The sequence below is a fragment of the Macrosteles quadrilineatus genome, unplaced genomic scaffold, assembly GCF_028750875.1.
Source record: "Macrosteles quadrilineatus isolate MER2022 unplaced genomic scaffold, UCM_ALF_1.0 Scaffold_2__2_contigs__length_208266976, whole genome shotgun sequence".
Classification (NCBI taxonomy): Eukaryota; Metazoa; Arthropoda; class Insecta; order Hemiptera; family Cicadellidae; genus Macrosteles; species Macrosteles quadrilineatus.
In genome coordinates, this window is record NW_026542595.1 from 73,157,221 (window position 1) to 73,229,309 (window position 72,089).

Sequence of the window (72,089 nt, forward strand, 5' to 3'; positions counted from 1 at the left end):
ATAGGATCTGGGATAGTATTATAGTAAGTCTCTCTAAACCTCATAAACATCTCATAAGCTTTAGAGACATCTCCATTTTCAAAGTCAAGATTTAAATCACTATAAGGATAATAGTCAGAGTTTAGAAATACTTTGAGATTTTTTAATTTACAGTGATCAAATTCGTCAGTTCTTTTTCGTGCACTATTATCCCTAGCTGTTTGGAAACCAAATATAATATACCTAGGCTTCTCCAAACTTGAAGATGTCTTTACTGACCATGTATGTCTTGTGGTATTGGGATATGATGGAAGTTCATGCAACTCTAAACTTCTAAATGCAATTTGCAAATTTTTATTTTGCAATAACATCTTTTGTAATTGTAACTTCTCCCCATCTGATGGTATCACATGTGGCATGACCCATTGAATAGAGTTAAGTGTAATTTTGGGAATTGTATCAGCAGTGCCACTGGCTGGAGCACTAGTGGTTGTTAATATACAATTCAAATCATTTTTGGATCTTTTCAACACCAATTCTTGTTTGACATTTACTAAAACCTTATTAAAATCCTCGAATACACCCATTAACAACTCTAATGGCAAACAAGTACTGAACTTGCCACCTTTATGGAACTCTTTTAAATTCGTGTCAGAATCAAATGCTACATTTGACAATTTAGTAGTTTTATTGTAAGAGCTCAATATTTTCATAAGACTAGAAATTCCTGGGTTTCTTACAATGTCTATTTCTTTACCTGCAACTTCGTATCTAATTTCATCAAATAAGAACGCAAATGCATTATTTATAAAATGACCTTTATCATGATTTTCAATTCCTCCCTTAATATACAGATAACTCCTACATGGGAGAGTTAGCAAATCTTGATTATTAATACATATTCGATTTTCATCAGAATTATTTATTGCCAAAGTGTTGTGGGGAACATAGGAGTGATTTGTAATTTTAACCATACTATCGTCGAATTGGGATTTCCCTGTAACGTCTAGAAAATCTTCCACTTTTATTAATAGAAAATTTTAACTTTAGTCCTATTGACTTTAGGAACCTAGCATTTTGTCCACTTATAGATAAATTCTTATAAATTCTCATATCTTTTTTATATGACAAGTAATTGTAGTTTCTTCTCCGTTAAAGTCAATTGCCTTGTCGTGTTGATCGGCAAATGTAATACTGACAACATCTAAACTTCTCTTATTTACAGGAAAATATATAATATTTCTTGGAACTTCATTAATTTTGTAGCCAGGAGGAGCTTCTGGATAAAAGCTATGTATGGTGTGTGATTTGTTGCCATTTAAATAGGACCCGTTTGCAATATTACATTTTACTATAATCACATTTACATTATTAATGTTTATTTTATTTGTAGATTCAAACTGACCACCAGGAGTAGAAACACCTTTAAATCCCAATAAGACAGACCCTAAACATGGTTTTGTAAAATCAAACACATGGCTAGAAAGTAATGTCGCTTTCATAGTTTTATTATTAGCTGTAAGGAAAAAGTCTGGGATTTGCTTTTGAATTTCCTTTGCAAGCTCAACCACCTCATATGTTCCTTCAGAAATTTCTATTGTAACTGGAGCATTGTGATCATAATAGAAAACATCATCACCTTCTCCAATGGTTAATTTGTTGCCTTTAGGTTGATTTAATTTTGGAATAAGCCCTTTGAATAAAAGTTTGGATTTAGTATTAATTAATGCGTCTCCATTTTTATCTATTATAACTTTAAGTTTACCATCTAATAACTGGTTTAAATCATCAACTGAGATATCTCCTTTTGGTAATGTTTTTTTCTCTACTTTATAATATGTTAAAGTATTTAGAGGTTTTTTAACATTAAATATAGAATTATAACTTTGAAAATCTACTAATCCAATTACATAATCATCATTTAATTCTATGGGAGGAAAGAACACTGACTTAAGCTCTGGCTCTGTACCCGAAAATGTTATAGTAAATGAATCCATTTTTATAAACAAAATTTTTTTATGAATGATAAACATAAAATTCCACAAATAGAACTATTTAAATCTTGTATTTGATCGGTTGTATAGAAGATTTTATATCCCTCAAAATATTTAATTACTTCTTTTGGAGGTTGGATTCCAAATGGGTCAAAATAAATTACAATATCTTTATTTTTACGATATGCTGTCCAATGTGTGCCAGATGAGCTATCCAAATTAACTATTCCGCACTCTTTTACTCTTGGTTTTAGATTTTTTAGCTCGTTTTTTAGGTACACCCCCCTGAAGTGAGGCACGTCTTTTGCGGCCTCTAACAGCTGGTAGTTGTCCATCTTTTTTATTAAATTTTAATCCCATTCCCATTTTTGCTTTTGCCTTCATCAAATTTGTCACGGCATAAGCAGCAGCTTTTTCAGCAAGACTTGCGTCCTTGGCCGTAACTCTAGTCCAAGCTAAGTCTGCTAATCTCATGTCTGCTTTGTTCCGAGCAGCGGTATCGGGATTATTCATGTAGAATATGTCATGCTCTTTACAATAAGAGTCTAGTTTATTTTTTGGAGGTACATTTTTGACTAGATTCCCACGTATATTCGTTCCAGGTCCACAGTACTGATATGATGGTATGTGAAGTGGGAATGGAAGGTTATTTATAAGAGTATTCAATAACCCTCGACCCCTGTAAGGCTTTAGGAATAAACCTTTGCCCTTTTTACATGTTTTCTTATCATTTTTTACCATTTTTATTATATAAAAAATGTCTTTTATTCAACAAAAACATAAATTTAAAATAGTACATACTAAGGAAAATATACCAAAGAAGTTGGGTCTATTTCCTACCAATATTCGATGTGTTATTTGTGGTCCAAGTGGAAGTGGGAAGACGGTTGTAATTTACAATTTAATTGTAAGAAAGGAAGGATTAAAATTTACAAACTTATATTTAATATCTAAATCTTTAGAACAGGAAAAATATAAAAAAATAATTGAAATATTTAGTTTGTGTGACGAAGTGAAATTACACACGTTTACTGACTGTGAAATCACACCAAATGATGTAAAATCACAGTCAGTTGTTGTATTTGATGACATAAATAGTCCAAATATTACACAATTTTTCTCAATGGGTCGACACAAAAATATTAACTGTTTTTACTTCTGTCAATCTTACAGCAAAGTACACAAACATTTACGTGATAATGTAAATTTCCTAATATTATTCAAACAAGATGATTTAAATTTAAAACATGTATATCACAATCATGTTGGTAATGACTTTTCATTTGACCAATTTAAAAAATCTCTGTCATCAATGTTGGGATAAAACTAAATATGGCTTTTTCGTAATAGACAAAGAAAGGTCAAAGAATAATGGCAAATATAGATTTATGTTTGACCAATTCTATCAAGAGGATGGTAAGGGTAAATAAATAAAAGACTGGAGTTTTTTAACATTTGTATTTATTTTGCAACATTGAATATTATTATTATACATACATAATACATACATTTGAACATAACTATGTTTGATCAATTTTATAATGACCAAGCGCAAGAGTATTGATACCATCTTCCAGAATAAACCTCTTGTCATCGTCAAAGGATAGTACTTTCTTATTCATGGTCAAGGTTTGAAGATGATGATTTGTAGATTTAATTCTTGTCACATTCTCATAGTAATCTTGCCCAGTTGCAAGACAGTTCAAATAATGTTGATGTCTGAGGAGATGTTTTACTGTAGCACCATCAGCTCCCTTAGCTTTCTTCACCTCTAAAGCTTGTTTGTCTTCTTCATATAACCATTTTAGAGGAATGTAAGAATATAACTTTGGTCTTAAACCACAATATTCATACATAATATGACCATCTAATTCGTCTTTAAACTTGCCTGTGACTTTTTTATTTTTATCAGAGTATAAGAAATGGTCTTTACTATATCCAGAGGTATCAAAATAGTGCAAGTCACATTCTATTTCCTTGTAAAAGTCCTCTGTAACTATAGAATACATTAAAGAATCTGTATCTGTCATAAGAAATTTTTTGTTCTTAAATTTTGACATATAATTATAGTGGAAATCATACATTATTACTTTACTAATATCCAAAATTGTCATTCCTAAATATATTGGTTTATTAAACTTTACAACTAATTTATTTAAATGTATAGCATGTAAATTGTTATCGAACTTTTTGCTACAGTCAAACCTTGGATTAGTGACATATTTTGTTAATAGTGACTCATCCTTGAGATATATGTCACGGAACTTTCGTTGATTCATAATTGTTCGACCAAAGAGACTATTATTTAACAATTTGTAAAAGTCTTTTTCGAAATCATTATTAGCACTTTTTCGTTTTTCAATATTAAAATTAATATAGGGTGCAAGCCATTTTGATTGTCTAAATTTTAAAATTCTATGGTATTTTGTAACAACCAACCCCAATTCCTCATATTTTTGTAATGCTTTATAATGTAAAATATATTTAGTTTTGTCATTTAAATTTGGTATTAATTTCCCATTCATTTTCTCTGGTGCCAATGGATAGTCATTATGTAAATCATGTAAGCTTTTATCATATTTTAAATCAACTTCTAAAATGTAACCAAACTCATAATTTTGATTGTATTTGTAGTCTATCTCATTAGTCCAACGGAATTCATCCACAGGCAGTGGCTCGCACATTGCTGTAGAGTATAGCGAGTTACAATCTAAATATATTAAATACACACTCTCTTGATTGGGATCATAGTGTTCACCCATATATCTATTATTGGCTTTAGCATAACGTGTGGAAATCATACTGACTCCTCCTCTGATTGCACTTTCTATGAACAAATGCATGTCAATATCTTGAAATAATTGTAATTTTATACCAGTCATTCTAAGACAGGCCTCCCATGTTAATCCAGGAAGTGAATACATATGTACGGGGTCAAGTTTATAATCCTTTAAACACAGGTCTCTAAAAGTCTCAAAGACATCAGCCAGTAGCAATACATCTGTTTTAAGATATAAATCATGATATTCTTGTAAATTATTTATATTAAAATGGGTCAAGACATTTTTAGCATGTTCATATTCAATGGGAGAGATATGTTCTTTAGTTAGAGTACTGTAAAATGCTTCAATTGGGGGTAGAGACTCTGCAAACTTATCTGGTCCCGTCATATATTCATAGGGAAATACGCCTTTACGCTGTAGTAGAGGATTGTCTATGAATCTAAATGTATTTAAATTGGAAGCCAATTTATATAATGGAAGTGACAGAAAGTTATAGGAATCTAAAAATATTAAATCATCAACAGAGAATGAAATGTACTTTTCCATATCTTTGGCTATGCAATTTAATTTACGATCATATTTTCCCAAGTGTTGCATTATTAAATGTCCATCGTAATTTTTCAAGTTATGGAAGAATACTGGGATTTTCTTTGTTACTTTATAGTTTAAATTACAATCATTGTGGGCAGCTCCACGGTATCGGCCAGATGAATGACAATGATCTCGCACCCTATCAAAATATAGGGGTTTTTCACAAATATGACAATGCGTTGAGTTTTGGAAAGATGCCTCTTGTTCAGGAGTCATTACAAGAGGAATATATATCGACATTTGACGTTTAATGAAGTCATAAGTCTCAAATAACCTTTTGAAAAATACATCCATAACATTTGCACCACTATATAACTCTTCAGAAATAATCTTAGAATCTCTCACTACAACAAATGCAAATCCAGATGGAATATGGTTGTTAGAGTTTATAAAGCACTCAAAATCAGCATAAATTACAAATTGGGCTTTAAGTTGATATTTATAATTTTTAAATTGTAATGTATCTTGTTTCGACATTTCCACTCGTTGGGCATCAAAGTTTTTACAATATGTTATATGACGTTCTAATTTATCACTAGTGTAAAAATGTTGCAAACACAACTTGCAAAAATGCTGCTTATGGCCATGTTTTGTAGAGTGGAACATTAACCTATCAAAATCACGAATTAAACAGTAATGTGATTTACGACCTTCTTGTAATAATAATAAATCGATGTGAGTATTACTATTTAGTTTGGTTGTTCTTAATGGATATATACATTTATCATCTTCAACCCCAAATACATTAACGCTTATATTATTTTGTCTTTCAAATTTATCTATATCAGATATTTTCACAAGATACTTTATGTTTGTCATATTCAGATGACCTATGTAGGGTGCATAGCTGGAGACTCTATTAGCATTTTCATTAGAGTTCCTTGGATATAAAGCTGCTAATACCGACCAAAGAAAACATTTATTATCATCATTTTTTATATTTAAAACTGCATGTTTCGATTTAATACTCTCTGGTGTGGGAATATATGACTTTGGAGTTAAGGGCTTATATTTGTAAACGTGCAACTGCCAATACTTAGTATGGTCATATATCCATCCACTGCCTTGGGCTTGGTATTTGTGTATGGAAGCATCAATCTTTAAAAGTGCATTTTCAATTTGAGGCTTTAAATCTCTTTTCTCAATAGTTAAGGTAGTAAGGCTTCTAAAATCTGCAATACATTCTTTTTCATTAACTAATTGTCCACTTTGATCCATTGAATATTTTATAAATTTAATTCTCCTTACTAAAGTCCATTTTATTGGCAGAGGACAAGACTGAAGAGTATTTTTAAGTTCAGTTCTAATCGATTCACCAACAAATTCAATCATTGTATATGGACAATTATTGCAAGAATTGACATGTCTTTTAAAATGACCAACCACATTTTTCTTACGAAAATTACAATTCTTATGACTTTGTAATATATGCGATTTTAGAACCACATTATCATCACAGATTAAATCACATACCTTGCACAGTTTCACCTTCATTTGATGTACTAGCTTGTAGTGGCGGACCAAATTGCTCTTCTTGGACAGCGAGGCGGAGCAGTGTTGACAGGTCGGCATCACGCTCGAGAATGAAATATCACCCGGATGCCACTTCTATATATAGACTCGTCCCCGTTGACGTCACCACCTGAGGATTCCCCAGTCTCGTGACCGCTTCACTTGGCCCTTGTGACAGTGCCCGTAAAACTGTCTAAAAACGCTTATATCTCGAAAACGGCTTGAGATACGGCAAAACGGTTGAAATTCTGGCAAACGTAGTGGGTGTCAACTTTTGATTATAAACAATTTTACAACATAAAAAAATCAAAAAGTAAGAAAAAAATTTAACATTATTTTATATGGGTACAAATAAAATTTACCATGAAAAATCGTCTAAGTCCGTAAAACTATCTAAAAACGCTTATATCTCGAAAACGGCTTGAGATACGGCAAAACGGTTGAAATTCTGGCAAACGTAGTGGGTGTCAACTTTTGATTATAAACAATATTACAACATAAAAAAATCAAAAAGTAAGAAAAAAATTTAACATTATTTTATATGGGTACAAATAAAATTTACCATGGAAAATCGTCTAAGTCCGTAAAACTATCTAAAAACGCTTATATCTCGAAAACGGCTTGAGATACGGCAAAACGGTTGAAATTCTGGCAAACGTAGTGGGTGTCAACTTTTGATTATAAACAATATTACAACATAAAAAAATCAAAAAGTAAGAAACAAATTTAACATTATTTTATATGAGTACAAATAAAATTTACCATGAAAAATCGTCTAAGTCCGTAAAACTATCTGAAAACGCTTATATCTCGAAAACGGCTTGAGATACGGCAAAACGGTTGAAATTCTGGCAAACGTAGTGGGTGTCAACTTTTGATTATAAACAATATTACAACATAAAAAAATCAAAAAGTAAGAAAAAATTTAACATTATTTTATATGGGTACAAATAAAATTTACCATGAAAAATCGTCTAAGTCCGTAAAACTATCTAAAAACGCTTATATCTCGAAAACGGCTTGAGATACGGCAAAACGGTTGAAATTCTGGCAAACGTAGTGGGTGTCAACTTTTGATTATAAACAATATTACAACATAAAAAAATCAAAAAGTAAGAAACAAATTTAACATTATTTTATATGGGTAGCATGCATTTTATATGGGGAGCGCGCCCGAGTTCGCATACAAACCTCGCTCGATTTTGTGAATGGATGTGGATTTGAAATAGTAATAGTGTTATACAATGGTATTGAACATTTATATAGGCTTGTATAGGCCAAGAGCTGGATTTTTAAAAAAGTGGTCAAAAAAAGCTCACCATGTTATTCCTTTGGGGAAAACGTGCCTAAAGTGATGTTAAACCGGCATATTGCCTCTACTAATATAACATAGCTTACAAAATGAACTTTACTAGCTGAACTACAAATCTAAACGGTAAATAGCTATTTATCTCACAAAAGATAAGTAAATGAATTATAAAGCCACGTTTGCACCGAATTGGTAAACACATCACGATTATTAGAACTGTTACGGTCTGGATCATAAACCTAAACAAATGACGTCACTGGCCCGAAAGTAAACACGTTTGTTTTATTATTTAAATGGAACCGTCAAAAGATGTCCAAACTATTCGCCAATTTTATTAATAGTTTTAGTCATTGGCGTAATTTGTTTAAATATTATCCATGACGTTTCTGTTCTAGCATCCGTGAATACATCTTTAAAACCAATGCTTGCAACAATCAAAAGAACGCTGATTTTTTGTTGACAATACGTCGATGTAGTTAAAAATGTTTTAGTGTTTGTGAATTTTCTTTTGCCTAAGAAGTCGCCACACAACGGATAAAGAGTGTAACATTGGAGGTTAAAATTCGGAGTTGTAATACAACCGAAACGAAACTACTGAACGAGCCTGGAACTGTCCAAAATTCATCGTTGATTAAACACGGGATTCTCAAAAATGGAAGTTAATTCTGGGTCCTACACAATTCTTAAGCTACAGTGTTAGCACTTTTCTGTTATTGTTTGTCTAATCCATGATAGTGGGACACAATGTCCCGTATGTCTAACGGTAATAGATAATGGCAGTTCACGCGCACGCGCAATAATTTAATGGATCAATCGTACACGCGGTTGACGGATGTCTTGTCTCGCATCTGACCGGACAACTAGAGCGGACCGGATGTGCTACAAACCCGGCCCTTCTACCGACATACAGAACTAATACACAGATGTATCTACTTATGGATCGGGGATGTGCTTGCGTCCATTCAAACTTGAGTGCGTTTATGTATTGTGTTTAGTTAACCATGTTTTTTTGTCCTAGGACGCTAGGCACGAGCCCGGTATTATTTGTCACATTACTTCAGGCTAGACCTAGGGGTTGCGGTTTGCGGTATTATCACTTAGATAAAATCTATTGGTGATTTAGCGGGATTTGAACCCGGGAACGAAGTCCCGCGCTCTAACCACTATACCTACTCGCTTCCCCACTAAATTTACCTTATACTAAATATGAGCCCGATTAGTGAGCACTCGACACACGGTATGTTCTACACCACCTGCTGTTGTGTTAGGATCGGGAGAATGATTCAATCTGCTTCATACAATGTCAAGGAAAGTCGACACTGATGATGAAGGTTTTTGGGTTGAGCAATGAGTGAAATCTTCAAGTGCTACGATATCGTGGCTCAAGTATCTCGTGTGAAAGATGTGAAACGTCTCACAAACCACTCCAGTATGGTATTGTTACAAGTCAGGAACCCCACGCAACAATAGCCAGGCGCCGTCTCAAAAGGGTTGTTTGTCTCACGGATTCTACGAACGCGCCAGTGACAGACAATAGAAATATGTCAACGGACTACGTGAATAGGGGCTCCAGAACCTTCTACCAGAAGCTTCCTCGGCGATCTGTAAACACCTTTGTCTACGTTACTAGGGTCTCTAGAATGTTCTACGGCGAGCTTATATAGGGACCGTCTTCCGGCACACGGCAGTTGAGTTGAGTTGAGCCTTCCGAGAATCGTCGCAGCAAGTGCCCGTCGGTGTTAGTGACCAGTGCTAGTGCTAGTGGCAGTGACAGTGTAGTGACAGTGAGAGTAACAGTGTAGTGACTCTAGTGACAGTGTAGTGACAGTGTTGTAACAGAAGTGATAAATCCTGTAGAGGCTAGCTGTAAGTAGAAACATTGTAAATTAGAATAGGCTTTAGCTAGGTTTAGATAGGGTTAGTTAGGTGTTAGGTAATTGTAATATCTGTAAATATAGAATAATTAGTGTGAATAAAATAGTTATTATAAAATCGCCAAGTTTTTATTGTAAAGAACCCGTTAAGCCCGCAACAATTGGTGTCAGAAAGCGGCATTATTTTGGCGATTTTAATTGTAAAATATTAAGTTTTATTTTGGTTGTATTAGATATTAGTAAGGTTCAGGGTCTTTGCTACATATTAGTAATTTGTGTCGTAAATTTGTTTACAAAGGAAAAAATCATTTATTGTAAAATTATTTTTATTGTTTGGCATAAAAATGGCTTTCAAAGGTGTGAAACTTGATGAGTTAAAAGTAGCTGATCTTAGGAGAGAATTAGAAGAACGAGATCTAGATACTAGTGGAACTAAATCAGCCCTTCAGGCACGACTTAAACAAGCTTTAATTGATGTGGGTGAAGACCTAGATAACGTTTTATTTGAAACATCTGATATGAATAAAATGCTTAAGAACTTAGAATCAAAAATGTCAGAAAATAGTAAAACATTAGAGTCAAAAATGTCAGAAACTAGTAAAACTTTAGAAAACCTAGAAGCTAATATTGAGGCAAAAATGTCAGAAAACAGCAAAACATTAGAGTCAAAAATGTTAGAAAATAGCAAAACATTAGAGTCAAAAATGTTAGAAAATAGCAAAACATTAGAGTCAAAAATGTCAGAAACTAGTAAAGCGTTAGAAAACCTTGAAGCTAATATTGAAACAAAAATGTCAAATGTAGAATCAAAAATGCTAAACAAGTTAGATGAGTATTCTAGCAAAGTTGATGATTTAGAAAGTAGGATGAATGAAATAGATGAGAAATTTAATTGCATAGAAAAAAATCTAGAAGATAGGTTAGTTAAGCTTAGGCAGGAAATTGCTGCATCGGGGAGCTTCACACCTGCGTCATCGGCTAGCACTGGCGAACTTCAGCAGGACAACGCCCTAGAAACGATTTCCAAGCCAGCGCCCACCATTGCTGCCGTTGCCCCTCAGAACATCGTCCCTCACTTCGATGGCAAAACTCCCTGGGAGGACTACATGCTTCTCTTCGAGACAGCGGCTATGGTCCATGGGTGGACCGAGGAGACAAAGGCTTCAGCACTGTGCCTGGCACTACGGGGAGATGCATTAGCTGTTCTGCACGCTATGCCAATGGCGGAGCGGAAGAATTTCCCAGAACTAGTGAGGAGATTGGACATGCGCTTTGGGCATCGACACATGGACCAGCTCTACCGATCACAGCTGCGGAACCGGATCCAGAAGTCCAGTGAGTCACTCCAGGAGTTTGAAGCCGACATTGCTCGCCTGGTGAGAAACGCCTATCCATCAGTCACGGATGATGTCTACGAGAGTTTGGCGGTGGATAAATTCCTAGACGGTCTACGTGAACCTGAGACTCAACAGGCAGTGAAGCTCGCCAGACCAAAGACCCTGAGTGACGCACTGACACAGGCACTGGAGTTTGAGGCTGTGCGACAGTCGGTGAGGGGCCAGGCTCGAGTCCGCGTGGCAGACGCAGAACCTACAACTCCACTGGACATCGAGGAGCTAGTAAAGAGAATGCTGGAGGCACTAAAAACTCGTCGCCGGCAGATGCGCTGTTGGAGCTGCGCACAGATGGGACATCCCCGGAGTAAATGTCCTTCGACCACACCAGAACCGAATCAGGAAAACTAAGGAGGGTTGATGGAAAGGGGCAACCGTCAGCCCGCGATTGGAAAGCCCCGAGGAAAAGTGGTAAAGTTGCTTCACTGGGAAGTCAGTCGAGCAGTTTCTACATAGATGGAAAGGTGAACGGGCGTCTCCAAAGTTGTCTTCTGGACACCGGGGCGACTATGACCATCCTGAATTCAAACACTGTGTCGACGGAAGATATTTCACCAACATCATGGTCTCTACGTACAGCTACAGGTCAGCTAGCTCAGGTCTATGGGCAGACGATTGCTACCTTCCACATCGGCGGCTGCGTGTTTCAACACTGCGCACTTGTTGCTGACATAGACGAGGACGTGATTTTGGGAACCGATATAATGGTGAAGTACGGACTGAAGTTGGACATGTCAAGAGGACTAGTGACTCTCGGAGACGAAGATGTCATACTTCGACGTGGAAAAGATATCTCTGCACGCGTACTTCTACTGGAAGACACAACGCTACCAGCGCGCAGCCAGGTCATCGTTCAAGCCACAGTCGAAGGAGATTGGACTAGTGGGCAAAGTGTTCTGCTGGAGCCAGCAAGTGACAGTGAATCCCAGCTTGGACGTGGTGTCTTTGTCGCCAGATCCTTATTTAACTTAGGACATGAAAATCCGGTGCAACTGATGAACTTGAATGGTTTTCCTGTTACGATAAAAAGAGGAGTAACGATCGGAACGTGCGTGGCTGTTAATTCGGTGGTACGTCAACTAAAATCATGCCCGCCATCTCCAAATGGATTACCAAAGGAGCTAGAAGATTTCGTGGAGAGCACCTGTCAGGAGCTGACGCATCAACAAAGTGCAAAAATAAAGGACTTTATTACTAGATGGCAAGATGTCTTTGAGTACGGAAGTGGCCCTAGAGGAAGGACGAATATAGTACAACACAAGATAGACACCGGAGATGCAAAACCCATACGTCAGGCCCCTAGACGACTCCCACTGGCAAAACGTGACGAAGCCGAGAGAATCATAAAGGAGATGGAAGCGGATGGTGTCATCGAGCCTTCTAGCAGCCCTTGGGTGTCACCTGTGGTACTAGTGAAAAAGAAAGACGGCTCAACAAGATTTTGCGTAGACTACCGCCTTCTCAACAATGTCACCAAGAAAGACAGCTACCCTCTACCCAGGATTGATGACACACTCGACACTCTGGGAGGATGTCAGATATTCTCAACCTTAGACCTCAGAAGTGGCTACTGGCAGGTCGGGCTCGCTCCTGAGGACAAGGAGAAGACAGCGTTCTCTATTGGGACAGGACTTTGGCAATTCACTGTGCTGCCTTTTGGACTTTGCAATGCCCCTGCTACTTTTGAAAGGCTCATGGAGAACGTCCTCAGGGGATTGTCATGGGAAACATGCCTGGTATACTTGGATGACATTATCGTCCTAGGCAAATCCTTCGAAGACCACCTGAAGAACCTGGAGAATGTCTTCATGCGACTGCGGATGGCTAATCTCAAGTTGAACCCCAAGAAGTGCAACTTGTTCCGCAAACAGGTTAATTACCTCGGCCATGTTGTGTCAGATAAAGGAGTATCTGTGGATCCGGAGAAGATCAGAGCTATCACTGATTGGCCAATACCTCAGGATAAACACCAAGTTAGGAGTTTCCTTGGGCTGTGCGCTTACTACAGAAGATTTGTAAAAGGATTTGCTAATATTGCCAAACCACTAACTAAATTGACGGAAGATAAGAGAACCTTTGTTTGGGACAACGACTGCGAGAAATCATTTGAAGAGCTGAAGGCCAAATTATGCAGCGCACCCATATTGAGCTACCCACGACCAGACGGAAGATTCGTACTAGACACGGATGCCAGCAATACCGCCATTGGAGGAGTCCTTTCTCAACTTCAGGATGGAGAAGAACATGTGATCGGATACTTCAGTAAGGTACTGTCAGCACCTGAGCGAAATTACTGTGTCACCAGGAGGGAGCTTCTGGCAGTGGTGAAGTCCATAGAACACTTTCACAAGTATTTGTATGGAAGAAGGTTCCTCTTGAGAACGGACCATGCCGCACTGATATGGCTTCTAAGATTCAAGTCTCCAGAAGGGCAGGTTGCTAGATGGTTGGAAAGGTTACAGGAGTATGACTTCGAATCAGTCCATCGTGCGGGACCGAGCCACAGGAATGCGGATGCACTTTCAAGAAGACCATGTGGAGACACCTGCATACACTGCACACGCAAGGAAGACAAAAGTGCATCAGTTCATCGCGTGACCGCCGTTGACGACGAATGGGACAGTAAGAAACTGTCAGAGGACCAGAAGGAAGACCCAGACCTAAGACACGTCATGCAGTGGAAGATGGACAGTAAAGGAAGACCGTCGTGGCAGGATATTGCTCCATTGTCTAAGAACGTCAAGACCTACTGGGCGCAGTGGAACTCAATTTTAATGGAAGAAGGAGTTTTGAAGCGAGTCGTCGAATCGGAGGAAGGGGTGCACCGAAAACTCCAAATAATAATTCCAAGGAAGAGGGTTCCTGAAGTGCTAAGGAAAGTGCACGATGGAATTTCTGGAGGCCATCTAGGGGTACATCGTACACTGGTGAAAGTAAGGGAGCGCTTCTACTGGGCTAATCAGAAAGATGACGTCATAGACTGGTGCAGAAGATGTGTGACCTGCGCAGCATCAAATGGCCCTGTCAACAAACGAAAAGCCCCAATGAGGAAATACAACGTAGGTGCCCCGTTCGAGCGCATTGCCATTGACGTTGCAGGACCGTTCCCCATGTCCGATGCTGGAAATAGATTTATTTTGGTTGCAATGGATTACTTCAGCAAATGGGTAGAGGCCTATGCATTGCCTAACCAGGAAGCGGTAACAGTTGCAGATATATTAATCAAGGAATTGGTGAGCAGATTTGGCGTCCCGCTCGAACTTCATTCTGACCAAGGAAGAAATTTTGAGTCAGCGGTATTCTCTAGAATGTGTGAAGTTCTTGGTATCCGGAAGACTCGAACAACACCTCTGCACCCACAGTCAGATGGCATGGTAGAACGCATGAACAGGACGATGGGAAGTTATCTGTCAAAAGTTGTCTCCGAACATCAGCGGGACTGGGACCAATACCTGCACCTGTTTCTACTTGCGTATAGGAGTTCTGTCAACGAAACCACCGGTCAGACTCCAGCCAACGTAGTTTTCGGCCGAGAGCTCCGTCTTCCATGCGACCTACAGTATGGCTTGAAACCAGATGAATGTGTGGTTGGCGAGGACTACGTATCTGATCTGCGGAAGAGGATGGACGAGATACATGAGAAAGTTCGTCGCAACATATCTGGAGCAAGCGACAGGATGAAGGAGAGGTACGACGTTAAGGCCGAGAAAGGAGGGTTCACACCTGGAGACCTCGTGTGGCTACATAATCCCCGAAGGCGTCGTGGATATTCACCTAAACTCCAGAACTCATGGGAAGGACCCTATGAAGTTATTTCCCGTCTAAATGACGTCATCTACCGGATTAAGAAGCAACCACATGGCAAACCCAAAATAGTTCATTTCAACAGGCTTGCGCTCTACAAAGGAGATCACGGCCAACAAGAGAAACAAGTTCGTAACCTCTCAACCGAGCCAAGAGATGTCGTGCCAGAGAGACGTGGAAATGAAGGACCGAGGCTGGTATACAAGGATCTCTTCACCTTGCCAGTGGAGTATGCCTTGGCACACTGCGTAGCAGAAGACCTGAGAGCGTCGCGAGGTATAGCCACAGTCTTCAGGACAAAGTTTGGAGGGACCGTAGATCTTGAGCGCCAGAACCCCACCATTGGCTCAACCCTTCACCTGAAGCGCAATGGGCAGCATTTGTTCTACCTCGTAACGAAGGAGACGTCAAACAAGAAGCCCTCCTACGAATCCTTGAAGAAGAGCCTGCAAGACCTGCGAGACAAGCTCCTTCGGATTGGAATCAAAAAGCTTGCCATTCCTAAGCTGGGATGTGGTTATGACGGACTGGAATGGAAGATTGTAAGAAAAATGGTGCAGGAACTTTTCGTGGGCACTGGCATCGACATTGTGGTCTGCGTATTCAACCCATGGGGAACCGGAGACATTATTGGTCCAGAAGATCTCAAGCTTCGAGAGAAATCTGTTCTGGGGCAGAACAGTCTTAAGGAGGGGGTAGTGTTACAAGTCAGGAACCCCACGCAACAATAGCCAGGCGCCGTCTCAAAAGGGTTGTTTGTCTCACGGATTCTACGAACGCGCCAGTGACAGACAATAGAAATATGTCAACGGACTACGTGAATAGGGGCTCCAGAACCTTCTACCAGAAGCTTCCTCGGCGATCTGTAAACACCTTTGTCTACGTTACTAGGGGTCTCTAGAATGTTCTACGGCGAGCTTATATAGGGACCGTCTTCCGGCACACGGCAGTTGAGTTGAGTTGAGCCTTCCGAGAATCGTCGCAGCAAGTGCCCGTCGGTGTTAGTGACCAGTGCTAGTGCTAGTGGCAGTGACAGTGTAGTGACAGTGAGAGTAACAGTGTAGTGACTCTAGTGACAGTGTAGTGACAGTGTTGTAACAGAAGTGATAAATCCTGTAGAGGCTAGCTGTAAGTAGAAACATTGTAAATTAGAATAGGCTTTAGCTAGGTTTAGATAGGGTTAGTTAGGTGTTAGGTAATTGTAATATCTGTAAATATAGAATAATTAGTGTGAATAAAATAGTTATTATAAAATCGCCAAGTTTTTATTGTAAAGAACCCGTTAAGCCCGCAACAGTATGAATGGATATTGCAGAGGATTTACAGTGCTTGGAGAGTCTCTTCACATTGATACACGGTTATAAGTAGCTCTGTTGTGAGATAACGTGATCACGTATAAGTTATGATGGATTTGAAACTCAAAGATTACAATGAGTGGTTATTGTTACTGATATTACTGACACAAATGTCCATGAAGCCTTCACATGCTGGTGTACAGCACAGGTTTCATGGCGTGTCCTGTAAACATGAATATTTCAAATAGTTCCTCTAGAAGACTTGCATTAGGCCTACTTAACTTAGTTAAAAAATCTTACTACCTAAAATCTACTCAATAAAAAAACTTTATCTCCTTCCAAGTAGTAGCAAATGTAATTGCTTAACGTTAACCTAACGTTATTTAAATGTGGATTTTAAATGTCAGGGGAACGTTTCAGTAAAAGTCCAAAAAGGTAAATGTACTTTAGCAGTCTGCAGCATTTAATTCTGTGGTCGCTGGTCTGCAGGTTTTCTGCGGCGGATGTTTATAACAGAGATGCAGATTATAAATTGTACTAATCATCAATTCCTGCCACACTTGCATTAGTTGTGGATCAACTTAAAAAAAAAATATTTTCCTATTGCCACTTGACATAGTGGACTCCTTGCACTGTTTATAGCACAGAAAGTTGAAAATTGCTGCATCTACTTACTTTTGCCTCACAGTTTTTTTTTTTCTACACACCGGTATTCCAACCAAACAACACAAAACAGCGTGCTTTTATTAGGCACGTAATACGTGTACGCTTCGAAATAAGTAGACAACACCAAACAATATTACGACTACGATCAGCTGGTGCAGCGTTTCCCATTTCGTTCAGTGTTTGGATTTAACCTAACCTTAAAACGTGTTGTACACACTGAGCTATAATTCTAACTGGAGGTAGCACTGAATGTCAAAGATGCGTGTCGCCAGCCGCCATGTTTGCGTGAGGTGTGAGTTATAAGAAGCCATATTATTGCTATGGCTATTATTATACTTGGCTTAAAATACCTACTTTGTATGGTCGCCATTTCAAAGAAAATTATTAAAGTATTAAAAGTATTCAAGTATGACAAAAATACTCACTGCTATACCAACCTAGTTATAAGAAGCCATGTTATTGCTATGGTAAGAAAACTTACTGCTATACCAACCTAACAAAATCAGCGACTCGCTTTTGACAGACTTCTGCCATGGCAGTGCTACCTCCAGTTATAATTTTAGCTCAGTGGTTGTACAGTGTTTGAAAAACTAAATATTTATATACTTTACTAGCAGAGTACCCGTCCTTCGTACGGGAAACATAAACAAATGAAGTAACTGAAAGAATCATACACTAATGAAATTACATTAACATATGGTTTGACAGCTCCATTTAAGTGAAGTTAAATAATGTTTACATTTAGGCTAGTGACATCATTATTTTAATTTATAATCCTTACCCTCTCTGTTCTAATATTCGTGCAGTATTTAATATGTTTGAACCAGCTGTGTGGAATTGTGAAATCAAAATTCATTTGACAGTTAGTTCTGCTTGTTAACATTTTTAAACTTTGTGGGTTTGTTCTTTGTTACCATGGATACCATCAATCAATATTTACTTTTAAATCTCTCACCTCAAATTGTTGAATGCCCACGGGACAGAGCCCTAGGGCCGAAGCGGGAATAGTTCCATATGTATCCTCGGAACTGTAGCTTCATTTGTGTGCAATTTGAGCCCAGTAGGTTCAGTAGTTTTTGAGATTAGCTCATACAAACACACAGACACCACCTCTTCTTTATAATAGTATAGATAGTACCTGTAGGAAAGATATAATGTGCAAATGTACGAATGCAAACTGCCTTTGCCCACTAGTTACACAAATATAGTTATTTGTGTAACTAGTGGTGAAAGTGGCACTTTGCTGCACACGAGAGCAATGTTTACGCACGAGCCGCAGGCGAGTGAGGAATGATCTCGAGTGCAGCAAAGGCCTTTTTCACTCGTGTTACACATTATATTTTTCCTACAGTCACTATAAAGCATATAAATAATTAGTCTTTCAAACACTATACAAAGCTTTTTTAGGTTCAGCTGGCAACAAAAATGGTACCCTAGAGAAAGTAGTACCCGCGGTCCGTATCACTCCGCTATTTTTCCTCGGCAAGAAATTTGCTACGCGTTTTGAGAATATAGTTCCGTATGTTTTAGTAATTTGAAGTGGTTTCCGCGCCTTAAAAAATGCTTAAAAGGTATTTTTTTTTTTATTAAGATCGTAGGAATATTTTAAAAACGTTTAAAAGAAAAGTCCAGAAAGTTCAGGAATACCGAAACTATAAACACGAAATGACAGGTTAAATCGTAGTTATAATTAGTCAATCAGCTGCTCATAGAATTATTATCTTTAAGTGTTGCCAACCTATTTCCAAGCGTACACGGATTACGTGCATAATAAAACCACGCTGTTTTGTGTTGTTTGGTTGGAATCCTGATGTGCGGCAAAGTATAAACCGTACGGCAAAGTATAAACCGTACGGCAAAGTATAAATATGCAGCAATTAGCAGCTTTCTGTACTATAAACAGTATAGGGAAGCCAACTTTGTCGGGCGACTGTAGGAAAAATATATTTACTACACCTGGAAAAACTTGTTATTTACATAACATAAACATTGTACAAACAATAAAACTTTTTATCTTTTTTGTCACTGGGGTATTGATCAATCATTAACAAACAATGCCTAAAAACTGTGAGTTATCTACAATAACATGTTTAGCTTAATGTTGACGAGGGGAACCAGATAATAAGAACCAAGGTTATTGAATTGTCGATATCTGAAATCTGCCCATCGAGTGATAATTATGTGGAACACTACTCAGGACCACGCAGTCGCAGAATGATCATCAGAGGATGACTCATCATGACTCATGTAGGTCTGATGTAACTGGACCTGCTCCTCCTGCTACAACGCAATGTCAGTGACACTTCCCATGAATAGCTCTCAATACAACATTCAGATTTAGAACTGTTAAATCAATGACATAATTGTATCTGAAATTGGAAAGCATAATCATCGCATGACATTTATCAATCGAACAATTTCACAAGAAATAAAACTATCTCGAAATCTCCTTTCACTTGACCAGTGAGAAATAGTCAGTCTAGTTCCATTCGTAAACTTCAGGTTAAACCTCTATGGGTTTTGACATCCTTATAGTTGAGCTAAATATATTTTGAAGATTTCTTTATGTCTACAAACGCTCGCTTGCGAGGCTTTGAATTCATTAAAAACAATTACAACAAAATTAATAAACAATTATTTGTTGATAAATGCATGACCTGTAAGACACTAAATAGAGTATTTCCCTTCAAAACCGAGACAATTTTGTCAACATCAGCCCACAACAACGTAGGCTTCAAAGTTTACAATTGGAAGCCAAGTCCACTTGCAGTACACAAAGTCAATGACAAAACTTGTTGTTTTTGCAATTTTACGACATTACATTCAAAAAGCGTATACATTATAGTTGTAACAGAACTATTCCAGTATATTCTGTGTTTGTTACAAGACAGCAATAAGTAATAATATTTTTGTAGACAATGACTATATACAGCTTATACAGTTTTACCAGTTGTAGCAGGGGTTTTTGGTCTATTAATTAAAACAATCGACAAGTGTGTTGCTATACAACTTGTAATTCCTCTTTTGCTTTTTCATACCGTGATATTCAGTGGGGAAATTAAGGACGACAAAGTTATCCTTTCATGTTTGGCATGATTAACAAATCAGATTTAAAATAGAAAACTATATTTTGTAGCACCTCGCTCCATCAGTTCTTTTTTTAACCGGTTAACACTTGGACTTGGGAAATAGCTACTTCACAATAGTGTATCAATTGCAAAATATGTCAACTAATCTGAGATAAACATTTAAAGAAACAAATTAGCCACGATAGTGTATCACGTGGAGTATTAAAAAGTCTATATTTTCATCTCAATATTTACACTTTATTATCAGACAGACATCAATAATCGTAAAATCAAATAATCGATCACCGATAAGATATCGATTGCAAATAGTCTAATCAGATAAAGAAATGTAATTACAGCCACATGACCCGTCACTGGTTGCGCAACTCTTATCAGTGACAGAGATAAGAGACATGTCACAGCTGTATCACGTGACCAGCGTGACGTATGACGCACTGTGAACGTCACATTGGACTACACGTGACGGTGACATGACGTCACAAGAGAGACATGTCACGGCTGTATCACGTGACCAGCGTGACGTATGACGCACTGTGAACGTCACATTGGACTACACGTGACGGTGACATGACGTCACTAGGAGCAAGGCTCCTGCAGGATGTAGGCCTAAATAATGTATGTCACGGCGCGGTGCAACGCAGAGACGCTGAAAGAACCAGCCAAACGCGATATTTTTGTGTTGATAAAACTTTTAATATTAAGACACTTTTGAAAAGTGAAATTTTAGTCAATGGTCAAATGTGGAGCCTTTAGCTTTCATACTTCATAGTAGGTAGTGCCTGTACTTTTCAACCAGATACAGTGTGACACAAATAACAAATATTTGTACTTAAATAGTTTTTAGCGAATTTCCCTATAGGGAAGTAGCTATTACCGTAGGTGGCACGGTAAGACCTAGACCCGGGACCGATTTACTTTTTCATTTTGATGTCCCCAGGGGCCAAAAACACTATTCGTTCAAATTTTTATATATGTATATATATATATATATATACGTCCGTGAACGCGATAACTTGAGTAATTTTTGTCCGATTTTGATGAAATTTGTTTTAAAGGTGTAAAGCGGGATAAACTTGAATGAGTTCGCGAACCAGCACGATCGGACCATGGGAACGGGGCTTTACGGGGGGTTTTATGGGGTAAAAATTGGTTTTTCTCACTTTTGACCCTCAAAACACAAAATTTCCCGATTTCTCTTTAGACCTTTTTAAAGAGCTTAAAAAAAAAATAATTTAGTATATAAAAGTATTTTTGTTCGATTATTAGTAACGGAGAAAATAAAACAAATTGTAAATTTAAAATTCCCATGTTATTCTTATGGAGAATATTGTCAAATGTTGTAGTTTGCTTGTTTATAGATATATTTTGATCAAACTTGGCAAATTTATTTATTTTGTACTAAGCTATCAATATTTAACTCAAAAACACACTTTATTAGTTTCCTTGTAGCAGCAAACCTAGGTACTCGTTAAACCTAATGTTATTAAAATATATTTAACTGAAAATCAATTCAGACAAATGGAAATTCGCTTAGTCGGCAGGTTTGCTGCGGCGGGGGTATTTTTCCTACAGTCACCTGACTAAGTGGCCTTCCTTGCACTGATGGAATGTGTAACGCGAGTGCAAACTGCCTTTGCTGCACTCGGCAAACGAAAACATTTCTCTCATGTGCAGCTAAGTGCTACTTCGTCCACTAGTTACATAAATATATTTTAGACAAAGTTGCAGTATCTCCACTGTTTATATAACAGAACGCAACTAGTTTCTATAATCTATGTTATTCGTAACGAATAAATAGATACTAGAATTACATTTCTAATGATTTTATCTTTAATCAGTGGAAAGTGTAAAACTGATGGTATGAGGGATATGTAGACAAAGAAATTGGCATAACGTACCACAATGTTGAAGTTGAAGACCAGTATCTTTATCAGTTACTTTTAAACAGGATATAGCTTAACTAAAAATGAGGGGAAATTCCTTTGAACATTAGGAAAGCTATAATAGTATCATGGATTAAATACCTAAATAATAAAGTAGGTTCAGTTTCTGTATATAATGGTAGGTATTCCAAAGGGTTTAAATTAATGCTTTAGTTTTGCAAAATAAAATAATTCTTTGTCTATTTTCGATTGGACGTTTTTCAGTGCACAATCGATAGGACTAGAGAAACGTAAACAAAACCAGTATAAAATAGTATTCAACGAATATGCGACCACTATGATGGACACCAGTATTTTGAAACTGTGCTTTGAATCAGGATATGACTAGGAAATAGGAATACGTTCACAATAAAATAATTTAGCCCAGTTTCCATTGGTTCGTGCGTCCTACTGAAAGCCAGACATAGTATACATTATTACAATAGTATACTAAAGTTAAAGCAAAATAAGAAACACCAATGTGTTAATTTTTTTAATAAAATCACTATTCACAAACCAAAAAAAGTAAGTATGGGGTTTAAAAGAAGTGTTTGATTTCAACTGACAGATCACAATAACTTAAAAATTATTTGACAGTTCCTAAGTAATTTAATCTAACCACATAAGTAAAAGTTTGTTTCGGACCTTCACTTGCATCTGCTTTAAGAATATACGAGTCATTGACTCTGTTGATGACTCATTTGAATGCCCGTCTGATATCAACGGCCGTTGGCTTGACCTTGATCTAATATAATATTGCACAAGCAGTTTTGATTTAAATTTTAAAACTCGTGAATTGCCTATTTTGATTTCTGATTACAAAAGATGTTCAGTTCTTGTTGCGCTCACAGTATACACTTTAAGGTAGTATATTTAATATTGTAACAAAGGATATTAAAGAGAAAACCACCACCTAACAAATAGTGAGACACTATTTAGAAGGATCAGTAGTATATTGTATATCCTGATAATATAGGAACTACTGATACATAGTAGAAACTTGTTGTGGTGGTTTCCGGAAGGTAATAGAAATAATTCTTAAAACCGCTTATATATCAATCAACGTATCTATCAACACACAAAAGACCTGTGTACATTGCTCAGTAAACATTCCAGTATGTGTAGCGTACACCTAAACAGACTCCGCAGACCATAGAAGTAGTGGCTAATCGATCGACGCCACCAACTGAACTAGACGCGTACAGTATGGTCGGCAGCGCAGTACGGAGTGCGCAGCAGAAAATGTCGATGCGTCATCCGCCACGCTCCGCAGCGCTCAGTACTGAGTGCGCTGCGTAACAGAACGGCTGTTTGCGTTTTAGAATTCAAAGTTTTCAATTCAGTTGACATGTGCTCGGAAAGTTTCGAACGGACGAAGACGAACAGCTGATAGAGTTGGTCCACGCGAACCCTCGCCTCTGGAACATGTCTGATCCGGATTTCAAGAAGGAGAAGATATACATCTGGGAGGACATAGGTCGTGCTTTGACCTTCAGGCGGAGGACAGGTAAACAAACAGTACATGCGTGATTGCACTGTCTTAAACTTACACTAAAAAGTAACAAGCGAAATTAATTGTTTTGCATTCGTTGTACAAGTCTACAGTGCATCGCAGGTAGTTAATCGTTATTCTAAATTTTGTAGAATGGTACACATTGTGTACAGATAAAGGCATATTTTGATAATTAACTGCATAATAGATACTGTGGTCGCTTCACTACAGGTTATTATAATGATGCATCAGTTAATTACGTTAATTAGTTGAGCACTACTGTGGTAGTTAGGTTCATGGTGGAGGTTAGGTTCAGCAGGATCCGGGCTACACAGTCGTTTATGGAGGGGGGAGGTTTTGAATTACAACAAAACTTGGGAAAAATTACGGTATTTTATAACAAATTTTTAATGTTTGATCAAATATTTGTATTTTATAACATTGTATTCAAAAGTAAGTACTTCCTTAAATTCAGCAACCGCTTTTTCACGAGTACAGTAGTACTGTTAACAATCGCTGATAATGAACAACACTGTGTATTTACATAGGCCTGTATTGTCTCTCGGGTTCTCCTAATTCACGCACACACCTGCTGTCGTGTTGTACAACTAACTGCGAGTTTATTTCATACGGCCTAGAGAAGTTGACCTTGGGACCCTATTCTTCCTCACAAGGGGGTTGGTAGTTACCCCTCAGACCACTACTGTCCACCGGTTATGTCCTATTCCGCCCGAGTTATATTTCGCCCGTAGCCTAATTACTCCCAGTTCGCCCGCGGTCCCAGATTAACCCCTATAATCCTCAGCTCTACCTGCGTCAGGAGTCCTATTCCATCCACGGAGGCAAAGCCCCGCCTCCTAGGACCCCACCCACCCCAACCATGTAAAAGCCCTCCCCTACCCATCACCCGGTTATCCACCTCCGATTGACAAACCAGACAAACCAAGTGAATTTCCTTTATAGTATTAATGTAAAGTTTAAACACGAAGTTTTTAGCATTAAAATATAAAGAGGCATGTGCCCTTATTGATGTAGCCGTTGTAAAGATATGTTAAATCTTTATAATCTGGAACTTTCCTTTGCGTTGAAACGCTTCAACAGTGATATTGATACATGTTTACGACATAGCAGATTAATAAAATTTGCTACCTATGTGCTGTTAGTTACTGTATGTTTGTCTCCCTATCCAAAATGTGCAAATAAGCAATTTAATTATTTAAAATATTGCGTTTAACGGCAAACAGAAACATACGACAACACTGCAATCCAAGACATGGCCAAACAAAGGCCAATCGTTAGCTGCTTCTGGTGTTAAATATCCAACTGCACACCTTTTAGTTTTCGTTATTATACAATGTAAATAATTCATCTATTGGGTTTGATGATGATTGGAGTGTCGAATCGAACTCGATCACCATTTGCCATATTTTATGTATACAGGGTGGCTGGTCATCAGTGTTACAAAATTTTTTGGCGTAAGTACTAAGTAAATGCAGTGTAATGATGCATATAAAAGGTTCCAAGTCCAAAAATTAGCTTCCCAAAGAATTATTTTATGTTTTTCAAAAATAACTGTTTTCAAACTTAATACAGCTATTTCTCAATTACCTGTAAATGGATTTAAGTAGACAATGTCATTTTCGCGTTCTACATTAAATTTTGAATAAGAATAATAGAAAATGACAGAGGATCAGTTGTAAAAACTCCATTGTAAATAGATTCAAAGATAAAAATTAAGATGTTTGAAAAAAATTTAAAAAAAAACATTGGTCTATTGTATTTGTTCACACCCTGTATACAAGAAAGTGTCCGAATATGTTAAAAACTGCGTAATTTTATAAGCTTTCCAACCATATGCTACACTATTGAGGTTTAGATATTCTGTTGTTTGTTTTAGTGGTTTGAATACCAGAAAACAGGGAACTTTTTTACTGTTTTTACTGTTAAAGCTGAAACAAAAATACAACTTTTGCTTAATACATACCGGCTTTCTATGTTTTAAATGTTAAAGACATCCTGTTAACAATGTCTTAAATGTCTTAATTTTTATCTTTTAATCTATTTACAATGGAGTTTTTACAACTGATCCTCTGTCATTTTCAATTATTCTTATTCAATATTTAATGTAGAACACGAAAATGACATTGTCTACTCAAATCCATGTACAGGTAATTGAGAAATAGCTGTATTAAGTTTGAAAACATAGTTATTTTTTAAAAACATAAAATAATTCTTTGGGAAGCTAATTTTTGGACTTGAAACCTTTTATATGCATCATTACACTGCATTTACTTTGTACTTACGCCAAAAAAATTTTGTGACACTGATGACCAGCCACCCTGTATTTATCGTCTGGTGAGATAACAGTATGAGAGCACAAAAGTTCTAAGTGTTATTAGACTATCTTTTTTTTACTTTTCTATACAATGTAATATAGCAGTTTACGCAAGGAATGCGTTAAGATAGTGTCGTTTACTCTTTTTACGCGAGTTGCGTACACTACTTTACCTACGACAATATTTTCTCATGAATAACCAGATGTGTTGACAAGATGTGGATGAAGCGCGAGGGATGTTGACTTATAAAGTCCAAGCGTTGTCCGTGCGAAATAACAGGGGAGAAATAGCAGAGTTTCGCATTTTTCCACGAGAGGGTGGCCATTAAGGATTCGTCATCGGTATGCTTCTTTTTGGGGAGATGAGAGCTAACTCATTTCCATATGTGCCGTTGATTGTTACACATCGCGATGGAGTACACAACTACTAATAGAGGTGCGCTTAGTCTTATTTACAACGGGTATGGTTATTATAAAAAACGCGAGAATAAATCTGGTGAAGTGATCTGGTGGTGTAGTATATCGTATAACGGAGGTTGTCTCGGAAAGGTGATTGTTAAGGAAGAAGTAGTGTTGAGGGAAGAAGCTCATCAGTGTATTCCGGACGTTGCAAAGTTAGAAGTGAAAAAAGCTATTGCTAACGCTAAGAAGAGGGTCCAACAAGAAGACAACATAACCGTGGCAAAGGTATGTAAACAATATCTTGAATAACATTTTCCTCGTCAAACATTTTTTCGTAATACATCTCGAAGTTAAATTGTTTCTTTTCTATGGTTAGAGAATAATTTGTGTACCGTACTTGACGAATTTAAATGACCGAACGAGGATTCATTAGTTGTAGTACATTTTCATTTTAATTTAAACAAGCATAACTGTCTAACAACCATCATTCTGTGAAAATAGCCCTCTAATTGTTTAAAAATAAGACCGCATTATTTTAGGTTATACTAAGTCTTCGTCAATGTTTTCATTCCTGTTGTTTAAAAACATAGATTTTAAATATCGAGGGAGCAGCGTTTTCATAATGCACTAAAATATTAGTTTTAGGACGAGTTACGAACAATATTTTTCTTTACATTGTCATTTATACAAAATATTTATTTGTTTTAAGTTTTAATTGACATCACAACACTCACCCGTTTCCACGCTAAACACGCATCTACTAAGTTAGCCATTTCAGTGCAATTCTTAGAATTAAAAAGATTCCCTTAACAGCATTTTTTTATTTACAAAGCAGCTTTGGTACAATAGTTCGTTGCATCACTGTCAGTGGGAATGAGATTTTATAAATTAAACGAAAACGTAACCTCTCTTAGGAGCTATGAATAGTGATATAAGTAATTCAAATATTGTCGTAGGTAAAGTAGTGTACGCAACTTGCGTAAATAAAATAAACGACACTATCTTGACGTATTCCTTGCGTTAACTACTACATTACATTGTATACGAAAAGTAAAAAAAAAACGTCTAATAACACTTAAAACATATATTTGTGCTCTTATACTGTTATCTCACCAGACGATAAATATACATAAAAGATGGCAAGAGTTTGATTCGACACTCCAATCATCATCAGACCCAATAGGCGAATTATTTACATTGTAGGCTATAATAAAGAAAACTCAAAGGTGTGCAGTTGGGTATTTAACACTAGAAGCAGCTAACTAGTTGCCGTTGTTTGGCCATGTCTTGGATTGCAGTGTTATCATGTGTTTCTGTTTGCCGTACAGAAACATACAGTTACCGTACAGTAACTAACTTTAATACTTTAATACTTTTCTTTGAAATGGCGACCATACAAATGTAGGTATTTTAAGCCAAGTATGAATGGAGATGAGTGTGGGATGAGTGGCGCGATCTTGTAGTCTTGTTAGTGACTAAGGCCGACATAATCCTTGGACACAGCTGTTAATTAATAGCCCATACAGCTAATGGCAACTAAAGGACCTACAGTTTAATGACGCTTTAATGACGCGTTCATGGACAGTCAGTTTTATTATATTAATCTGTTATGTCGTAAGCATTTATCAATATAGATTACTGTTGAAGCTTTTCAACCCAAAGGAAAGTTCCAGATTATAAAGTGGTAGGGGTGATGGGTAGGGGAGGGCTTTTACATAGTTGGGGGTGGGTGGGGTCCTAGGAGGCGGGGCTTCGCCTCCGTGGATGGAATAGGACTCCTGACGCAGGTAGAGGATTATAGGGGTTAATCTGGGACCGCGGGCGAACTGGGAGTAATTAGGCTACGGGCGAAATAAAACTCGGGCGGAATAGGACTACACGCTGTCCACCTGCCACTTCCATCACACTGATACACACTGAGTTGATCGATTTATAAGATTGTTTGGATAACAAAAACTAAATAGGGATTTTACTTGTAGGTATTAAAATTATTTATGTTTAAGGAAAACACTGATAGAGGGATGTTAGCAAGTACATCATTCACCTTTTAACAATCCTACTGAAAACCCCAATATTGCATCCATGCAATTGACAATAATTTGTTTATTGAGTGGCTATCTATGTACACAAGAATTAGCACTGTATCCCGCGCTCTCTGTAGCTCAGAGGCAATGCATAGATCTGGAAAGCTCAATGAAGCTGGTTCGCAGCCAAACAAGTGCGAAAACATTTTGTCGGCTGAACATAGTCAAAATTACAATAAACAAGTTGTTAAAAGAATGTGTAAAGTTGGTCCATATCAGTTAACATAAAAAAGTATTTTTATCCAAAACAGTAAATTAAATTTTTATAAATTGATTTATGCGTTAGTTTCCATCTACGATTGCAACAATTTTCCATTCCATATTTTCAAAATTAACCCCCCCCCCGCCCGGATTAAGGCGTACTATTTTAAAGCAACGTTAAAATCTTACTATTTACGCTATAAACATTTTAATCATATTGAAAATTCGTGAGTATTTGTAAATCTTTAATTCCTTCGCCCCTTTATTGTTTTTAATATATACCTATAGATTTTTTGTTGGTTGTGCCATAGTTTTTTATTGTACTTTTATTTTTAAGACATTTAAGAAAATCCCTTACAGGTATGCAAGTACGTCATTCAGATTTTAATAGTTCTACTATACAACCAATAATGCATCTTTGCAATTTAACATTAGTTGTTTATTGAGTGACTATGTTGTACACATACATTCGTAACACGTATCCCGCGCTCTCTGTAGCTCAGAGGCAATGCACAGAACTTGAAAGCTCAATGAGGCAGGTTCGCAGCCGAGCGTGCGCAAACGTTTTGTTAGACGCAATACAAATTAAATTTTACTAGATGTAAAGTCTAAACATTTTTGTTGGCTGAACACAATACAAATTGCATTTCACCTGATTAAATCAATGTAAAATTGATCTCAATTTTGAATAGTGTTGTAAAATAATTTGTAAAAACAGTCGATATTAATTTTTAACAATTGAAAGTTTTTAACAGTTATTATTAAAAACTTTGAAAAAAGAGTTTTGCAAATCGATTAAAGGTACTTGGTTAGGTCTCCAACTACAATTGCAACACTTTTTAATCTGACATTTTCAAATCTATTATTTTATTAATGTGTACCGGTATGCATTTTATACAGGGTGATTGGTACTCAGTGTGACAACATTTTTTTAATGTAGAAGAAGAAGAAGAAGAAGAAGAAGAAAAAGTGTTTATTGAAATAAAATATCAATACAGTGTTTTTACATAAACACAAAGAACAATGGTCAAAGACCGTCTGTTTTGTGGTTGACATACTGATTTTACAATATTTTAAAACACATTAAAAAGAGTCCATAAATCACAAACTATAATTCATTAAATAAACTGTTTTTTAGTAACAAATACACAAATAGCACTACATAGTAAAAAGGATCAGTTAGCAAATGAATCAAAAATAAAATTTAAAATATAGGCCTATTGAGAATCTGAATTTATTCTACAAAACAGCAATAAAATATAAGTAATAATAAAAAATAAAATAAAAACAAGCCTATTTTTACTTAGACAAATACTTAACAAACAATATTTTATACATTTTTAAGTACATAAATTTTCCCACTTTTGTATTGATATCTCAATTATTAAATTTAATAATTAAACTCCATTATCAATTCCCACCTTTTACACCACGCCTCTTTAAGATAATTTCCCAATGCCCGCCAATCTTTGCCATTTAAAATTCAAAAAACTCATATTCATTTAAATATAACTTGTTAAACCAAATTTGACGTACATTTTTTTAAAATTGGACATTCTGCTATAAAATGGTACACCGTTTCATCTCGGGTGAGATTACATAGTGAACATAAATAAATTTGATTTTCCATCCAGGGCTTATAGTTAAGATTTATTAACTCTGTTCTAGCTTTTATAATCCAGGACATAAGTTTAACATTTAGGTCCGCAAAAGGAACAATCTATCTCCAAGGTGGAGGTCAAGGTTCAGATACTGCTGGTGATAACGACTAGTCAATGCCGAACCCAGACAATCCTGTCGCCAAGCCGTTCTCTCTAACTCTAATAATTCAAACAATCGAGATTGAAAATTTTGCAATCTGTTAAAATCGACGTCCAACGCTACTCCCCGTCTTTCGCCCATTTTTAACATCTCCCTGTACCAAAATATTTTTTTCAAAATTATCTGCTAGCCAAGATATAAGGAAGTCTATTCACTGGTAAAAACAATACTCTAATAATATAACCAATGTGCAAACTTAATGTGTAAAAATAAACCTGATCAAACTGACATTCTAGGTGTAATACGTAATTTTGGAGTATTTTGTGGCAATCTAAATAATTTTTTGAGCAAAGTTATTTTGAGCAGATTCAACCGTTTTACTCTTGATAAAACCCCAAACTTGTGCTCCATAACTCAGCAAACGCTCTAACTATTGAATTATAACACACTATTTTTGCATTAATCGGCACTTGATTATTACTTATTAAATTACTCCAGATTAAATTAACAGCTAATTTGGAAGCTGACGATTTTTCTTTAAAATGCATTTCCCACGAAAGTGAACTTGTAAAGTTTACTCCTAAATATTTATAATTGTTTACAATTTCGATTTGTTCACCCTTGTACCACCATTTAGAACTGGACCCAAGCCTCCCACCTTTTCTGGAAAGCATAATTTTTGATTTAGCTAAATTTAAGCGTAAATTCCAAGTTTCACAGTAATTCTCCAATCGTTTAATCATGTGTTGAAGGCCGGTTGCAGTTGGAGATAAGAGCGATATCGTCAGCATACATCAGGACATTGACTCTTTTTCTACTACTCCACCATAACAACATCCTCCCTCTAGTACATCTGGCAAGTCGTTTATAAAAATAGCAAAATTCGTTGGGCTACATATACAACCTTGTCTTAAACCCATGGAGGTGCTGAAGTGCTCAGTAATTCCCTCCTGACACCACACTGTTGCTTTGTGCCTTGATAATAATTTTTTAGCATATTTCTGTATTTTGACGACACACCCATACAAGACATTTTATAAATTAAAGCCTCCCTATCTATTGTATCAAATGCACTTGAGAAATCCACAAAAAAAGTAAATAATTTACCCTTTTTTCCGCTAATTGCAGATGAGCTATACAAGTAAGATTTAAAAACGTTATCTATAGTCGAGTAACCTTGGCGAAATCCTGCCTGGAATTCCGTGAACAAACCTTTACCGTTGACCCAATTTACTAATCTGTTATTTGTTAGACTGATAAAATCTTTCCTACACAGTCTATAAACGACAATCCTCTGTAGTTTCAACTAGGTTAATATCTCCTTTTTTATGTAATGGATACACTATCGACCTTTTAAACGATTCTGGAACATTCCCAGTTCTGTAAATATTATTAAAAATAGATAATAATTTGATATGAAATGAATCTGGAGCATACTTAAAATATTCGTATGGGAATCAATCAATCCCTGGGGCCTTGTTACATTTAACCTTTTTTAGGACGTTTTTCAACTCTCCCATACTAAAGTCGCTATCTAAGAATGCATCTAAAATCAATGGTTCGGCAAACTGTATCTTTCCAGTCAGCAATGGAGGGTTGAGCAACGTTTTAAAATGTCTTACCCAGTCCAAGGGCGTGATGCTTCCAATCCTGTTATTATCTTTCTTTTTAAAGCTATTAACTGCCCTCCAAAACTTATTTGTATCGGTTGCTTGCGTAATACTACTTATTTGAGATTCTAAATATGCTCTCTTTTTATCTTGGCACATTGACTTATACTTTCTGCTCTCGTTAATATATCCAATTCTAAACTGATATTCGCTGTTTTTTCTAAATACATTTAATGACCTAAAAACTCTCTTTCGTTGTAAAAAACAATCAATATCAAACCATGGTTGCCTGAAAGTAAGATTATGTTTTTGTTGCTTTGTAACATTATCAGTTGAGTCTTTTATTATTTTAATTAAATTAGATATATTATCCTGATTACACTCGCCTATCTCAACAGTCTGAATGTTTACATCAATTTTTTCTCGGTAGTATCTTTCGTCTTTAGCCTTCCATTTCAATTTAGGTAACAATGGAAGTGTTTTCACACCCTCCGAACCCTCACCACCAACTGCAACCGGACTCACACATTTCAAACTCAGTTCAATTGGGAGGTGATCTGACCCTGGATGGTTCACAACTTTAAAATCGTGGATAAAATTTAAGCAATTTAATGATACCATGGCGAAATCGATTACTGAACTCCCCATCGCCCCTATAAATGTAAAATTACCGCTTGCATCACTTTTGCTCCTGCCGTTCAAAATAACTAAACCTAGATTTTCTATAGCCCTTAAAAGTTTTCTACCTCGAGTGTTAATTACCGAATCGTTTGATTTCCTTACATCACTTAAATTATTGTTTAGAGTTTCTATTATCCTATCAGAAAATGTTTGTTCACAAGCAATTCTACCATTCATATCACCTAATATCAGTAAATTGTCTCTATACTTTGTATTCAAGAACAGTTCAAAATTAGTAAAATCATATTCCCATGAATTAAAATTAAGATACACAGGCATAACACAGATTTTACGATTCTCAGGCAAACTATTGTGAATTTCAAACAAATTATAGCCACTATCTTGTACAAGTTTAATGTTTTTAGCAAAAGGTGAATTTAAGTTTTTCAAGCAAACTATACCTCCTACATTTCTACCATAATTTGAAACCCTAGTTGCAAACACAAAATATACCTCAAAATTTTTTAATCGTTGGATAACATAATCTTTTTCCCGTTCAGATATAAACGTCTCAAGTAAAAATATTAAATCATAATTAACAATCAAATTTAAAAAATCAAAATCATTTACCTTATTTTTAAGACCAGAAACATTATAACACAATACATTCAAGTGTCTGCTGGTTACCGGATGCTGCTCTGTTGCTCGTACTGCGTTGTCCTCCAGATCGGCGTGGCGTCCTCACACTCCATTGGTGGCGGCGGCGTAGCTTAAGGCGGCTCCTCTGTTCACAGCAGGCGTGGTCGGACTCATCGTCGACCCGTGGTCCAGAGGCAAGGATGCTGCTGTCGACTCTCTGGATGGAATATCAGGAGCTTGTTGAGGCTTAGCTTTCGTGGGACCATCTTGCTTAAGCTTCTCTATAAATCCTCTGAAGTCATGTTTAAACATCTTGCTTAACTTCTCTGCTCCGTCCTCGTCTCCAGCCATTAGTCGATCTTGGTCCCATGTGAACCTGCAGTTCTTCACGATGATATGGTCGTAAATCATTGGAATTTTAGTCTTTCCACCAACGCGTTCTAGTTCATCCCGCACTGCGGCTAGTCTCGCACGTTTGTATCGCACCTCTAGCGGGAAATCACGAAATACACTAACACCCGTGCCCTTAAGATCCCTCACCCTCGCCATTATATATTGTATATCATGATCATCGGGAAAGTGTGCGATTATTAAGTTTCTGTCCTTCCCTAGAGGATGAGCACGGTTAACCCATAACGTATCACTCATTCCAAACTTGTCATTGCAGAATTTAACAATTAACTGCCTAAAGTCCTTGGTTTGAGGAGAAACTTTTAAGCCTTTAAAAATCAGATTATTCCTACGGGACCTTGATTCTAGATCAGTGAGTTTGTCCATGATTTTTTTCTCACTCAATCTCAGAGACATAACCTCCTCACGCAAACTAACGTTTTCTTCCTTCAGCAGATTAATTTGAGTTGAAAGTACACTCAAGTCATTTTTTGTTGCTAAATTAGCAAGTTTTTCTTCCAATAATTTACTCAAACCTGCAACTGAGAGCTGTCCAACTAACTCGTTTTCCATGTCGTCCGATTGTAGGTTAAGATCACCTGGAGAGCTCGAACCACGTTGACGTTTAGGGTTTCTCGACGCTGGCGTGAAATACTGTTCAATTGTCTTCGACATACGAATCTGACTACGATGCACAAACAGTTAGTAAAGCCACTAGACACAGAACACGACACAACACTGATCGAGATCTGAGAATAACCTTCGAACACGGGTGAGCGTGGACTGATACACGTCCATTTTTTTAATGTAAGTACAAAGTAAATGCAGTGTGAATGCAGTGTGCTTCCCAAAGAATTATTTATGTTTTTTTTTTTTTTAAATAACTACTTTTTTTAACTTAATATAGCTATTTCTCAATTACCTGTAAATGGATTTGAGTGGATAATGTCATTTTCGTGTTCAACATTAAATTTTGAATAAGAATAATAGAAAATGAGGGGGATCAGTTGTAAAAACTCCATTGTAAATAGATTCAAAGATAAAAATTAAGATGTTTGATAAAAATAAAAAAATAAAAACATTGGTCTATTGCATTTGTTCACACCCTGTATACAAGAAAGTGTCGGAATATGTTAAAAACTGCGCCATTTTATAAGCTTTCCAACCATATGCTACACCATTGAGCTTTATGTCTGCTTATGTACGCTTTAGTGGTTTGAAGACTACAAAGCATGGTGTCTTCAACATTTAAAACATAGAAAGTCGGCATGTATTAAGCAAAAGTTGTATTTTTGTTTCAGCTTGAACAGTAAAAACAGTAAAAAAGTTCCCTGTTTTCTGGTATTCAAACCACTAACAAAAAATATCTAAACCTCAATAGTGTAGCATAGTGTAGACTTGGAACCTGTTATATGCATCATTACACTGCATTTACTTTGTACTTACACCAAAAAAGTTTTGTCACACTGAGTACCAATCACCCTGTATAATCTTTACAGATATTAAGTTTGGCTAACTGCCTTTGTATGCTTAAAAACAAAATGTAAATTAGAAATGGTAAAAATAATTGAGAAACTGTAAAGGAAGTAATATTTTAGAGTAAACTGCCCTTTGTATAAACATAAACTATAGTCAAAGCTACTTATACAGGGTGTTCGAACAGGTGGGGACATATTTTACCTAGTGATTCCTTAAATCAAAATAAAGAGAAAATCAGGAATAACATTTTTTCCAAAATCGCTTCGTTAACCAGATATCCGCCATTTTGTATTTTTTACATAAACTTTTTATCTTTTAATTTTTTTTATCCGATCTTTGTGCAACTTGGTATGTATGTTGGGATATACGAGACCCGTTTTATGAAAAAATTTTATCTTAGTACAACCTAAAATCTCAAAATGGCAGCCATTTAAAATTTTGTTAATTTAAATTACTCGCAAATGGATGGTTTTATGAAAAAATGTCAAGAACACCTTTATTAATCATTTTTAATTATCTTTCAAACGATACCAAGCTCAAAAAGATCGAATAAGAAATAGCTGAAATAATACGATTTCTAGTTGTAAAATGGGGTGGAATGAGGCAGAAGCTAATCAGGCTTGCCCCATTTTACAACTAAAAATCATTGGTATATGTGTATTTTAGTAGGTAAGAAGAGCTTACAAAGTTTCGTTCCAATATCTCAAGCCATTTCAATATGGTGGCCATTTAAAATCTTTAATGCCTAATTTCATGAAAACTGTATATATTAAGAAAATTGATTTCAGATCAAAAAGATAGAGAATTTAAATCAAAATCAAATGAGGTCGGATGACAAAAAACCGAGTCATTAGTTTTTTTCTACATTCGGCTAAGCAATTTAATAGGACTACCATACTGCTCTGTAAAATAACGAATAATAGACAATATAATATGGAAGTTCTATTAAATTGCTTAACCGAATGTAGAAGAAAACTGATAATTCTGTTGTTTGCCATCCGATTTTAACAAACAAGGTCTCATTTTATTTGGATTTGAATTCTCTATCTTTCTTATTTGAAAAACAATTTTCTTAATATTTACAGTTTTCATGAAATTTGGCATTAAAGACTTTAAATGGCTACCATATTGAAACGGTTTGAGATATTGGAACGAAACTTTGTAAGCTCTTTTTATCTACTAAAATACACATTTAAACTAATTTTGAAATTTTCATCTTGAAAAATGCCCCCGATATAAAATAATTCTTAAATACCTCCGCCGCAGCAAACCTGCCGACTAAGCGAATTTCCATTTGTCTGAATTGATTTTCAGTTAAATATATTTTAATAACATTAGGTTTAACGAGTACCTAGGTTTGCTGCTACAAGGAAACTAGTAAAGTGTGTTTTTGAGTAAAATATTGATAGCTTAGTACAAAATAAATAAATTTGCCAAGTTTGATCAAAATATATCCATAAACAAGCAAACTACAACATTTGACAATATTCTCCATAAGAATAACATGGGAATTTTAAATTTAAAATTTTTTTAATTTTCTCCGTTACTAATAATCGAATAAAAATACTTTTATATACTAAATTATTTGTTTTTTTAAGCTCTTTAAAAAGGTCTAAAGAGAAATCGGGAAATTTTGTGTTTTGAGGGTCAAAAGTGAGAAAAACCAATTTTTACCCCATAAAACCCCCCGTAAAGCCCCGTTCCCATGGTCCGATCGTGCTGGTTTGCGAACTCATTCAAGTTTATCCCGCTTTACACCTTTAAACCAAAGTTATCAAGTTATCAAGTTATCGCGTTCACGGACGTATATATATATATATATATATATACATATATAAAAATTTGAACGAATGGTGTTTTTGGCCTCTGGGGACATCAAAATGAAAAAGTAAATCGGTCCCGGGTCTAGGTCTTACCGTGCCACCTACGGTAATAGCTACTTCCCTATAGGGAAATTCGCTAAAATCACAAACGGATCGACAAACAGAAATCTAGGCAGTTTAAACCCATAATTATATTCATTTTATGTTTGTCTTGGCCCAAGGAACAAGTTCACAAAATATGTCCAGACAATTTGGAAACACCCTGTATAAAGGAGGAATGAAGCCCTAAACCTAAAACTTGAAGCCAAAGATGTATCATTTCAACGGAAACTAAAAACTTGTGAATACCTTTTAATTATTTATATTACTGTGTAGAAATTAAAATAGAGGTGCATGTCACTAGTAATAATAATTTTAGGTTGTGGACAGAATTTTCCAAAATACTGCTACTTTTTAAATCTTTGCATTTATCTCACTAGCCCATAGACATTTTCAAGTATGCTAAATTTCACCAGTTCAGATCAATTCTGTGCACATTGCAGCAATCAGACAAGGTTTTTGTTTCAAAGTTGATTTTTATGTATCAAATGTTTTCCTGTTACAGGGCAAGAGTGCAAATCTCGCTGGAGAAGCATCAGAGACTATTATAAGAAGCAGAAGAAAGAAGAGAAGAACGGAGCTGCACACGTACCAGCAATAAAGAGAAGACAAGTCTATTGGAACAGTCTGAGTTTCTTGGACGATACAGATGACCAGGACGAGTTGACAACATACTCAGCTTTTCCAAATGTACAAGTTGAAATGTCCGAAGACACCGAAGGATTTGACTTTGTTGACTGCCAGAATCATATAAATGGAAGTGAGTTAGATGAGGTTTCAACAGCAAATATTCCAAGAAAAAGGCGAAAACTAAACGAGGAAGATCATACAAGTGTTGACGAACAAGAGCTACGTACCGATCTTGCAAGAAGTATAGGCAAAAACGAATTTCTTAAGAAATCGGAAGAAATAGGAAACAAATCTGGTACCCTTGAATCCCAACTTAAAGAGGCTTTGCAAGAAATGAAGGAACGACTGACTGATCAAGAACCAGAAGTAAAAAGCATCGTTTCGGAACAAGATGGGCCCGATGACGAAATAGAGCTTTTCTTCAAAGCGATGGCAGCGACAGTAAAAAAGTTTTCACCTAAGTTAAAGGTAGAAACAAAATCAAAAATATTTACTGTCGTGACTGAACTAGAACTTAAGCATTTAGAATCAACTTCTCTCCTGCAGTCTACAAATTGTAAGGGTGATCAATGAAATCCCAACTGCATCGCAGATCTAGAGTGCCATAGTTGCTAGTCATTGTGGTACGTTATTAAAATATCAACACGACAAGTAGACTGAACTCCAAAGAACAAAGTGTTACCCTTTTTTGTTACTAACTTTAACAATAAATATGCATTACACTATTGAGTTTTTATGTATTTTTCACTAGTTTTAAAACGTAAGGATGGACAATCCTTAACGTATAGTTAGTCTACAGAACTTCGACTATACTGATTCAAAGTAATTCAATAATTAGCTCGAATGTAGTCAGTGATAATCATATTATGACTTAGGAATAACGTTATAGCTGGGTAATTATTATAGAGTGAGGAATGCCGAAAGTGTTAACAACTGTGTAATTTGAAAGTAAATTCAAGTCCCAGTCCCAGTCTACACTAGAGGACTGTTGACGTGTAGGGAGGGTTCTTGTCCCTATCCACCCTGTAGTGCCCTCTAGTCGTCATTGTTAGCCACATGACTTGTTCTCACTATTACACGAGGCTTGCTGTTTTATATCATCTAATCATCTTGTCGGTTTGTATCTAAGCACAGTGGCGTTGCTTGGTTAAATTCTAGGGGGGGGGAGAAGCCTCAAATTTCCCAACTGCTCAACATAGATTTCCCAACTATTTTTTTGTAGAAATCAATTTCTGTACTATTTTTAAAAATCTACAAATTATTATACACTGCAGTAACACTCAATTTAGTATTTATAAACTTGCATTAACAAAACATAGCTAGTTTTACATATATACAAAATTACTCAATTTCTAAAACTTCTACCAATTCATAATGAAATTTTATGACTTCAAAAAACTTGAACAAGTAATGTTTCGAATCCAAAAATTTTACAAACCAGACGTAGGAGACGTAGCAGTGTAAAATTTTAGGGATATAAAATAAGCCTCAGAGTACAAATTAGTATAGAAAAAATATTTTATTAAAAAATAATTAAATTAAAATACTTTTAGAAGTTAAGATCAACATTTTAACTTTCATAAAACTTACGACTGGGGTAGGCCTAAACAAGTTTGTAATGATGATATATTAATATCAGTGTTGTGAATAATATTATTCTAGTCTAAAAAAGAATAAACCTAAAATAAGACTCGTATGAAATAAAAACGTTTAACTTGGTTGATAATAAACCTATACATACAATAAAAATGTTAACCTTCATCTTCATCAAACTAGAACTTAAACAAAAATCAAACTTAGAGTGAAAGTAAAACATCAAATTTTAGGTTATGTTTTGTCCACGTAGATCTGTTTCAGAGTGATTAGTTGATTCATTTTTGTAAATCCTTAATTAGGAATGATAAATAACTTGTGTAGATTTTTTAAATATATTCAGAGAATAACTATTCCATTTAGGTTATTACAAAAAATAAGAGTTTTAAAGTTAATACCGATACACAAAACCTATCTTTAATGTTATTTTAATCTGCTTATTAGCAAGTACTCCGGTCAGTTAGCCTGCTCCAAATACCACAAAAAAGGTTTAAAATATATTTCATGTGACTGACGTGAAAAATATTTTTGAATTTCTTGCAAACACTAACAAACAACATAATTGAACAGAAGAGCTACATTGCTTGCACTTTCAAAATTCAAACTCGCAGTCTCGCATACAAAGCATTCAGAATCATCAACACAGGACAGGATCAAGGTAGCCAACATACGTCCAATAAGGGACAAAATTTCTCGTAAACGAAATTCCAACAAGCTATACCGCTAATTGATTATTGATTTCTTAAAATAAGGCGTGTTTAGCCATGGTTTAGCCTTGTTTAATGAAAGTTAAATGAAATCAAAGAAGCGTCAAGTTTATTTGTCAAAGTCAAAGAAATTTTGATCTTTGATGGAATTTCGAAAATATTTAAATTTTGTTTAGTTTAAATTTCTTGTATCTGACTTCCCAACTGTCCCAACTCGTGGCAAGGAAATTCCCAACTTTTCCCTTTCCCAGATTCTAGGGGGGGAGGCTCCCCTCCCTACCCCCCCCCCCCCCAATGCGACGCCCCTGTCTAAGCACATACAGGTTAAAAGCAATTTTAATAAAATATGTGGGGTATTTAAGAACCCGTGTAACTGTGATATATTGTTGCAATTTAAAACACAAAGTTTTCACGTTATAGTTGAGACTGGGATTTAATTATAAGGAAGCAGTAGTTGTTATGTTACTAAGGGTCCCATAATCCTGATAATATTTCATAATATGTCAAAGATATACCTAAAAAAACCGAATTTTTTTACTATTTTTTACGGTTGGAGCGTAGTTTTGTTAGAATGCAACTCCTCCGCTATTTATTGATCAACTGTGGTAAACTAATTCAAATCTTTTACACCGATAAATTCTACACTCACGCTTTACTCATATTTTGGTCAAAATGCGCATACCGTAGTTGCATCTTCATTTCAATTGTTGGTCACTGGAAAAAAATATTAGTTAGGTTTCAGTGGATAAGCAAATGGAGCAGCTAGGTTTTCTAAACTTAAACTTTAAATTAAATATGCAAACAAACAAATGTGTTTTTGCATTTTTCAAGTTTTACGGCATAATTCGTAAATCTATAAACAGTTTGCAAATTTGCACAGTAGATACGCGTTTTGTTGTTTAATACGTGGGAATAAATCTTATAAAAAAAACCTTGCTGGGAACACACTTTGCATGTGGCGTATCAAATATATAGATTGAACAAGCCATAGCGTGTCAAACTGAAGGAACTGACCGTAGTGGCGTAGTGCATTTGGTACACCCGTAATGGAATATCGGTGCAGTTTGGAACTGTATGGTAGTTGGGTAGATCATATCACTGACCATTGGTGCAGTTGAGCATCTACAGATAAATCTTGTCTTCTAAAGTCTATCAAAATCCAGTTTCATATTCGCGAGAGTCGACCACTGCAGAACAGCTCCCGTGACGTCACCGGTCATACTCCTAAAGACCAATCTTATTGTTGAAGTTTGTGTTATATCACGTGTCATACGCGTGAAAGTCAACCGCTGCAATGCAGCTCCCGTGACGTCACCGGTCATACTCCTAAAGACCAATCTTATTATTGAAGTTTGTGCTATATCACGTGTCATACGCGTGAAAGTCAACCGCTGCAATGCGGCTCCCGTGACGTCACCGGTCATACTCCTAAAGACCAATCTTATTATTGAAGTTTATGTTATATCACGTGTCATACGCGTGAAAGTCAACCGCTGCAATGCAGCTCCCGTGACGTCACCGGTCATACTCCTAAAGACCAATCTTATTATTGAAGTTTGTGTTATATCACGTGTCATACGCGTGAAAGTCAACCGCTGCAATGCAGCTCCCGTGACGTCACCGGTCATACTCCTAAAGACCAATTTTATTATTGAAGTTTGTGTTATATCACGTGTCATACGCGTGAAAGTCAACCGCTGCAATGCAGCTCCCGTGACGTCACCGGTCATACTCGTGCTATCTCCGCCTGAACGTGGATGACCGTTCTGTAATGCTGTTAGTGAACTCATCGCGCGAGTCTACTGTAAGGGTTCAGAAGCCTCACTGATGCGGCCAGTTTTAGACGTTTACCTGACCTGTAGCTGTGATAATCAGCAAAATCACACCCAACTGGTGCTTACATTAAAATTGTCTCGATATTACTGTAGGTGGCGTGGTGGGGCCTATGAATGTGTAGGGCAAAGTTAACTTAGCCCGGGAACCACCAAGATTGGGTAATGGAAACAAGGTTTATAAACCGTATCATTATAATAAGGCTGAACAATTTCAAATTCTTTAAATTTTTGCCTTTTTTACACGAAAATGTCCACATTTTATTACAGCTGTGTTTTAGAGATTAAGAAAACAAATAACCTTGTATGGGGTGACCCAAAAAATCTATGGTTTTAAAGCATGAAGTAGGAATACAGTTAGACAAATGGAAATGCGTTTAGTCTACAGGTTTGATGCGGCGAGGATATTTAGAATGGTGGGGTTGGACAGCAGGCTCTATAAAAAAAACACATACCCTCCTTTATAATAAATCTTTATGGGCACAACTTGATGCCAATTCTGCATTAAGCAGTGATTAAGGGCGGCGAATTAAAGGTCTTTAATACTAGGTGGCGTTTGCAGAGGCATCCACAAAATTGAGCGGAGTCATCAAGGGTTCATACTATATTGTTTTTGTCATACTGCAGTAAAAACAGTCGTTTTTAATGCATGCGTTGCGGGTCTAAAGTAGCATTTTTACTCTTCAGGGAGTAAAGATCGTTTTTAGCCTCTATGGAGTAAAAATCAGCTGTTGTCAATTCAGTTGTAAATTTCTATTGTAAACGATTGCATGTATCGAAATATGTATCGATTCGTGCTTCGTAATCATTTTAACCCACAGTCTACAGTCTCTTCCCATAGCATTTTAGCATTGCAGATACATTAATCCATTCCCACACTCAACACTGCTCCTTTACTACTTCCTTCATCACCCCCTACGTCGTGGACCTGTTTCCCTCTCTTCCCATAGCATTTTAGGATTGCAGATACATTAATGTAATTGCCAAAGACAGTTCCCACACTTTGCACTGCAAGCCTTACTACTTCCTTCACCATTTCCTACGTCATAGACCTGTTTCCTTCCCTTCTCGTAGCATTTAAGTATTAGCATTGATTATATATTGGTATATTGACTATATAATGGTATTAGATAAATTTATCTAACTGCCCAAACGGTTCCCTCACTCTTCAATGCCAGCCTTTAATACTTCCTTCGCCACTTCCTACGTCGCGGGGCCTGTTTCCTTCCCTTCTCTTAGCATTTTAGGATTGAAGATACATTAATCTAACTGCCACAGACGGTTCTCACATTATGCTCATACTTAACTACTTCCTAAGCCAATTCCTACATCGTGGACCTGTTTTCATCACTTTCCATAGCATTTTAGTATTTTAGATACGTTAATATAATTGCCGCAAACATTGCCCACACTTCGCACTGCTAGCCTTTACTACTTCTTTCACCATTTTCTAAGTAGTGGGCATGCTTCCATCCCTTCTAATAGCATTTCAGCATTGAAGATACATTATTCTGACTCCTACAAACGGTTTCCAGTTCCCACACTCCACGATTCTCACCTTACTACTTCCTTCACCTCTTCTTACGTCGCGGGCCTGTTTCCTCTCTTCCCATAGAATTTTAAGATTGTAGATACCTTAATCTAATCGTCATAAACAGTTCCCACACTCCGGACAGCTCGCCTTGACTACTTCCTTCACCACTTCCTACGTCTCGGTCCTGTTTCCCTCCCTACCCTTAGCATTATTGGATTGCAAATACCTTAATCTATTGGTTATAAACATATCCCACACTCTGAACAACTCGCCTTTACTACTTCCTTCGCAACTTCCTACGTTACCGACCTGATTTCCTCCCTTTCCACAGCATTTTAGGATTGCATATACCTTAATCTAATCGTCATAAACAGTTCCCACACTCCGGACAGCTCGCATTTACTACTTCCTTCGCCACCTCCTACGTCACGGACCTGTTTCCCTCCCTTTCCATAGCACTTTAGGATTGCAGATACCTAATCGTCATAAACATTTTCCACACTCCGGACAACTCGCCTTCACTACTTCCTTCATCCACTTCCTACGTCACAGACCTGTTTCCCTCCCTTTCCATAGCATTTTAGGATTACAGATACCTAAAAACTAATTGTCATTAACAGTTCCCACACTCCGAAAAACTTGCCTTTACTACTTCCTTCATCCCTTCCTACGTCACAGACCTGTTTACCTCCCTTCCCTTAGCATTTTAGGTTTGTAGATACCTTAATCTAATCGTCATAAACAGTTTCCACACTCCGGACAGCTCGCCTTGAATACTTCCTTCACCACTTCCTACGTCGCGGACCTGTTTTCCTCCTTTTCCATAGCATTTTAGGTTTGTGGATACCTTAATCTATTGGTCATAAACAGATCCCACACTCCGGACAACTCGCCTTTACTACTTCCTTCACCACTTCCTACGTCACGGACCTGTTTCCTCCCTTCCCATAGAATTTTAGGTTTGTAGATACCTTAATCTAATCGTCATAAACAGTTTCCACACTCCGGACAGCTCGCCTTGACTACTTCCTTAACCACTTCCTACGTTGCGGACCTGTTTTCCTCCCTTCCCATAGCATTTTAGGATTGCAAATACCTTAATCTAATGGTCATAAACAGATCCCATACCCCGAAAAGCTCGCCTTTACTACTTCCTTAACCACTTCCTACGTCACGGACCTGTTTTTCCCCCTTCTCATAGCATTTTAAGTTTGTAGATACCTTAATCTAATCGTCATAAACAGTTTCCACACTCCGGACAGCTCGCCTTGACTACTTCCTTCATCACTTCCTACGTCGCGGACCTGTTTTCCTCCCTTCCCATAGTATTTTAGGATTGCAAATACCTTTATCTAATGGTCATAAACAGACTCCATACCCCAAACAGCTCGCCTTTACTACTTCCTTCACCACTTCCTACGTCGCGGACCTGCTTCCTTCCCTTCCAATAGCATTTTAGGATTGCAGATCCCTTAATATAATCGTCATAAACAGTTCCCACACTCCGGACAGCTCGCCTTGACTACTTCCTTCACCAATTCCTACGTCGTGGTCCCCTTTTCATCCCTTCCCATAGAATTTTAGGAATGCCTTTATTATTACCTTTATCTAATCGTTATAAACAGTTCCCACACTCCGGACAGCTCGCCTTGACTACTTCCTTTACCACTTCCTACGTCGCGGACCAGTTTTCCTCCCTTCCCATAAAATGTTAGGAATGCAGATACCTAAATCTAATCGTCATAAACAGTTTCCACACTCCAGACTGCTCACCTTTACTACTTCACCACTTCCTACGTCACGGACTTCAAGCTAGTGTCGTCATTTGATTATATTTATGATCCATACAGTTTATGTTCTAATATCTGTGGATTAATGCTATCAGCTATTTCTTTATCTACTGCATTCAAAAGTCAACAGCTGATCATATGTTTTTGTTTATGTGTCAAATACTGCTTCCATAAGGATTACATTGAAACTTTGAGACCCAGTGGGGCGGATTCCCGAGAGACTTTTTTAACGCCATATAGATGTTGGCACTCACCGATATGGTCTTTATCACCATGCAAAATTTGAAAACGATTGATTCAGCCGTCTAGGAGGAGTTTGCGTATTACGAAATGCATAAGAGTCGACGTATAAGAGCTTCGCTCGCTCCGCTCGCTCCGCTCAATAATATATATACATGTAACATGGTTTCACAGAATATTATTATCGTTATTTAATTTTCACACGCGTGTGGAATTGTGCACTTCTGCTTGTGTTTACATTGAAATGTCATAGCAAAATGTAATTATTGTGAATGTTCTCATTGCAGCCGGGGACCAATCAATATTAACTTTTAAAAGTCTCGCCTCGGGGCAAAACCCTCGGTCAGTATCGGAGCGTGAATTGTACTAAACGGATCCAATATTTTAGTGGCTATATTTTTGTTTAATTAAGCATGTCGGTTCAGTACCTTTTACGTTATATTATAGCAAACGTACAGACGGACACCATTAGATTTTTGTATAATAAATATAGATATAGATTTAGGAATTAATTTTAAATAGTAAGAAGGTTTGTTGTAAAATTTTTATCTAAAAATTTCTCTTTTAAGTTTAAATTTCTCAATTTCAAAAAAACTTCAATTTCTCTACTTTAAAATATAATTTCGAATTATTGTTTTGGGTTTTATTAAAAGTAGCTAAAACCTTTGACTATTAATGCTAAAACGTATTGATAGAGAATTGGAAGAGAACAATCCACACCATCTGTTTAATTGATTACAATTACCAGCCATGTGTTCACTTACATATGAGACAGTGGCAGTGGCAGTGGTAGTTGAAGTTGCGAGATATGGATGAGCGAGTATTCCTGCTCTCCCTCACCGTGGCCGTAGTTGTGTGCGTACCCAGTGTAGCAGCCGATCCCGCAACGGACTGGGCACAGAAGCTTTTTATGCGGAGTGTCAGCAAATCTTTCAGTGAAAAAGTAACAGGACTTGCTGGTATACTCGAAACGTTTGCAACCGGTCTCGAGAACAAAGTTGATAAATTTAACTCGGTGATCAGCGCTAGCGTTGGAGCAGCCGACCCTCAGAAGATTGTAGATGAGCTCAAGCCTATTCTAAATTTGGAATACTTCTTCATAGATCAGTGTCTCCAAGAAGTGGTGCTGAAAGATGGCGATGAGGTTATTCCCTTGAACAAAGGTTCTGTCAAGTTAGAGAAAGAACATTTTGAATTGAAAGGAAAATTGATTAGTGAGGGAATTGAATCTTCTCCTACACTTGAAATGGCCTTTGAATTCACGGACTTGGGGTTTTATTACTTCTTTATAGCTCAATCGTCCTTTGTGCCTGGAAAAGAGCGTGAAGGGTTCATAGCACTGACGTTTAAAGGAATCAGCCGAATCAAAGTAAATATCAAGGTGCCAAAAAAGATCAAGGAAGCCATAAAGAAAAATGCTGAAGAACCAAACGAGAAGAAGTGTTTCGTTAATGTTATCAAGACATCCGTCAAGTTATCTGACGATATTGAGTTGTTGGACCACTTAACTTCTAGTACTGCACAAAACATGTTTGGCAGGAGCCCAACCGAAGAAAAAGTCAAGAATCTTATACTCAGACCCGAGAGCATTAAACTGTTGAAAGCTCAAGTCGAAAAGAGTTTGTTGATAGCTCTAGATCCAGTTATAAAAGACCCGAACATATTCTGTATTCCTCAAAATCTACAGGGTTCAGTTCAAAGTTTGGAATGTAGCATTGGGGATGATAAAAAATAAAAGGTGTGTTGAAAAAGTGTCTTTCATCTTTTGATATGCCAATATGTATGAGTAAAAACTATGGGTGTACATTTGGACAGTAAGCATCTTTGTCTTTGATATTACCGTATGTTAAAATCCTACTACGGCCGTTAAGTTTCATTCTGTAATGCTATAAGGTGTAAAAGGTATACTTGTGAGCTTGATGCTATTCCATTCCATACAAAAAATTTTGTAATACGTATTTTGGTTGTAATAAAATATTACTTACTGTATAAGTGAGTGCATACACGAAAAGGTTATATCTGTGGTACGTAGTATTTAGACTAAAGTCATTCAAGTAGTTTTGGTGCAATAATGTATTAAATCACTTCAAAAACTTACAAAATAAGACTATGACTTTGGTCAATCCACCTTAAAGTTACGTTGTAGATCTTATACCATCACTTACACATTCAAGTTTTTTCAACATTCTATAATTGTACAGGGAGGTAGGAATCAGCATTGAAATATTGAAATTTGAACTAAATATGGATTCCAAATACATTTTTTTAAGTGTCTTGATTTGTTAACAGTTACCATAATTTATTTTTGTAAAAAAATACAATTGACTTCAAACGCTCTAAAAAGAATGAAATAATTTCAATAAAGTAAAACTTTTGTATTAGGCAAGCTCACGTATTTTAAGTCGGCGCGGCTCTATGATGATTTTTGATACAAAATTGAAAGAGGGTGTCCATATTGCAGGTGACTATCTATAACTAAAGGTGTTAATCTGCATGTCTTTTTCATAGTTATGCGTTAAGTGTTATTTTATTACCGTAATCAGACCAGATTTGGTCTTTGAACCAAAAAAGATCGGCATTAAAAAAAATTACCGTTTCGGTTTTTGGCTTTATTTTAAGACGTTGTCGGTTCCTTCCAACATAGAATTTCTCCGTCCACATTTTGCCAACGTTCTCTGCATAGAACCATAGAGCATGGAATGAGCCAGTTCCTTTAGACATACAAGAATGGACTGTAGTTACTGATAAATGTTCAGTGGCTGTACTAAGGCACGAAACCACATCATTGGTGACTGACTTCACGGTAGCAATGGTCAGAGCTAGAGATGTACATCTCTAGCCCTGATAATTATTACCGTGAAAAGTCACCGACTCACTAATATGAGTCGAATTAACATAGTTTGGCAAATAATGACGGCACTTTCATGCATATGAGGGGACCGGGGAACAGACAAGGACCTCAAGTTTTCAAAGCTGCTAATTCTGTTTTAAACTACCTAGAGCTTCTAACGAAATAACACACAGATTTCGCTGATAATGAATAATGCATTTCATTTTTATATCTCTTTAATTTAAATACGCTAAATGTTAAATAGCGTGCATTTAATATTCTTGCTAGATCGTCAAGAGGATTTTGGTCATCTTTTAAGAAGAAATTCCTTTAATTGTTTTTTTATTTCACATTAAGATGCGAGAAATAGCTCACGCATGGAGTTATCGAAACAACAATTAGTTATACAAGCCTTATTGTTAGAGTTAACAAATTTATAAGGGCTAACTTAATATTCCAAGCAAAGACAATAGTTTTAAAACTAATTAATTGGTTGTTAATTTCCAACACGGGACATTTTCGTTGGCAACAATATCTGGCGCCACGCAGGTATTACGTGTAGCTTACAACACCAACAGCTGTTTTGTCACCAATTAAATTTCTTCACGCTTGCGCTCGAATGGTTTTGTGCACCAGTCTCCTAGCAACCGCGTGGTTGATGTGTCAACCTTCGTAATTTCGAAATTACAGCGGGTGATTGATCCACTGGTGTAGTTCTAGAACTCAGGTTCCCTTAGAATACCCTGGTGTCCTGGTTGATGCGTACATCTTCTATCAAATTATTTAAGATTTGCCATGTTATCGTTTAACCGGCACAGAATTTTCACGGTATCATAGTTTTCCTTCTTCTTGATAATTTACCGAAGACTTATGTAATATGTATGATTTATAGGGGAATGGTCACATAAAGAAGTGTAATCGAGATTTGGTATCATACGGTGTCTTTAATGACGTAGGTCTTTACTCTTTTTGTACGTAAGATGTACGTTGTATTTTTTTAGTAACGACTTGTTCAGTAATTGGAGTTTTATTCTAAAGACTCGGGTCCAAATCTCACCAAAGCTTTATGATAATAACGTGATGCGGTTGCTCAAACCCCACCATGGCCCCCGCTGCATGGTTTAGTCATAGAAGAACGGTCACCTTAGAGTTGCCCTCATTGTATACTGACTGTGAGTTAAAAGAATAAACAGTTCTAAATATAGCGAACCCGGAGCACATTAGCATAAGGAACTGTGAGTCGTTGGTCAATGCTCTCATATAACACATCTCATCGCGAGTTCTACTTCGGCACTGTTTATATAGTTTTGTTGGTAGTACTGTACTGTGGTTGTTTGAAATGTTGTGATTTTCTCATGAGAGTCCTTATTAACTTACAACTGATTTGGGTAACCATCTAAATAATTTTCTTACACCTCCGTTGCTAATTGCAAACCATATGTCCTTCTAAAATCATCTTTATCTTTATGTAAAGGCAACGTTTCCAGTCTCGCCTGGTCCTGGCATGTTGTCTTGTCTGGCCGAAAATTCCCAGTGATACGGCCATTCTTAATATATATTTCCATGAATACTATAATATCCATGGGAACAGAAGGTATAGGAAAGTTTAAATTTGGTTTATTTTAAACAGGTGGCGAATTCCCTCAAAGTAAGCCCGGTGTTCACAACAAAATCCCTCAATGTGACCACGGGTGTTCACAATAAAATCCCTCAATGTGACCCGGGCATTCATAAGAAAATCTCTCAATGTGACCCGGGTATTCATAAGAAAATCTCTCAATGTGACCCAGGTATTCATAAGAAAATCTCTCAATGTGATCCGGGTATTCATAAGAAAATCTCTCAATGTGACCCGGGTATTCATAAGAAAATCTCTCAATGTGACCCCGGGTATTCATAAAAAAATCTCTCAATGTGACCCGGGTATTCATAAGAAAATCTCTCAATGTGACCCGGGTATTCATAAGAAAATCTCTCAATGTGACCCGGGTATACATAAGAAAATCCCACAATGTGTCCCGGGTATTCACAACAAAATCCTTCAATGTGACCCCTGGTGTTCTCAACAAAATTCCTCAGTGTGACCCGGGTGTTCACAACAAAATTCCTCAATGTGACCAGGGTGTTCACAAAAAATTCCTCAATGTGGCCCCAGGTATTCATAATAAAATCCCTCAATGTTTGACCCCAGGTGTTCACAACAAAATCTCTCAATGTTACCCGGCTATTCATTACAAATTCTCTCAATGTAACCCGGGTATTCATAACAAAATCCCTCAATGTGACTCCGGGTGTTCACAATAAATCTCTCAATGTAACCCAGGTATTCATAACAAAATCCCTCAATGTGACCCGGGTGTTCTCAACAAAATCCCTCAATATGACCCGGGTATTCATAACAAAATCCCTCAATGTGACTCCGGGTGTTCACAACAAAATTCCCCAATGTGACCCGGGTATTAATTATATATCCCGCAATGTGACCCGGGTACTCACAACAAAATCCCTCAATGTGACCCGGGTATAAATAACAAAATCTCTCAATGTTACCCGGAAATTCATAACAAAATCTCTCAATGTGACCCGGGTATTCATAAGAAAATCCCTCAATGTGACTCCGGGAGTTCACAACAAAATCCCTCAATGTGACCCGTGTGTTTACAAAAAATTCCTCAATGTGACCCCAGGTATTTAAAACGAAATACTTCAATGTGTGACCCCAGGTGGTCACAACAAAATCTCTCAATGTAACCCGGGTATTCATAACAAAATCCCTCAATGTGACTCCGGGTGTTCACAACAAAATCCCTCAATGTGACCCAGGAATTCATTAAAAAATCTTGCAATGTGTCCCTGGTATTCATAAGAAATCTCTCAATGTGACCCGGGTATTCATAAGAAAATCTCTCAATGTGACCCGGGTATTCATAAGAAAATCTCTCAATGTGACCCGGGTGTTCATTAAAAAATCCCACAATGTGTCCCGGGTGTTCATAACAAAATTCCTCAATGTGACCCGGGTATTCATAAAAAAATCTTTCAATGTGACCCGGGTATTCATAAGAAAATCTCTCAATGTGACCCGGGTATTCATAAGAAAATCTCACTATGTGACCTGGGTATTCATAACAAAATCCCTCAATGTGACTCCGGGTGTTCACAACAAAATCCCTCAATGTGACCCGGGTGTTCTCAACAAAATCCCTCAATGTGACCCGGGTATAAATAACAAAATTCTCAATGTTACCCGGCTATTCATAACAAAATCTCTCAATGTGACCCGGGTATTCATAAGAAAATCCCTCAATGTGACTCCGGGAGTTCACAACAAAATCCCTCAATGTGACCCGGGTGGTCATTAAAAAATCCCACAATGTTACCCGGCTATTCATAACAAAATCTCTCAATGTGACCCGGGTATTCATAAGAAAATCTCTCAATGTGACTCCGGGAGTTCACAACAAAATCCCTCAATGTGACCCGGGTGGTCATTAAAAAATCCCACAATGTGTCCCGGGTGTTCATAACAAAATTCCTCAATGTGACCCGGGTGTTAACAAAAAAATTCCTCAATGTGACCCCAGGTATTCAAAACGAAATACTTCAATGTGTGACCCCAGGTGGTCACAACAAAATCTCTCAATGTAACCCGGGTATTCATAAGAAAATCTCGCAATGTGGCCCTGGTATTCATAAGAAATCTCTCAATGTGGCCCGGGTATTCATAAGAAAATCTCGCAATGTGACCCGGGTATTCATAAGAAAATCTCTCGATGTGATCCGGGTATTCATAAGAAAATCTATCAATGTGACCCGAGTATTCATAAGAAAATCTATCAATGTGATCCGGGTATTCATAAAAAAAATCTTTCAATGGGTATTCATAAGAAAATCTCTCAATGTGACCCGGGTATTCATAAGAAAATCTCTCTATGTGACCCAGGTATTCATAACAAAATCCCTCAATGTGACTCCGGGTGTTCACAACAAAATCCCCCAATGTGACCCGGGTATTTATTATATATCCCGCAATGTGTCCCGGGTACTCACAACAAAATCCTTCAATGTTACCCCGGGTATTCATTATACAGGGTTTTGAAAATGTCTGGAACCAACATTATATCTCGTGAGTGGTTAAAGAAAAACAACTGATATTTTGTGTACGGATATACTATGGGTTTACCTATCTTTTAGTGCCTTATGAAAATTTTTACCACTTATAGGGAACGTCCTGTGGAGGATGCAGTAAAAAGTTTAAATGGAAGCCTATGGTAAATGATACATCATTTTAAAGGCCATTTTTTTCTGAGTAAGGAGCCACAAGTTTCATCTCAAAAGGACCACCCTAGCGAAAATGGCGACTGTTTGAAATTTAAAAATTCCGTTCCCTATAAGTGGTTTTTTAAATTTCAAACAGTCGCCATTTTTGCTAGGGTGGTCCTTTTGAGATGGAACTTGTGGCTCCTTACTCAGAAAAAAATGGCCTTTAAAATGATGTATCATTTACCATAGGCTTCCATTAAAACTTTTTACTGCATCCTCCACAGGACGTTCCCTATAAGTGGTAAAAATTTTCATAAGGCACTAAAAGATAGGTAAATCCATAGTATATCCGTACACAAAATATAAGTTGTTTTTCTTTAACCACTCACGAGATATAATGATGGTTCCAGACATTTTCAACACCCTGTATATCCCGCAATGTGTCCCGGGTATTCACGACAAAATCCTTCAATGTTACCCCGGGTGCTCACAAAGAAATCCCTCAAAATGACGCGAGTTATAACAGCAAAATTCCCTTATTGTAATGCTAGCGTACACAACTGGATTCACTCACTGTGGACTGAACGTATACAGTGTAATAGGTTGTGCGTCTAGGTCTAGAGTATTGCTGTATGTAACCAAGTAAGTTATAGTGCACGTATTGTACGCAACACCATGTTATCACGTCACGCTCAAGACTGTTTAAGCGTGAAGGCCGTTGCTCTGTGACTGATCCATTCTGCAGTCCTGCATTACACAGTCACGTGATGGGTAAGCTTGACGCTTGAAACCTTTGATTACGAAAAACGTGCAATGCTGTTTACATAGTACATTTCTAGATGTTTTATTGAATGTGAGTAAAAAAATTAAATCAATTAGGATCGACTGCGAATAAATTTATTATTAGAATGTCACGTATTGCTACTGCGTATTCTGGGGTAGCGGATTTCTACCCCCGGATATTTACCCCCATGAAAAAACGCCTACGTCATTTTGACGTCACGAGGGGCGGGGCCTATACACGGTCGAGAAACAGCCCGCGACTGGAAATTTACCCCCAATATATTATTAACTAATCAACATGTAATTGTTTGATTATAAAGTGATTTGCCATAGCACGGAAATCTACCCCCGGACATCTACCCCCAGAAATCCACCCCCGGACATTTACCTCCGGATATCTACCCCCAGACATTTACCCCCGGACATCTACCCCCGGACATATACCCCCGAACATTTACCCCTGGACATCTACCCCCAGACATCTACCCCCGGACATCTACCCCAAACATCTACCCCCAGAAATCTACCCCCAGTGGTTAAATCATATATATCTGACCTCGGAATTCTACCCCCGGATATCAACGGCTCTTCGGTTAATCATTGTCTTGTAATATCCAGTATAAAGCATGCGATATGTCATTGTCTTGTTTAACATTATCTATCTTCCTAATTCAATAAACTGTAACAGTCCTTTTTCACCCGACCTACTTCGCCGATTGTTACGATTGAGGTGTCATTTTAAAGCTTAAGATCTTGCGCAGAGCAAAATGGTAATTTAAAAGGATATTTTGATTAGGGCTTCAAAAGGTTGACCCCTAAGCCTTTGATTTATTCCTAGAAGGTGCTTCCAATGGTTGACCAACTTTCACACTATACAGTAACAGTTTTAAATGTGAAATGTGAGCAGATTACTAATCAGATCAATTTTTAAGTCAGGTTGAAAACCAGAATAGATCGTCTGCGACTGTAAACAAGAGATGGAAACGTTTTGAAATTAATATAATATTGCGCACTTTGCACATGGTACTCCTTTAAGCCTACATCGTCGTGAACCATCGTTTTTACACACATTTCTTAAGGGATGAAGTTAATAAGCTGTGGTGAACTTCCGAATTATTTAATGTAGTAGTAATAATTGTCTAGCAAACCAAAACTCAGTTGTAGACTGTTAAATTGAGAAAGAGGATCAATACAAGTCAGGGGTAAAATGGTCGATTTTTCATATGACATAGTGCTTTTAAAAGCCAGTTTCTAAGATTTTACCATTACTCTTTAAAAACAAAAACGAAACTGCCGCCAATCAGGTTGGTTCAGGAACGCATACATCGAAAAACTAATTATGATTTGTAGTTACTTTGTGCCATTTTTACAGCCAAAATGTCACGTTTTTTCAATAATGTTACCACGACTCCAATCCCCGAAATATCCAATTTTATTCTTTTACATTATTCTCCATTATTTCACAACCAGCATTGACAACCAGAACAAATCATAAAATATGTTTATGTTTTATTTTTTATTATAATTATTTGGGTAAACAACTAGACTTTTTGGCCAATATAAAACGCCGGACAGTGTCTACGACATAGGGATTATGCCATTTCCTACTACTAAAAGGTAATTGATAATGAAAAAATTATTAATTCATTAATCAACCTGTGGCAGGCTTTTTATCAACATTTAATTGCATTGTTAACACTAGTACCTAATCAGAAAATAACCTCCTTTAGTGATATGTTTTAAATTTCACGATCTGCGCTCGTGCATGTGCCGTTAGCAATTAGTGTATGTGAAAATTGGTCAACCATTTAAATCACTGTCTGAAAATAAATCAAATGCTTATGGGTTAAACTTTTGAAGCCCTTTATCAAAATATCCTTTTTAATTACAATTTGCGTTGCACTGAATCTTAAGCTTAAAAATGACAACTAAATCAGTTACAGCTTAATGAATTGGGAAGATAGATGACATTAAACAAGACAACGACATATCACATGCTTAATACTAGATATTAGAGGGTAATTACTAAACGAAGAGCCATTTATTATTTTTATAAACCAATTACTAAAATCAACTACAACAATGAATATTGGCCGATACGTAGCGTAGCACGGGGGGTAGATTTCCGGTGGTAGAATTCCAGGATCGGACATTTATGATTTGACCACTGGGGGTAGATTTCCGGGGGTGGATGTCTGGGGGTAGATGTCCGGGGGTAGATGTCCGGGGGTAGATGTCTGGGGGTAGATGTCCGGGGGTAGATGTCCGGGGGTAGATGTCTGGGGGTAGATGTCCGGGGGTAGATTTCCGGGGGTAGATGTCCGGGGGTAGATGTCCGGGGGTAGATGTCCGGGGGTAGATGTCCGGGGGTAGATGTCTGGGGGTAGATGTCTGGGGGTAGATTTCCGGGGGTAAAGTTCCGTTGTCAGGTTTATTAGCATTTTGATTAATTACAACTGTTAAGTAAACCGTGAAATGCGAGTTGATTGAATAAATAATAATTTATCCATCCTAAAAGTTCGCGGCCGGAAATCTACCCCCATACATGTGACCTCAAAGTGACGTAGGTGTTTTTTCATGGGGGTAAATATCCGGGGGTAGAAATCCGGCGACCCCCGCAACTCGTGCTACGACACTCTAAAGTACATATTCGATTTGCATACAATACGTAAAATACATAACACTGCATATGTAGCTAATCTTCATTCTACGCAATTCATTACTTGGCTTAAAATGCCTGCATTTGTAAGGTCACCATTTCAAAGTAAAATATTAATAGATTTATTAAATTTTCATCTTGAAAGATTCGCAGCGATATGAAATATACACCTAACCGTGCCCCAGTGTTAGTCAAGTTATTTTCAACAAATATTTATATTTAGAGATAAAAGGGGGTTTAGTTTGTTAACCTTTCCCATTCAATAATGGATTATTTTACTACAGAATTTGAACAAACGATATTCTTGAGTTTTGACTACCTATCTTAAAACTGAGCAGTACCGAGATCCCGCAACTAAACCATGAATGAAGAAACAGTAATTTCATGAACTACTTATAATTATTAACTACCATTACATAGAAAATTTGCCAAATCGTCTTTATCTAGCAAAATGTTTCCGTGTAATCAATGAAATCTGTAATGCTATAGTTAGTACAAACAATTTCCCCTTGCCTGTGATTATAAATTTTGTTGTCTGTAATTGAATTAGCTATATTTTCAATACAATAATATGCCGAATTAATTTTAATATTTTGCGACACTCGATACTACATTGTATCATATTTTAAAATCGCTTACAGATTTTTCAGGTTAACTTCAGATTAGCACCTTTTACATAACGGTCACTTGGAACTACCAGCTTCCAAAAATAAATTTAGTATTTACTAACGATTTTTTGAAAACTCTCTGAACATAATATAACCAATCTATTTGATCTCCACTTGTCATTCTGATTTAAATACGTCAGAATTAATTGAATAGTGCCTTTAAAAAATACTTTAAACCACAATTAATTGTTAATTTGTCTTACTATGCATTAACTTAAACTTTATACAATCTTAGATGTGAGTACAAATTTATTGCAAGCAAATACATAGCTGTAGATGTTGCTGAGAATTGGGCCAATGTTGTCATTTGTGAATTTAAATCTCTGCCCCAGTTATCAAACATTGGCCATCAATCAATGATAACTACGTTGGAATGTTCGGATTTGGTTAGTACTCCATTTCCATTCCCTCCGTTCCGTTTTTGCGTGTAACGTGTTTAAGTCGGTTATATCATGGTTCTGTGTGGTTCTTCCTTCGCAATTGATGTCAAAAACTGTCAAAACAGTGCTGAGAAAACAGGTAGGAACACTGCTATCTTGTCGTTTTCGCAATCGAAAATCTCCTACACATAGAATAACAATGACATATAAATTCAGGAGATTAAATTATTATTTACACCCGTACTACAGAAACGTGTTTAGGCCTAATAGTAGGTAATTGTGATTTGGAATTACTATGTTTAACAACTATTATCATGTGTTAAATAAAATACCTAGATGTTTTTGTTTATATAAAGAAATTATGTGACAAATATTTTTATTACAATATTTTAAAAATACTATCTTTTTTAATGGTTTGCATAAAAAGTATTTTCAAAATTTGCATGAAGTGTTATGCTAGTAAATCACGCACATAAACAAATCTCAAATCCCAATTTTATTCCTAGCCCACTTATTAAAAGATAAAATATTAAGACACTTAAACTATTATATATAAAAAAAATATTTCATTTGGTTCCCAATGAAAAGATATTGTTATGACGTAGTGTTATGAAGAACGCTAAAACTTTAAATGAAATATTGTGGCGATGGCAGAGTTTTACAGATTAGAGCATTTGACCTGAGGAAGTTGAAAGATACTATAAAGATGTAATCAGGATGACAATGTTGATAAAGAGTAGAACCTTGTAGAACATAGAGCTCTATAGTTTAAGTTTGTTGAACATAACATTTTAAAAATATTATCAAGAGTATCATCAGGTTATAGCATGGAACAAATAGTATACTTTAGTGACTGCTAAAAACTCATCAGGAGAACAAGGCTGATACAAGTTTTATATTGCATTGGGTCGGGATGCTATAAAAGAATTGCAATACGCTCAATGGGATAAGAATGATATGAAAATCGTACTATGACTTTGATAAAACAAATACAACATAAACAGGACGACAAGCATGGTACAAATAGGATCATAGAACGTTAGGATGTTGAACAAAACAATATCAATGTCATCATGTAAAAGGCTGACATATATAAGAACAAAGAATGTCAGAACGTTGATAAAGAATATTACTTCATCAAATTGCCAAGTTACTTACTATAGGTTGGAATGTAAAACGCTAGATAAAACACTACCATCAGGATGTTGGTGTTGCGAGTAGAAGCGTAGATTAAAGGAGTGTCTACTACTTCAATCTATGGTAGAAGGTTTCGTTTCATTGGTCGACAGCACCAGTCAGTGGACACTATATAACCTGCATTGCGTCATACTCTTATTACAATCATATCCTCAGTGGAGCGTTGCGCAAACGTTCACACAGTACTACCATTGTCACAGACAGGAGCAACTTTAAAAAAATCATTATTACTATTACAACATTTTCATAGTACAACAAAATATGTCATGTTGAAGTAAAGTTTTCATTTTACTCGGGAAAATTAGTTAAACCCCGCTTTTATTTCATGTTCTCAGGCAACAAAACTACTTTGTATTACTACATTATTTTTTGTAGAAAAGTATAATATGAGGATGACTGACTAAAAGATAAGCCTAAAAAGGAAAGGAAATGGGTTTCATGAGAGTTTCAATGTAAACGCAAAGGAATTTGCAGAAAGTTGTTTATTGACTTAAAACAATGATTCTTGCAATTTTATATACTTAATTATAATGATTGTGTATTTCTAGGTTCTATATAAATCTCGTACAACGTTTGTATTCTGATTACAATTAGATAAAACACTTCCAACGTCTTTATAAATCAGTCCGATCCAACTACGGGAATTTTCGGAGGGGGTTCAAAAGTTTATAATTGCATCCCATAAATGTATTTTTACTATTTTATCCTTATTAAAAATATTAAAAAAATGTTTTTCACTACACTACGATGTTTTTTGCTATTTCACAAACGTTTATTGGAGGCCGAAAGCTACGTATTGCTGTCTATGCCAGCTGTCGTCGTCATTTGGGGACCGAGAAGATTTTTACATCCCTAGGGCCGAAAATCAGCTACCCTCTTACTTTCATAAAACATTAATGCATATTAAATACACAATCAGTATGCATATCATTGAATGGATTTTTGTTATTGCCTTGCAACTATTTTGTATTTTTTATGCTGATTCCTCAAATTATTTCTTCACATAACCTGTAAGTTGTACTTGTGTTGACTTTTAGTGTGCATTGTTATTGCGGTGAATAGTGGTAATAGGGTATAGTGTGGTGAAAAATAGCGTTCGTACCACGGACCGAAATGGCTTTGCAGCTCTCGAAAAACTGTCTCGATCCGGCAAATCCTCATTTTCGGCCCTAGGTACGAAATATACTATTAAATCTACATATTTGCTGTGTCAGGAATGCTTTTAGTTTTCTTTCTCGTAGATTTTACTGTTGCATATAATAACTTTTGGTTTATGTTTATTATATTTAGTACTCTTTGACTTCCTTATGAGAATTCAAATGTTTTTGTTTTACATATGGTTTTCTGTTGTTCATTAATTATTCTGTAAATAAGTTTGACCTATTTAGTACATCATAAAAGTTTCTTCAAGTAAAGTATTCTTTTCATTTCATTCTAAATTTAACTTGTAACAATACTATTTTATAACAGGTTATGGGCCCAGACACACTTATATTGTGTGTTACAGGTTTTAAATAGAATAATTTATTGCTTGAGATAAAATCTTTAGTATGGAATTCCTTATGCAGAAAATGGAATTGCTGCATGGAAAGGACAACTGGGATGATTGGAAATATCTCATGCAAATTAGGCTTGAAGGAATCCCAGATGCATACGAAGCCATTTCTGGTAAAATGGAATTGCCAGAGAAACCTAAAGATGAAACACAAGCTGCAGAAATGAAAGAATACAAAATGAAAATGGATAAGTATAACAAAACACAGTCAGAAGTAATGTTTATGTTAGCATCTTCATTAAGTAAGGAAGTAAGAGCTCAGGTAAGAAACCTAGTAAAACCAGATGAGGTTTGGAAGGAGCTGCATAATCTATTTGCAGAAATAGAGGAAAATAAAGCCTATGATATATGCTCTCTGTTCTTCACCTACAAATGGGATCAACACTTGGACATGGCTGGGAACCTATCTGCAATCAAGTCATTATGGGTAAAGCTTCAAGAAGAAATTAAGAAAATTCAAGGAAAGAAAGAAGATAGTTTACCTCAGATATTGTTGATTTGCAAGATTTTTGAAATCCTACCAGCAGAATATTCCAACTTTCAGACAACTTGGTTAATGATTCACAAGGATAAAGCGAGAAACCTTGACAATCTTACAAATTGGCTGTGTACAGAAGCAAGAAAGCTGACTTCAAAGGAAAACGAGAAAGAGGATACAGCTTTAATGGCGGTCAATAGATCTAAAGAAGCCAAAGGTAACTTAGTAGGTCTACAGAAAAACAGCAAGAACAATGATAAAAAGAAAAAGTTTCCATGCCACTATTGTCACAAGAAAGGACATTGGTTGCAAGAGTGTCAGAAATGTATAGCGGATGGAAAACCTGAAAGAAAACATGAAAAGAAAAGCTTGGAAAAAGAATCCAAACAAGCAGCACTAACCATCTATATATCTAATTCCGTAAGCCCAAAATTTTACAATGAAATTGTGAGCGAACGGGAGGCCGTAGAAAGCTGGGAGAGGTCTCATTTTAAAGGTCTGGGCATGAAGTTTTGGGGAAAATTATTCATTTTTCCTAATTATGCACCAAAAGGTCGTTACGTAATAAAATAATTTACATTTAAATAACATGGGAATCCAGGTCATGTCTGCTTTGGTTACTTAAAAACATTTGGTTTATTTAATTTAAAGCATATGGTAATATGTACTGTAATATGTATACTATTATAAAGCTGAAATATAGACTTTTTCCAGGGTCTGGATTAGTTAATGGAATAAGATTAGTTGTGTTAGGTATGTCTGAAAAAAGTGTAAAGTTAGAAGTAATTACTGGAGTAGGCAAAGGGAACATATTTTTCATGCCAAAAATAAAACTAACATCTAAAGATCCTAATATGCCGTTTAAGTTTAGGAATTCAATTCCTATTGCGATTAGCTTTCGATATTACTATAAATAAAGCGCAAGGCCAAACCTTCAAAAAGTTGGCATTTATTTGAAAAAAAACCCGTGTTTACCCATGGTCAACTTTATGTAGCTTTTAGCCGGTGAAAGTTGCCAGATGATGTTAAAATAGTTCTAGAACAAAATAAAGACCAAGGATTCGATTAAAATGGATACTATACTCTGTTGTTTTTAGAGAGATTTTGTTATAATTAGCATTATACAATTTGGAGGATGACATTATCTCTATGTGTTTTATTTAAGTGAATTTGTCTATATCCAAAGGAATTGATAAATATTTAATTAATAGTCATGAAGATTATTATTGAAAATCTTCCTTAGATGTATATCATGATTAGAAAGTTTGTATTATAAACACACTACATGAACAGTCCTTTGGAATCTATATTTTAAACAGAACAGACATCAAAAAATTGCATTATGCAGGTATGTAATAACTTTTATACATATTATAATATACAAAAATGTTAAACGATAATTCAAGGTAGGGTAACCCATGAGACTAATAATTTGTACAAAATATTTACTAGAATATATATATAGGGGCTATTGCCCCTACAAGCCACTAGTATTAAGTAATTGTGTTTTTCAAACCCAGAATACTACCGCATCACATGATTGGTACGTGGACAGTGGTGCTACCAACCACGTTACACATTGTAGGGAAATGTTTACTGACTTTGAACAATTTGAGTTACCTCATGCAGTTACAATGGCAAATGGACAACAGACAAGTGCTATTGGTAGAGGAACAATTTGCATGGAAGCAAATTTGGATGGTATTTGGAATTCAGTAAAACTAACCAATGTATGGTATGTACCTGGTATCTTCGCAAACCTATTTTCAGTAACCGCTGCTCAAGATTTAAATGTAAATAGTAAATTTGTATCGACATCCAAGGATTGCACTTTGTTTGATAGAAATGGTAAACCACTCATCAAAGGACATAGAGGTCAAGGCGGAGGCTTGTTTAAATTAGCAGTAAGAAAATCAGTAGACCTCATGGCTGTTATGGAAGGAGTTCCAATTGTTAATCAGTTACAATTACTTCATGAACGACTAGGACATCAAAGCAAAACTCATGTACAAGAATTTGCGAGGAGAGAACTGAACCTTAATCTCAAGCTTGACAATGAGGTATGTGAAGGTTGTGCTTATGGAAAAATGCACAGATCACAATTCAGAAGCAGAGATGAACACAGAGCTTCAGTACCTGGTGAAATCGTTCACTCTGATGTTTGTGGACCTTTCTTTGAGTCGATTGGAGGTTCAAAATACTTTGTATTGTTCAAGGATGACTTTACTCGCTACCGCAGTGTTTATTTTATGAAGACAAAATCTCAAGTTGTAGAGAAGCTGAAGCAGTTTCTTGCAGAAGTCAAAGTCACCGGCCATGTAATATGTAAGTTGAGATGTGATGGAGGAGGTGAATTCGACAATGAAAGTATTAGACAAGTCCTTCAAGTGAATGGAATACAACAGTTGATCACAATGCCATACACACCACAACAGAATGGATCTGCAGAGAGAGAAAATCGGACCATAGTTGAATGTGCAAGGTCAATGATGCATGCTCACGGTGATCTGCCTCAAGGCTTGTGGGCCGAATTGATAAACACTGCAGCCTATATTTTGAACAGAACTGCTAAGTCATCAGTTGCCGGAAAGACTCCATATGAATTATGGTTTAGAAAAAAGACCTGCAATAGAACACTTACGAGTTATCGGGACAGATTGTTTTGTCCATGTTCCAAAGCAGAGAAGACGTAAGTTTGACAAGAAAGCGATGAAATGCAAACTTATTGGATATGATGGTGATGATGGATATCGTCTCTGGAATTCATGGAAATGTACTGTCATTCGATCCAGGGATGTAAAATTTTTGAAAGAGCCTATTAGTCAATCTATAGTAAATGGGCCTATATCTTCAGAAGACAAAGTCCCCGATGAAGCAAAAGATGAGAACTGTTCAGCCCCTGTTGTAGAAAATGTCCCCATTCCCTTTCCTGAAGATGAATCGGAAGATGGTAAATTGACAGACGAGGAAGCAGAACAACAGGAAGAAAACGTTGTGCAAACTCGCCAACTCCGAGATAGAGCTATGGTAAGGCAGCCCATTCGTTTTGAAGATTTTGTGATGAGTGCCGTTATAGGGAACGAACATTATGAACCAAGCACATTGAAAAAACACTTTTTCATTCGAGAACAAGTGACAGCAGGAAACCTTGAAGTGAAGAAAATTGACACAAGTGAACAACTAGCAGGGTTGAAGGTTTTAAGACAGAAAATTGGACTGGCTTAACGTTCCTATGAAGTCTCTAAGGAAGCCTTGAGTAGGGGGAGTGTTGCATATAATAACTTTTGGTTTATGTTTATTATATTTAGTACTCTTTGACTTCCTTATGAGAATTCAAATGTTTTAGCAAATTTCCCTATAGGGAAGTAGCTATTACCGTAGGTGGCACGGTAAGACCTAGACCCGGGACCGATTTACTTTTTCATTTTGATGTCCCCAGAGGCCAAAAACACCATTCGTTCAAATTTTTATATATGTATATATATATATATATATATATATATATATATATATATATACGTCCGTGAACGCGATAACTTGATAACTTGATAACTTTGGTTTAAAGGTGTAAAGCGGGATAAACTTGAATGAGTTCGCGAACCAGCACGATCGGACCATGAGAACGGGGCTTTACAGGGGGTTTTATGGGGTAAAAATTGGTTTTTCTCACTTTTGACCCTCAAAACACAAAATTTCCCGATTTCTCTTTAGACCTTTTTAAAGAGCTTAAAAAACAAATAATTCAGTATATAAAAGTATTTTTGTTCGATTATTAGTAACGGAGAAAATTAAAAAAATTGTAAATTTAAAATTCCCATGTTATAAAGAATATTGTCAAATGTTGTAGTTTGCTTGTTTATGGATATATTTTGATCAAACTTGGCAAATTTATTTATTTTGTACTAAGCTATCAATATTTTACTCAAAAACACACAACTTTATTAGTTTCCTTGCAGCGGCAAACCTAGGTACTCCTTAAACCTAATGTTATTAAAATATATTTAACTGAAAATCAATTCAGACAAATGGAAATTCGCTTAGTCGGCAGGTTTGCTGCGGCGGGGGTATTTGTTTTACATATGGTTTTCTGTTGTTCATGAATTATTCTGTAAATAAGTTTGACCTATTTAGTACATCATAAAAGTTTCTTCAAGTAAAGTATTCTTTTCATTTTTCATTCTATTTAACTTGTAACAATAGTATTTTATAGCATTTACAATGTAGTTAAAACAGCTTGTCGCAAGGCCAGCATCTTGCAAGTCAGTTGGTTGGTATAGAGGTTAGTTCGGTGAAGAAGCTATAAATGCGAGAACTCAGGCACATTACAGCCAGGTCAATGATCGATGGGAAGCGGTGCGACGGCACGCGATCACGCCGACTACTAAACAGTCAACATGGAAACTTACTGTAATGTGTCCACAACTACAGCACATTAGTTTGATCAAATATTTGACCTAGATACTACTGTGTCCCTAGACGCATCTGTTTATGAGATTACAAAACAACTTAGAACATTACATTAGTCATATACTGATCCTCTACTTACCAGATGGTGTTTTCATCATTTGACCGAAATATCACTTAGTCGACAAGCCAGTTGACCGAAATTTTCAGTAAATAAAAGAAACCCCTTTTTGACTATACATTTTAGTACGTACAATATACATGGTAAAAAGTCACACAAAATATAAAGGATATATAAAAATAAGTGATTCTATAGATTGTTGCAACATTTTCTGCAATAAAGGAACCGGATAAAAGCGTTTAATTCTCTCTACATTCTGATCGATAACTGAAACTACGTCACCACAGCATTGAGGTTTGCCTTAAACAGTGTGTTTTAACTGTATTGAGATTTCCTGGACGATGAAATTTTAGCAATGTCCTATACAAGATGACTAGTTATTTAAAATTGTTCCTTCACTTTTTGTCATTCTCTGACTTTTCGGAAAACCCTCGCGGACCTGCTTCACGACACACGAGTCTCTTAGTACTTATTTTGTTTCGGAAATTTGCTCGACGTCAGAGAGCGTTGAGAGGTGAATCACCATTATCTCCAGACTTGCAAGTTCCTCCTGCAGCGGCGAGTGTGACGTCATTGGGACTCCCGCCACTTTCACTACAGCTGGTTCATCGAGCTTTGTTTTGGCGGGAGCTCAAGTCGCCACGACTGCCACACGGCAGTTCTAATTTCGTCCACTCCCATTACAAAACCGTTCGTAACTGGTTAAATCCGACAAAGCTTGTTATTTAAAGAATTACAAGAGCTATGTCCTTACAAGTTTCATGAAAATATTGTATCAATTTTAACCAAAATAAGAGTGAATGATGAGTGTAGAACGGTGTGACGTGATTTGTGCAGCTTTGTTACTAAGATCAGCTGCTTCATTAGCCAGGATGATTTACATAAGACAATCCAAACTTCGACTGAAACAGTTACCCCATAAAAATCGATTAAACGATATTTTGGGATAATTTGTTATGGTTGCTAAGTAACTACAATAGTAAAATGATGCAGCTGTTCCTGTTGAGTAATTACTTAAATAACACGTTAACGTCGCAGCAGGTTCTCAAATATAACAACTTGAAAATAAGAGTTTATTTTTGTTACAATGGAATAATGAGACCATTAACTCGTATTTCTAAAGAGAAAGTTGAGTTTCATACCTTCCTTACTAAAATAGCTTAGAAACTGTCATTAGGAAACGATCGCACGATTAGTCCATGAGAATGAGTTGTATATTTATAGTGTATCTACATCAACTAGGCATTTAATGTGAAATTTAGCGACATTATATTTTGTTTGGATTTGAAATGGAAAACATTTACGAGTACATTCCAAAAGGTCTCCTTACGGAGAGAATTTTTTGACAATACCTGAAGTACCGTAATGTGATCATAGTTTTCATTAGATAATACTAACGTTATTGTAATTTCTCATTTGTATCAAATGTGATCCAGAGACTAAACATGTTTTAACTCTCGAAACATAGCTTAATATCCGTTATAGTGCGTTCAAACAGCCGTGGCACCTGACGGATTAGGAGACCCCATGGAAACCCTTTGGGTCTCCTAATCCCTCAGGTGCCACGGCTGTTTGAACGCACTGTAGTAGGTCAATCAGGAATAAATGAGTGCTGTTAGTTGAACAAAAACCGAAAATAGCTTATCTATCTATCCCACAATCCTTGTGATGGGGTGATTGATATGCTCAGCCATAATCGATCTTTGGTGCGAAATAAGTTATTTCATGATTGATTAGTGTGTATTTAAAAATAATTTTCATAATAGATTACCGTACTCTTCTTTATTCGGAAATAAATGATTTTTAAACTTAAATTATATAGGAATTTACATATTTTAAGGTTCATTTGCGAAGAACTAAGTTGAACTGAAGGCATTTCACAAGCTTCAGTAGTTGAGTGGAGGCAATCCAGTTATCGCTAATTGTAAGTCCATTGCCATAGAAACGTGTCATATCACCATGGAGACTAAACATTTCACATCATTACAGTATCCAGGTTTGCTGGTTGAGGTAGCGAAAATTAAAATTTAAATTTCTAAATTAATTCCATAAACCTGTGTTTAAATGGGCGTGCTATTGCTACAGGCCGAACATTTGGACAAGGTCAGCATATCTGTGAATGGTCAGAGGCCCACTGTAGCGTGTCTTGGATAAGGAAAGTGAGCCATTAGAATGCAAACAAGGCTTGCAAGTGTGTCAAGGCCATCAGTGGGCGTGCGGGTTACGGCTAATAGCTGAGCCATAGCGTGATATAGAGGCAGAGTACCCGACGGTTAGAGTAAATGGCTAATATGACAGCTGTAGCATGATAGGGAAAGAAGGTTATTGGTCAGAGTAAACGGCCAAGGAGAATGCTAGTATGATAGTGAAAAGCAGTGTCAGTGGTCTGCTATTACATCTAGTACATTTGCCTTACATCTAGCTATCTAGCTAGAGTGGCAGGGTGCAGGGCCGAGTGCCAGTTGCCTAAAAACTTTGACGAGGGTCATTACAGCCTGAGGCTTGGCGGTGTGAATGCCAGCCAGGTATCAGTGAGCGGTTCCACTGTGCGGCGGGTATGGGGGTGGAAAGATCGCAGGATGAGAAAAACTTGTTCGAGGGATAAAATGAAATTGTTATAAGCCTGACCTAACCAAACCTGCTAATAATGAAAAAAAAAACCCAGTCAAGGAACTGTACCCGGTCTCCGTTACATCCTGTCCACTACACCCCTTCCACTAATAACCCTCTCCTGAATCACTCTTACGCTCTGGGAAGTCAACTGACAATAGGGCCTACGGTTCTGACAGTTTTGACTCCCTCGGCAAAATAGGCTGGCACTAGCTCCGCTTCTCAGAGTGGCACAATAGTCGAAGAATCTAGCAATAGCAAATGGGGAATAGCTAGCTGTAGCGTGATAGAGAACTGAAGTGATGTAGGTCAAGAAAATTGACTTTAAGAAGTCAGAATGACCTGCATAGTAAGAAAATTTATATTATGAAAACTGTAAAGTGCTGCGCAAAAAATGTTTGATAGGGATCTAGAATATCCAACAGAATGAGAAAATGGCTAATATATGGATCTTTTCATGGAAACAACATGGCCAAGGGGACAGAACCAGAACAGACAGCATAGTGTAGCGTAGAGAAACCGAAACGCCTTCTGCCACTACATGAGTCCAATTCCAGTTTGTACAAATATCAGCAGATTCACGGCAGCGTCAGGTTACAGAATGTTTTGAACTATAAGTATCGGATTATTGAGAGTCAACTTAATTGGTTTACATTTTTAAAACCTTTTTCGTTATGTTTTTTCTGGGCTACAGTATTTTTATCCATGAAAACATCAACCTCTTTCTAGTTTATTACCAGTAGTTAGTAAGAATCAGAGTTTGGATTGTTCCCTTTAAAAACGTAAAAAAATGCCATTGACGTAGGAAACATACAAAAATTAATGAAGACTAAGTTTGCGATGCAGTGGCGGGATGACGGGACTGGGTATTTGGAAATGTTTCAAAAGTGCGTTATCGTTGCCCAGACGTCGCAACAATTTGGATTCTGAAACGTCATGTTGGGAATAAGTCATGTAGGGAACAGCCATTCTACTTTCCTAACACCCATGGGCGCATATTTATGTTGATATGTTTATCGCATATAAGTTTACTTTAGAAAGTTTGCCATTTGTTTGTTACACAAGTGCACTTCAGTTTACGCATTTAATCTGATTAAATTCACATAAAAACAAAGCGAAATACTTTTTAAATCTATTTTAGGATTTTACAAGGTCATTGGTCAGTGAGAGTCTGGTATCTACATTGCAGTTTTTGCCAGACGAGTAATTTGGATGACGGCCACATAATCTGTTACGTCCCAAAACCTTGATTACATTTAATCTTATCTGACCCTAGATAACCCTAATGTATCCAGGATTACACTTCTTATCCCATAGTCAATCTGACCATCCTCCTTTGTTGATTATTTACAAAACACATTAAAAAATAATATATTGCTTAAATTTCCTACTGTGTTTGTCCTTACATGTAAATGGGTTAAACAGTAAGTAAGCCTACTTTCGTGTGGTCATTTGTCTTTAGGGATGGTTTACCGGTTCTTTAAAAAAGATATCGTACCAAAGTCGTTGACTGAAATCACTATACACCTAATGGTTTATTAAAGAAAAGTCACACCTTGCGTTGGTTATCTGTTTACCTTTTGGTACCAACACGGTCTTGACAATCTTAACACTAAACAAGATGTTCTACTGTATAGACATGTTATAGCTAGTCATTTACTCAAAGAGATCTCAGTTGAAGAAGCCTATCATAAAATTTGTATCAATTAAGTCCTATTATCTCTTTCAAATGTTAGTTCTATTTTAGTTTACGGTGACAAAAAGATGTAATAGTTTACAATTATTTGCACTTTCTTAGTATGATTGAAAATGTTGCGTTAGAAAAGACAAGGGCATTTACAGAAGCACGCTGTTCTTTGCTCTGTTGAGTTTAGTTTATTTTTATAAAAAAAAAAAACTTGCTATACCTTTTAACATGGGAATGAAATGTTTGCACCATTTATGTTTCTACATTCAAAAATAACATCACTTAAAGGTGTTGGCCTAAACATCTCAGATTTTTACAATATGATGTGCTCATTGTTGGTGGATTTACGTTTTAACAACAACAAAAATATACTTTTACCTTATTTCGCACAATATCAGCTCTCACAACTTCGCTTATTTTAATTCCGTATGTAAACTATCTCCTTAAATGAGTTGTTAACTCCCGTAGTTTATATGGTCAGTGATGCCATGATAGGATGCACGGACGAATTGTTGCTTGTAATGGTTGGTAGTTAGTATACTGAGGTGCTGTAGTTCACTGCACGAGTATTCCAGGATCATCTCTAAATTGTCTTCATTTTTTCCTTCATATGAAATTAGATACTTGTAATGCAAAAATACTGTTCTAGCTGTAATCAACTATTGACCTTTTGAATACCGAAGTAATCTAAGCGATATGGACTATAAGTACCCCGTTACAAGATTATCATAGTTAGAGTATGCTAAAAAAGCTATGTTAGCGAATTTTAAGGGAATTAGCTATTAACGTAGGTGGCACAATAAGACCTGGGCCCGGGACTTTTTCATTTTGATGTCCCCAGAGGCCAAAACACTAATCAAATTCATATACTGTATATATACGTCCGTGAACGTGACAGCTTAAGTAACTCTGTCCGATTTTGATGAAATTTGGGTTGAAGACTTAGGGCGAGATAAACTTGATTGATACAATTGATGATATCACGAACCAGCATGATAGTCATGAGAACGGGCCGTTGAAAAATGTGTTTTTTTTTTTCAAGTTTTTTCCCCTTTAAAACAAGGAAATGCCCATTTTTCATCACATCCTTCATGCAGGAGATTAAAAAACCAAATATACCACGAAAGTGCTATGATTGACAACAATTTTGGATCTGGTTTAGCATCAACAAACAGTTGCTGCATATAAAAATTACATTTTATAGCAGAACATTCAATCGTTGGCTCAATTGAAAGTTCGATTTTTTTTCTCAAATTTGGCTATAACTTTACTAAGTGTAGATAATCAATAACAAAAGCATTGGCTACAACTGGTCCTCATATATTGGAAGTTTACTTTATAGAGTCAATGGTATCCTGTAAGTCTAACTTCCGATTCTTGTAATTTGAGCCTTCCGCTGCCTTTTGTACAGCTGACAGCTACTGCCACGGATTACGGAAAAGGTAAAACACACTGTAAAGCTTGTAAACACCTAGAACTTCCCAAACATCAACACTTCAGCGGATGACCGTAAGGCGATGATTATGATAATTCGTCTGCAAAAGAGGCGTCACGAATTCGCCTTCACCCACGCCGGGGCCGGGACTACTTTCCTCCTTGACTTTTAGCTTTCTTCGCGCGAGAGAGTCACGATTGGACGCTCGTAGTGATTTGGCATCAATTAGCCATATTTAATTGCGTTTCTGTCACGCGTGCTTTGCCGCAGCAAGTAGTGTGGAAAATAGAATCTCGCGCGGTTCAGAAAGAAGTGAACGATTGAAAGCTTTATCATCATCTCAGATAGAGAAATCAATTATTTCGTCATAATGCAGCAAAAACAGTCGTTTTTAAACATGTGTTGTGGTTCTAAAGCAACTATTTTTCTCCCTTTGGAGTAAAATAGTTTTTAGTCCCTAGGGAGTAAAAATAGCTTTTAGTCCGTAGAGAGTAAAAGTCAGCTGTTGTAAACTCAGTCATAAATTTGGATTGTAATCAATCGCATGTATCGATTGATTTCATCGGGTGTAGGTTTTTGTTACATTCTTGCCAATTTATAGTTCCACATATCGATAGTACAAAATGAACACCAACACAATCGTAATACACTGATTGAATCACTTACTGCACAGCTGCTTGTTTGCATTAACAACATTTTATAAAAGTTGGAAGTCGTTTTGAGAGGTTATCTTTACACGAAAAGAATATTTGTTTTCCAAGATTGTTAATGTTTTAATATGGTGAAATATAGTTTTCGTCATACTGCAGCAAAAACAGCCGTTTTTTAAACATGCGTTGCCTGTCTACAGTAACAATTTTACTCCCTTTTTAGTGCCTAGGAAGTAACTAGTATATTTCACCACTAAGGCGTAAAGTGACTCTTTTTGACCCGAGCTCAAATTTTCCAATCGACACGAAGCCGAGGTCAGGAAATAAATGAGCGTTGAAAAGACACATTTCGTCACATATTTTGTTGTATTGGATCATCAAACAAAACTAAGCTAGAAAACGAAAATGCTTTTCATGCAAAGATGACCTCTCAAACGAATTCAAGCTTGTGTTCAATTCTGCTAACACAATAAGCAGCTTTTTTAGCAAACGATTAAATCTCGACTAACATTTTTCAGTCGTAACATGTTCACAACTGTCTTTTTACATTTTTTTTGTATCATAAACGTTAGAAATCAAACAAGAGAAAAATGTTGACGTACTGATGTCAATTGCCATACTGACGTACTTGCCTAGTGCGTCAATTTGATCGAGTTCCACTTTTTGCTCACTAGTTTCGCAAATAAGTTAACTGTTGATTATAACTTTACAATCTGTAGGTTAATAGTGAGCGGTAATCTCTGTGTTTTGGTGAGTTACTGCTATAGGAAATATTGTGCTACTACAAGTAGTGCCATTGACTTGAGATACAGTATGCTTCACTTCTTGACATTTTGACTGTTACTTCTATTCTACTCTTAATTACTTAAAATAGTAGATTTTGCAGAACATAGAG

The 72,089-nt window shown here is 36.6% G+C and overlaps 1 protein-coding gene across 1 annotated transcript; it reads left to right on the forward strand.

Moving 5' to 3' along the window:
• The first annotated feature begins 23,509 nt into the window (after positions 1–23,509).
• LOC128987244 (uncharacterized) lies at positions 23,510–38,503 on the forward strand. The gene is made up of 2 exons (XM_054407997.1): positions 23,510–23,719; positions 37,654–38,503. Exons 1-2 carry the CDS (start codon positions 23,638–23,640, stop codon positions 38,349–38,351), a joined length of 780 nt encoding a protein of 259 aa, XP_054263972.1. The 5' UTR covers positions 23,510–23,637; the 3' UTR covers positions 38,352–38,503.
• Positions 38,504–72,089: the final 33,586 nt, after the last annotated feature.

What these genes read in the sequence shown, in the direction of transcription:
- LOC128987244 (XM_054407997.1), top strand. Translation starts at nt 23,638, where the DNA reads ATGTCTGATCCGGATTTCAAGAAGGAGAAGATATACATCTGGGAGGAC. An exon ending in GACCTTCAGGCGGAGGACAG is followed by an intron (nt 23,720 to 37,653) that starts GTAAACAAACAG and finishes TTCCTGTTACAG; the next exon opens with GGCAAGAGTGCAAATCTCGC.